Source organism: Silene latifolia, chromosome 8 (genome assembly GCF_048544455.1).
Source record: "Silene latifolia isolate original U9 population chromosome 8, ASM4854445v1, whole genome shotgun sequence".
Lineage (NCBI taxonomy): Eukaryota > Viridiplantae > Streptophyta > Magnoliopsida > Caryophyllales > Caryophyllaceae > Silene > Silene latifolia.
This window is the reverse complement of record NC_133533.1, coordinates 87,476,214-87,548,302: the sequence shown is the minus strand read 5'-3', so window position 1 is coordinate 87,548,302 and position 72,089 is coordinate 87,476,214. Positions and strand designations below refer to the sequence as shown.

The following is a 72,089-nucleotide window of genomic DNA, read 5'->3' as shown; positions in this document are numbered from 1 at the left end:
GGTAGATATATGGGTAATGAAGGAGTATGGAGTGAAAGAGTTGTGGGTGAAGTTTTTAGAAATCTCGACTAACAAAGACATCCGCACTCTTGATATTTTCCCACTTTGTTATCGGAGGCATGACGATGAGATTTTGGTGGCAAGAGGTCGTAAACAAATCTATGCAGGACATGAGGTTGAAATCAAATGGCATAGCATTAAGGATCGAAAATCAAGATTATCGGAGATCCATGAGGTTTCTGAGGTGCCTCACTTTTACGAGGCGTTTATTTGTTTTCCAGGTTTGTAGTAGGGTTTAAATAATACAAAAATCCGAGGTGTTTTCAAATTGAGGAAATTGAAACGTTGTTAACTTCTCAATTCTTGTTGACAAATAATTTATTAGTAAAACTTTATCTCAATAAGAAGATTTATATTCTAAAGAAAGAAAATTTTATCCCAATAAGAAGATATATATTCTAAAGATATATTTTATTTTTATTTTTATTTAGTGTTTTATAAAACTTGGAGACTCTCTCGTTGCCTGAAAAAAGCCTCTTATATATATATATATATATATATATATATATATATATATATATATATATATATATATATATATATATATATATATATATATATATATATATAGGTCGGGGGTCAGTGCGAACTAAAGTTCAGTACGAACCGTACGAACTAGCCCAAATCAATAAAACATGCGCTGACATTTCAATTGTAAAATATTCTCCCAATTATCCTCTTTCTCTCTCACACTGACCGACACAGGCTACGACTCCACGACCTTCGATCGCCAACAACGGGCCACCAATCTTTGCCGGAAAACACACGCAACCCAACTACGACCACCTAATCTACCAGCGATACCGGCCTTCACACATAGTCGACCCGTTCTTATTCCGTTTGTCTCCTTCATGCTTCACATCATTGATTCATCTTGCCGGAAGCACAAGACCTGCACGCCGGAGAAATTAAATTTGTGACGGAAAATCGCCGGCAATGGAATGATCAAATGGCGCCTGTGATGGCTTTTAGGATGACTGGTAAGGTTATTAATTAATGGTGTTGAATCAAACATTAACCATCCTAGATCCAGGGATAAAACCGACTTCTATAGGCGCGGCGTCTATTGGAGGTGGATGTGGGTTGGTTGGCGGCGTTGGGTGGCAGCTGACAACCAGATCTTTTTAGGCAAAATGGAACGGTCATCTGAGAAGAAGAAAGTCGACAGGATTGGTGATTTTGGAGATTCCGGTTAAGGAGGTGGTGTTGGTTGTAGTTGGGCGGCGATGATGGAGGTGGTGTTGGTTATGGTTCTGACGAGGTTACTGGTTGTAGTAGAGGAAGCTCGTGGATGTCGCCGACGCCATTTAAGGTGTCTGGTGATATCTTCGGTGCTGTCGGGGTTGTACGCTGATGTCTCCGGTGCTGTCTGAGGTGGGCGTTGATATTGTTAGTGGTTGTCAGGATAGTCGCTCACCACTGGTTGTGGTGGGTGAGGTGGTGACGGATGGATACATAAAATTATGCTCCAAGTACACATAATGCTATTCAAACATACACAAATCCACATGTGTATCTGAATGTATAATATGTGTATCTGGGCTAAGTAATATGTGTATCTAGGTAACGTGGGCTTCGAATCAAAAGCGTTTGTGGTTGTTCAGGTGGTCACCACTTTGAGAGTGACGGTAGTGGTCTGCACAGTGAAAGTGACGGTGGTCGGCCCAATAAGAGTGGCGGTGGTCGGCGGCGTCGCCACCTTATTGTTGATGATAGTGACACTGTTTCCAGAGTGATTCTCTAATTTAACAACTCAAAAGCACAAGCCTACAGCTCCATTTTGCAGCCACTTTACATGAAGAAGTCTGTAGTTTTTGTTACTGTCAGTATGACTACAATTGCAGGATTATACCTTGCATAATGTAGAGATTTCAATATTACAATGTTTCATTTATTTTTACTTTAATACATTATAATCGTAGTTACTCCCTCCATTCGTTTCATTGTCATACGTTTTTTCAATAAATGTGAGTCGATTTCTGAACAAACGTATGAAAATGAAATAGACAGACGGAGTACTGCAATTCCGTTCAATTATCCTTGTATATGTATGACATTCTGAAAAAATTAATGAAATTATTAACTTGATCTATTTCTCAAGACAGACCGTAAATAGCACAACATTTTTGTAAGTCGTATGTTTTAGTATCTAAGAAACGATGAATTTTGTTTTGTTTTAAATTAACAATTCCATGTTTGTAGAAGTTTCAGATGCGAAAACTATAATTAAACTTAAAGGATTGTATCCTAAATTTAGGTTGGAAGAATAGCGATGATTCCAAATGGGATGCGAAAGGGATTTCAAAGATTACTCACATTTTCATTTCATTTAGGAAAGATGGTATTACCGACCGTATGTATACAGCAAAAAACAAATAAATCAATGTACCAATAATTTGATGTATGAAAAAGCAACATAAAACCATAATAAATCACTAGATGTAACTAATCCACTGGCGGAACTTCCGCAAGCCTCGTCGGAGCACCACATGTCCACATGATAGAACATGTTTAATGACGATGTGTAATCACGCGACCCACTCAATGACGATGTCATAGGCACTTCTCATAGTAACTTCTCAGGGTAATAACAACTTTCTGGTTTACTTTACTGGTACTCGCAACATCATTACTTGTCCTCAACTTCTTCGTTTCTGCAAATTTAAAATGATGATTAACTGTTTGCTAAAATATCAGGTGTATCTAGCAAGCAAAAGGTCTGTATCTAGGGTGTCAGATATGTGTATCTAGCAACTTAGCTAGTATAAATAATGGTCTAGTCCATTAACTCAATACTCAGAGCTGTCACATGTTCACATGAAACCAGAATAAACTTGTTTGGCAAAATGTTTTCATCTGTGACTTAACTTCTACGGCCAATTCCATCAGAAAAAGAAAAGAAATAATAGTCAATTCTGGGCAAAAAACAACCAATTCCCACTAGTTTAGAAGATATACCCATTTGGGTTATTCGTGGTTGGGCTGTGTCGAATTCATCCTTTTGGTGATTTTGGTTATCAGGATCGCGATTGGATTGCTGAATTACATACCAAAGAAAAAAAAGGCTATAATGAGACATACGAAAAAAGGAACATGCTATCAACAACGAGCCACAAGATCACAAATAATCACAATTAGACCATATTGGCTTCATATTATAGCACAACGATCAAGATCAAAACGTGAAAACCAGTTACCAAAGGAGCTACCACTCTCGAAGCACGAAAAATATACATTTATTGGTTAAATTTTGATTTGCTAAAAGAAATATCTTAAGTTACACAAAATGTATCTAGCCGAGTTTATTTAGCAAGCTAGAAGTATGTATCTAGCAACTTAAAGAGATGTATCTAGAAACTTAAAGGCAAGTATCCAGCAACAGCAGCTTAGGTGTATCTGGCTAGCTACAGGAATGTATCTAGCAACCTAAAGGAGCCGGGGTCATGTGGACAGCGGGGGCCACGGGGGCGCTTGGGAAACAAGCGTTTGCATTTTGTACGGAGTCGCCACAAATTTTTATGGGAAATTGGAACCGTTCGAATACCTCGTGTCATGTCAAGACACAAAGTAGAGACATGAACACTAAGCAATCGTTACCCTTAGCATTCTATGTCTAGAATGACTCTCGTGGATGCCAATGAACACGGATGTTCACAGATATCTGGAGTAAGGGGTGAGGGTACGTATTAGGAATCTCTTTTGATCGAACACCTAATCCCGCCCGCCTCGATAGCGGCCTCTACTAATGATTAGGGAAGTTATTCGTACTTGATATATCGTCGGCTATATGCATGCAATGCAACATCCAAGTTTTAATCCTAGCATGTGAGAATTAATACTAAGTCGGTGAACAATTAATTAGCAAACAATTGGGTCGAAGTAGGATTTAATGTTCATTTATATGTGAAAGCATACAAACAATAAAAGAAATACAATAATTATAAATTACAATAATGAAAATTACAATAATTACATTGGATTAGGCGATTTATGTCGAAAATACCTTTGAAACGGATAATTTGAGAAAAAGGAATAAAAGAATAAAGAAAGAATCAAATAAATTAACGAACAGGAATTAGCGTGATATTATAGATAATAGTCGGTTAATATGTAAACTAATTATACTAAGTCAAGGCAGAAAGGAGTTCAGAAACAGAATTCAGCCAGGAATAGGCGCAGCAGAGCTGCGTCCTTTGGAATAGGCGCAGCAGAGACGCTGTCTCATTCTTGGCTTTCGGTCCCGATTGTGAAGCCGTAATTGCAAGCCGTTAATGCTAATTGATGATTTTAAAGATCGATTAAATTATTTATTCGGATGAGAGTGATTAATAGGTTATTTAACATATGAATGAGTCATGAAAGAGGTAAAACATGAATGAGACGGATGCAAGCGAATTAATTACAAGATGGAATAATGACAGAAGTGAAAAATATTAACAAACTAAACAAATTAAATCAATTGATTAAGTTAGATACGAAGGATTAGTGACGAATATGCAACGAATACGTGAATAAACAGATGTAAACTATATCAAAGACGAATTCCAGAAACTCAATATGAACAAATTGAATCTCTACAACCCGGAATTGAATTTAATGACGAAAACCCGCAAATATTGGATTATTTGGGATTTAAGTCGGATTTATGATAAATAAAACATATTAATGATGATGATTATATATATGTGAATTATATGCTATCATGTGAACGAGGATTAACAAACAAAACGAAACAAACAAAAAGGATTTGACGAATAACAGAGGATGAACGAAGAAGAAAGGAAGCGAGGAAGCTCGGCGGCCCTCACGAAGAGGCGCAGCAGGAACTGCGCTACTTCGAAGAGACGCAGCAGTTGTTGCGTCCTTTCTCGACGGTTATCTACTGGAAATCCGTAAAAAGAAGATTTAAAACATGGTTTTAGAAATCGGTTTTAATGGTATTTTCGACATAAACCTTACAATTGTGATTACAATAATTAAAATACAATAAATAAAAGAGAGATTTACACCCTCAGACTTACATGTTTGACGAAACGAGAAGGACTAAGATATCGATTAGTGATGCTCGACGCGAATGCAAAGAAAGTGCCCTCGTAAGAGGAAAACGATTAAGTTAATTAAGTTGATTATTGTGTAGTTGGTCAAATTGGTCGGTCATGCAAACGGGGAGGCTGGTACTCAGAAGGATCCGAGCTTACGTGGTCGAATGTTCAAGCACGTAGACGCCAAAAAGTAAGAACAAAGTCTAGAATGCAAAGGGAGAAGAGAAGGGCGGACACTCGCGTGAGAAATATGAGGAGCGAAGGCTCCTATTTATACTAATCACGTGAAGGAATTAGGGTTTCGGAGACTCTTTGGAAGTGAATCTCGGAAAGATATGAAAAAGATACGAGAAACATGCGAGAAAAGGACTGGGAAGAGCGCGCGAGCCCATCGCTTCTCTTGGAAGAGGCGCAGCATCTGCTGCGTCTGTTCCCAAGTGGTTTCCTCCTGCAGAAGAAAGATCTCCGTGTTTGAGTTATGGTAGGACGGAAATAATTCGATTTTCCTTAATATCTTATATGAATATTACGGGAAATCACTTACTAAAAGATAAAATTTATGAAATATGGAATAGAAATATCCGGAACATTCCAGAACATTCTGACTCGGGATTTAACGGTTATCGAGAAAATGGAGACGGTTTTAGGCCCGGACTCGAATGCACTCTAATTCTTGTCAAAACGACCGTATCGGGACGTAGATGACAACTAAGAGGTAGACATTAATATTTGAGCAATCACTTGACGATAATCTTACGAATTGTCACAAATCGTTCCGCGTATCAAACATGCGGCCCAATCATCTTAGGGTGGTTTGCGGGAGGTGCGAAATGAGGTATCTCTGAGCCCCCACTTTAAGCGAGGCTTGGACAAGGCGAAAGTCAAAGTATAGCCATCAGGTCAATCGAAGATTACAACCGACGACTACGGTGACGCGAGGCGCTCAAGGGGGTCGAGCCAAGGACTGTCGTCGGGAACATTTTAGAGTCTGTCGACTATCGGGAGGGTCGTTTAAAGTCCATTAGACTACGTGAGGAGGCTCGCCAGCCATAAGAAGAGACCATACCTGAGACTTCTTCTCGAGATGCTTCCGGAGGTGCGTAGGAGCTAAGGTTAAGACCTAAAGGATATATAAGGATTGGTGCTAGGGTGTGGGGACCCTAAAGCAAAGCATCGATGGGAAGGAGGCCAAAAATAAGTTCAACTTAAGGGTAACTAAAGCTTGGGTATAGGAACTCTATCGGTTTGGGAACTTCTGGAGAACGACACCTTTGTCGAACTCCGCGGGGAAACACGAAATATTGCGAGTAGCAGGACACGGGGGAGGCTGCCGAGGAAAACTGCAGGTAGTCTTCGAGAAATAATGTAAGTAGCAGGACACAGGCGGGAACTGCTGAGGAGGAATCTGCTTAGGTAGATGTCAATCCTCATGTCTTGAGAGGGACAGTACGTCCGCTTACTCTCGCTAGAGACACGATTGGGAGTTATTCTTCTTGTCATGAGAGGGAAAGTACATCCGCTTACTCTCACTGGAGACATAATGAAAGTGTGTCGAATTCTGTGAAAGAATAAATGCTCGTTGCAACAAGCAAAAGGTCTTGGATGGAATAAATGACGTGCAACAGTCTGCTGCGGTCTTGGAAATGCGGGCCGGAACGAAAGAAAATCGTCAAACGGACCAAAAGAATGAAAATAACATCGGGGAAGAGGCGCACCAAAGATGGGCCCACAAATAACGAATTCATAACGAATTTTTGAAAATACGTATGGAGGGAACAAAAGGAAGAGGCGCAGCAAGAGCTGCGTCTCTTGGAAGAGGCGCAGCGTCTGCTGCGTCTATTCCCCAAATTGATTTTCCTGCGTAAAAAAGCGAAAATCAGGAGGCTTTGTATTCATTTGCTCGAAACATAAATCACACATTTCTCTCTCAAATCTTCACCATTTCCGCCAAGGTTTGATTCAAAAGCTTGCGTTAAATATGACTAATCGAGGTATGTGTCTCAATCTTGCATTAATCGTCTACATTTGTCTAATTTTGAGCCGAAAAATCTAGGGTTTATGACCCATTTGATCGAAAATTTGGGGCTTTTCCCCAAAATGCATTTGCCTTGTCAAATTGACATTACAAATGGATAGTAGGTAATACTAGGAACGTAACCATGTATTTGTTTCGAATTTTCATCAAGTTTTGAGCCCTTGAGTGAATTTTGAGACGGTTTTACAGCTAAACCGTAAATTGCTTCAAAAATAGCCGTAGGATTGCCCATTTGCGATGAAACTTGATATTTGGGATCCTTGAATGATGGGTAAACTTTCTACCATTTCAGAATTTTGGTTTGTGACAGCTTTTTCAGGACACTTTTCTAGGGCATAATCGCCATTATAGCGAAATGCTGCCGAAATCTCGACTCGAACCCGGAACTAGGCTTCAAATTAGGCTTGACTTGACCCAAATTACCACATGAGTGATCGGGTAGGTCGGAATATGGCCAAAGATGGCGAGAAAAGGAGTGGTTTTAGGGCTTTGAAGGCTCGAAAATCCCTTAACCAAGGCTTGTCGTCATGTGACGCGGCCTAAATTTGCTTCAATGTTGCAGGTGATGAGGCTTCTACTTCTGGGAGAGCTCCCATGGAGATTGACACTGCTACTGTCGAGGGGGCTTTAGAGCAGGCCTTCACCGCCGCGGTGATGGCTGCTGGAGACGAGGCTCACGAGGAGGAGGCCGTTGAGGAGGAGGAGGCCCCGAGACGAGCCAACGTCGGACGAGTAGGTCGTCGATTGAGGGGCTCCGCGTGGTGAGACTTGGGAGAGCGAGCACACTGGTGTAGGTGCAGAGGGTCACCGTCCTACTGAGACGGTGAAGAGTCTGGTAAATAGGAATTCACTACTCATTACCCATCCTCTTTCATTCAAATTTTATTCAAACTTCATTCAAAACTAAAGACAGCTTTGTTTTAAATCATAACAGGAGGCCGGGAACATCAGGTCGTTCTCGGGCTACACGACAGCGATGGAGCACTACGAGCGGCTGTCGGCGGAGGAGAGGGCCATGATCGAGCGCGGAGCGTTTGGTCCTTTGGTTCAGATTTGGAGAGATATCGCGAAGAGGAAGTTGCGGGCTAACCTTAGCCTGGTCCGCGCTTTCTTGGACCGATTCGGGGATACGACTTCCACGTTTCACATGCCTTTCGGTGAGGTGGGAGTCACTTTGGAGGACTACGGCATGATTTCAGTGCGCCGTGTGGGGACCGAGGAGGTGGTGTGGCGGAGGCGCCATGAGGGCGGACTCGCCGAGGCGAGGAGATTGATCGGTGGAACTTGTCGCCGAAGGTGTTCGATGATGCGGGTTTGATACCCGATTCTTACGTTCGAGACTACTTTGCGGTGAAGACCCGGCTACCGGTGACGATTGACGGGAGGGAGACGGCTCCTCCTCCTCCTGTACTGGTGAGCAGAGGGCTCGTTTGTGGCTCTGGTGGTTTCGTCTTCGATTTACCTCGGAGACAAGGGCGAGAGGTCGGCCGACGAAGCTTCTTCCCTTCCTTTCGACCCGAGTTCCCTAGGACGTTGGGGACCGGGTCATGCTGGTTTTGCGGTCCTCATCCGCTTCATGAGGGCCATGGTTCGTCCGGAGTTGATGGAGAAGGGACTTCTCCTGGTCTTTGTCGGACCGGACTCTCTTTGGAGGTATGAACCTTCCTTTAGACCAAAGTAAATTCCTTTCTTTATCAAATTACGAAGGATCGTCATTGATTATTTTACTTTACAGGCGTGGGTGTACTCCTACTTCCCGAGCCTTGCGCCCAAGAGGACGGAGCCGCTGGAGAGGGCCTATCCCGTGGTGAGGGATTGGGTGATGTGCCGGACGAAGAGCAAGCGTTCTGCTCACAACGTCTACCGGCAGGACGTGAACGCTCTTCAGCTGAGTAGCGTGAGCATCTCACTTATATTCACTTGTGCTTCTTATATTTGCTTTTAATTGATCGTAGGAATGATCCTTTTTATCTTGTCACAGTGGGTGCCCCGACCTTGGGCGGAGTACGCTGGAGCGCCTCCTTTTGTGGCTGAGGTCCTTCGACCTAGGAGCTCGGGCCGACTGCTGTTGAGGACGTCGATGGGTCCTGTGTGGTACTTGGGCGAGCGCTTGGCTCGTCAATGCTCGCGGGACGTGTTGACGGTTCCCGTCGATCCTCCCAGGACGATGTTTAGGGAGCCTTCTGAGGCTGAGAGGGAGGCGGACTTGGCTGGTGCCAATGGTGACGACCTTCTTCTCCTTGGCGAGGACTACTCGGCGTTCCTTTACGGGAGGTTGGCGTACTGGCCAGTAGTGGTGCGTATCTTTTATTTTTCCTTTTGATTTTTGAGAATCATGATGAAAGATCATCGATTGATGAAAAACCATTTTGTCTTTGCAGGAGGTCGAGGCGGCGGGCATCGAGCCCCCAGAGTACCCCCGAGACCCTCGCGTACACTGACGCGACCGGGAGGACGACGATCTCCGAGCTGCGTGACTTTGACGTAGCTGTGACGGATGCTGGCCTGGACGACTGGCAGCATCTGATTCGGAGGGTGAGCCTCTAACTTGTATAACCTTTGTGTAAGAACACATTTGATTGAGTTTGTTCAATTGTTGAGAATTTTTTTTTCGAAAATGCAGGTTGCGCCGTCTCGGTTTGTGGCGTTGTGGAGGGTGGCCAACCGGCTGCGAGCTACTGCCATCGAGGCACTTGTCGGCGGTCGAGGTCGTCAGGTATGAACCTTACGCCTATTTCATTTTTGATTTTTTTCTTATTTGCTTGAAACGATTGACACGAGCCAATTTATTGTTTACAGGGTGACCGCGGGTTGGAGCGAGAGTTAGCCCAGTCCCGGGAGGAGACGGCTCGCTTGTTGAGAGAGCTCGAGGTTCGGGATGCCGAGAATGCCGTTCTTGCGGCAAGAGTTGCAGAGTTGGAGGGCGCCCAGCAGTAGTTTTGTGTAGCTTTTGTCGTATTTTGCACATTTGTACATTGATTTTGAACATTTTTGGAGTTTTTTGGGCTTTGTTTGGGGCTCGAGCCCCCAGTTTGTTGTACATTTCCTTCATTTGGTGTATATAAGGTGGCCTGAGTGCCTTTGCTGCTGGATTGTGTTGCTTGTACCTGCAGGTTAATTTTGAACAGGTTTGGTAGATGACGGTTTACGCCGTCATGCTGCCGAAAATTTACATAGGAAACACGCAAAACATACATTTGTATATACATATGGTCTTAATTAGCCCAAAATGAGAGACTCAAGAGACTGCAAAAATGCAAAAAATTTTGCCGGAAATGACCGGACGGTAGGGAGGGTTACCCCCTAAAAAAAAGAAAAAAGGAAATTTATAAGTTAGAAATGTAGAAATGAAATTAAGAAATTAATATATACATGTTGAGATTCGTTAAAATAAACGAATTAAAATGAAAATTATTTCATAAAAATGGAGAATATAAAAAATGAAAATGAAATTTATTTCCCTAAAAAAATGAAAATGAGATTTATTTCCTAAAATGAAAATGAGATTTATTTCCTAAAATGAAATGAAAATGAAAATGTGCAAGTGGTAAACTGGCGAAATGTCGATGTCGTCTCGAAACGCGTGCCCGCGGAATTAGGAAACTTGAAATATGGTAAACTTCCCGTATTTACCAAAATAATAACCCGTAGGAATAGGAAATTATTCGTCATGGAATTAGGAAAGATCCAACGCGGAAAATCGAAGTGGCGAGGAAGAGGCGCGAGCATGAGTGCGTCCCTTTGAAAGAGAGGCGCAGTCAGTCTGCGCTGTTGTTCAAGTCATCTGCTCGACGGATTTTTGGAAACAGCAATTAGTATTAATAGCAACGTCGATAGAGCTTTTATTCACATAAATCTTCCGTCTTTTCTTCGTCTATTTACATAAAATGATCAAAATAATTTCTTCATCATGAATACTTTGGAGATCCGCTTGAAGGAATGGACCAATGAATTTTCTAATATGGAGAAGCATGATATGGGTTCTTATAATTTTGGATCGTTATTGAGTTTGAAACTCATCAAAGTTGTGAAACCGTTCTTGGATGCTTGCCTTGACTATTGGGACCCGAACTACCATGTTTTTGCGTTCCCTGGGGGTGATATTTGCCCCTTTCTGAAGAAATTCGCTATTGGTGGATGGGACCCCGAATATTTGCCTGCCATTCCTTCTACTTCTCAAGGGTACAAAAGCAAATTTAGAGATCTGCTTGGATTGACTAGGCTTGAGGTGGACCGTCTAGTTACCTCCAAAGGTGTGAGAATGTTGGACTTCATAGATCGATTCATCAACAGGGCCGACCCCACCGTTTCTCATGTTGCTAGGCGGAGGGCATTTGGCTTTTGCTTGCTGCATGTGTATGTCTTCCAAGGGCATGTTGACGAAGACTTGAGAGGTGATCCCCGTCTTTTGGGCCTTGTTGAGCAGATGGAGCTGCGCAGGAGCCCAGCTTGCTTATGCTTAGGGGAGATTATTTTGGGCTTTGATAATAGGAAATCCAACCGCGATCTGCCATTCTTGGGGAGTCCCGTCATTTTGCAGGTAAAAGACATCTTCTCTTTTTTTTTTGTTCTCTCTTTTTTGTTCGTTTTTTTTTTCGTTCGTTTTTTTTTTTTTTTTTTTCGATGTCTAATACCTGCTTTTGGTAGGTTTGGCTTATGGAACGGCTCCAGTTGATCGAGCCCCCAGTTCATGCGCTTTCCTATCACGCCCTTTCGATTGCGATGAGGACGAGGTTGTACATGGTGGACTTCACCCGGGTCTGTGATTATTGGAAGAATAAGCTGAAGAGTGATGATGGCCCGTTGATCAGGTGGGTCGTGCCGTGGTGGCACCTCAAGTCCATCACTGGAGTGTCTTCTTTGGATCCCACTAGGTCCGTGCGCATTCCCGGATTGGAGTTTATGGTGTGCATCTTCCCGGAAAGGCTGATGAGACAAGTTGGGCTGAAGCAGACGATCCCAAGGCTTGATACCGTCCCGCAGACTGCTGTGGCGCTTACTACGGAAAGCCGAAGAGAGTGGGCCATTAAATGGGCTCAAAGAAACATGTGGTTCTTGAACTTCTCCGCCAATGCTCTATGGGTGTCAGATTCTTATCTGAGATGGCGAAAGGCCACTACTCCGGAAGAGCGCGAGAAGTTGAGGAAGCGCGAGCCTGTTGACTACAAGGTGCGCGGGGTAGAGAAAGAGAAAGAGAAGCATCTGACGGAGGGAGAAGAGGAAGCCGGGTTTCAAGTCGTTCATCCGTCGAAGAAACCAAAGACTACTCCTGTCGTGGACATGGTGATTGGCAAAAATGGAAAGGCTAGGCCTCGAGAAAGACCGTTGGTGATTAGGTCTGAAGTGGCGCAAGAGCGTCCGGCTCGAGGTCGTGACAAGAAATACGACAAGAATGACAAGGGCAAGGGGAAGATGGAGGAATAGCCCGAGTCTTTATTTATTATTTGATTATTATTATTATTGTTGTAATAAAAAGGTGGGATTTTTAGAATCCTAGCCTATTCTATTTTTATTATGTAGCGTACTATTATTATTAAAAAATGAATGAAATAAAAGAGGTTAAATGGTTATGAAACCGTTGTGATTTTCTTTTTATTATTCTTGTTGAATTTCAAATGCAATGCAAATGTCCTTCTATTTACATTTTAGATATGATGGGTTGAATCCCGTGAAGGATTGCCTACGTATTCACTTAAAAAGCGAAATCAAACCCTTGCGCGTAGTTCGAGTAAATGTAAAAGAATAATTGTTCTGAGCAAGTGCTTGTAATGAACTTAGAAAAGAAGCATGAGCTTTTTCTTACTCTAAAGGTGCGAATTTAGTTTATTTGATGATATGAGGATGACGAATTTGTCAAAATGCAAGAGCACAGTGACATTAGCTTATTTCAGCTTGGCCAGGGGCCGTTTATTTAGTGCCACAAGAGCGACACGTGGGGTTACGCGAGGCGCGCTTTCATTCCTATTCTAGGCATAGTATCGTTTTAGTTTGGTCAAGGTTTGTGGGGTTTGAAAACTCATTCCCATCTAGATCTGTGATTCTAACCGCACCCCCTGGGAGTATGGATTTGACTAGAAATGGTCCGGCCCAATTAGGTTTGAATTTTCCCCGTGGGTCAACTGGTAAAAGAGCTCTAACCGATTTGAGCACTAGGTCTCCTTCTTTGATGTTCCTTGGCCTAACCCTTTTGTTGAAAGCCCGTTTGATACGTGCTTGATATGTTTGGACATTATGTAAGGCGCGTAGCCTACGTTCATCCAGGAGGATGAGCTCTTCATATCTATCCCTCTTCCAATCGGCTTCCGGAATTTGACTTTCTAGTAAAATACGCAAGGATGGTATTTCTAGCTCGATTTGGTTGTCTGACTTCCCTGCCGTAGGTCAAATAGAAAGGAGTAGCCCCAGTGGGCGTCCTGACAGATGTACGATACCCCCATAAAGCAAAGGGTATTTTGCTTGGCCAATCTCTATAGTTGTCAATCATTTTCTTGAGAATTGTGACAACATTCTTGTTTGCCGCCTCTACCGCGCCGTTAGTCTGTGGTCTATAGGGCGAAGAGTGTTGATGCTTAATCTTGTATTTGGCTAGCAATTGCTCGGTTTCAGCTTGGAAATGTGATCCGTTATCGCTAATGATCTCGTGTGGGCAACCATACCGACAGATGATGTTGTTTTGTATGAATTTTGCCACATTTTTAGCCGTAAGACCAGTGTAGGAAGCCGCTTCTACCCATTTGGTAAAATAGTCGATGGCTACTAGAATAAAACAGTGACCTCTGTTTTCCCGGGTTATCTTCCCGATTATGTCAATTCCCCATGCAGAAAACGGCCAAGGAGATGTCATTGTATAGAGCAATGAAGGCGGGACATGTTGTACGTTCCCGAAGATTTGGCAATTGTGGCAATGTCTTACGTATTTGATGCAAACGGATTCCATTGTGGTCCAATAATATCCCAAACGTGTGATTTTCTTTGCCATCATAGGCCCACTCATGTGAGGACCGCATTCTCCGTCGTGGACTTCTTCCATCACCTTTCGTGCCTGTGAATGATCGAGGCAACGTAGGACTACACCAAGAGGTGTTCTTTTGTATAATTCTCCTTGCATGAGGACGTATTGGGAAGCTAGTAGGCGTATAGCACGTTGTCCCCTCTTGTCCATATCTGGTGGATATGTACCATTGAGCTTAAAATTCAGGATTGCTTGGAACCATGGTTCCTGTGCGATTTCTTCTTCATCGGTGATTTGGTGGACATAAGCTCACTCGACCGTCGTTCGATGCACAAAGGCATTTCCACCATGTGATCTGGCATATTAATTAATGATGCAAGTTTCGCAAGAGCGTCTGCAAATTGATTTTCCTCCCGAGGTAGGTGTAGGTAGGTTACGTGATCAAAGAATTGAGCGACTTGGTCTATTCTGGCCTGGTAAGGCGCGAGGCTTTCGCTTCGTATTTTCCAAGATCCTGTAACTTGGTTGATGATCGAGTGATGAATCCCCATGTACTCGGAGGTTTTTAATGCCTAAGCTCACTACCGCTTGTAGTCCAATGAGACAAGCTTCGTTTGCAAAGCATTGTTTGTCACCTCGAAGTCGAGTTTGACAAAGCAATTGGTGTATGCTCGCCTTCGGGAGAAATGAGCAACACTCTTATTCCGAATCCTCTTAAGTTCGATGCTCCATCAAAGTATAGGTCTCAGGAGTCTACATCGGTTTGGAGTATATCCTCGTCCGGAAATGACCAAGTATCTATCGTTTGTGCGTCATCGATAGGATTTTCTGCGAAGAATTCGGCGACGGCGCGACCTTTTATAACTTTCAGTGGCACGTATTTGAGGTCGAATTCTGAGAGCATCAAGGTCCATCTTGCTAGACGTCCGTTGAGGACGGGTTTCTCGAAGAGGTATTTGACTGGATCCATTTTAGAATATATTTTGACGGAGTAGCTAAGCATGTAATGGCGTAGCTTCTTCGTTGCCCACACAAGAGCGAGGCATGTCTTTTCGAGGTGCGAGTATTTGCACTCGTACTCCAAGAACTTCTTACTAAGATAGTAGATAGCTCTTTCTTCACTTCCTACAGTTTGAGCCAGCATGGCACCCATAGCTGTTTCGGTTACTGTGAGATATAAACCAAGAGGTTGATCTCGTTGTGGTGGCATGAGCACTGGCGGTTTAGCCAATATCTCCTTGATCCGGTCGAAGGCCTTTTGACAATCATCATCCCACATGGTGTGGTCTGTTTTCTTGAGTTTCTTGAAGATAGGCTCACAAATCATCGTAAGTTTCGATATGAATCGACTTATATACTGCACCTTTCCTAGGAATCCTCTGACTTCTTTTTCTGTTTGAGGTTGTGGCATTTCAATCAGCGCTTTGATTTTGGAAGGATCTATTTCTATACCTCTTTGACTAACGACGTATCCCAGGAGTTTGCCAGATGTTACCCCAAATGTGCATTTCTGAGGATTGAGTCTCATGTTGTACTTTCGTAGCCTTGCGAAGAACTTGCAAAGGTTCACAATATGCCCTTCTCTTTCCTTTGATTTGACAATCATGTCGTCTACGTATACCTCAACTTCTTTGTGCATCATGTCATGTAAGAGTGTAGTTGCGGTGCGTTGATATGTAGCTCCGGCGTTGATCAATCCGAACGGCATTACCGTATAGCAGTATGTTCCCCATTGGGTGACGAATGCGGTTTTATGCATATCTTCCATGGCCATCTTGATTTGGTTATAACCCGCATACCCATCCATGAAGGATAATAATGCGTGGTCTGCAGTATTGTCCACCAATATGTCGATGTGAGGTAGAGGGAAGTCGTCTTTTGGACTTGCTTTGTTGAAGTCCCTAAAGTCAACGCAAACGCGGATTCTCCCATCCTTTTTGGGTACGGGTACTATGTTGGCTACCCAGTCAGAATACTCGGAAACTTTGATGAACCCGGCTTTGAATTGCTTGTCTACTTCTTCCTTAATCTTTAGAGCCCATTCTGTTCTCATTCGTCGAAGCTTCTGTTTCACAGGTTTGAAACCCGGCTTAATCGGAATCCTATGTTCGGCGATATCCCTGTCGATCCCTGGCATGTCTTTGTAGGACCAAGCAAAAACGTCTTTGAATTCATTTAGGAGGTCTATGAAATCGGCCCTTTCGGTAGAGCTCAAGGTAGTCCCTATCCTAAGTTCTTGGGGTTCTAGTTCGGTTCCTACGTTGATGGGTTCGGTGTCCTCTATTATTGGTCCCCTTCCCCTTCGTAGTATTTCTTTGGCTATGTAGGGAGGTATTTCGATTGAGTCTGGGTCTTGGTCATCCTCAGTATCATCGTAAACAGAATTGCACTCAAGATAACACAAAGAGTAAGCAGAACCTGATTTATTCATATTAAAATTTGAGTAAAGTTGAAACAAAGAAGCCAACTGATCCATGGTCAGTGGCGGCAAAGGGACGATGGTTGGGGCATTTCCCGAACTACTGTGACTACTCGAGGCTAAGCTAGGAGAAACGAAGGGAGTGGGGATGACGACATGAGTAGACTCTCTAATGACTTCTCTAGACTCCGACTCTGACTCCGACTCCGACTCCAACTCATCGTCTTCTGGTTCTCCTTTGAACATCTCTCCTTCTCCAGTGGTAAGCTTGAAGAGTCTTCCCTGATTGTTGGTCCATTTGATAGATTTTCTCCATCCTTTCTGCTGTTTTGTGTCGGTTTCTGTGATCAATGCGGTGGTTTTGAAGCGATCGTCTTGAAGTATCATGGTAATGATCTCATCCTGCGCGGCCCTAACAAATCGATCCTCTCCAAACAATAGGCTAACAGCTTGTTCGTCTAAGCAAGGTGCTTGACGGGTTTTGACGGTAGGAACCGTTTCTGGAGGGATAAAGTAGCAATCGTGAAAGATCTCGATTCCGGCTAACTTCCTCTCGAGGTAATGCCAAGGTTCGGGAAATCCGTGAAAGAGTTCTAGGCTTCCTTCTTGAACAAAGTACCCATTTAAAGTAGGGAGATAGGGCCTCATTTGGACTCCCACGTGCTTGCGGTTTTGGACTTGAGCGAGCATTTCGAGAACCTCCTCTTTTGTGGGCTTGTACCTTAGCCCAAGTGGTATCTTTGTTGAGTTGCCTTCCTTGTATGGCGCGAAGGTATTCTTCCGAATAGGGTTCAAAGGCATTCCAGGGAAGTATCCCTGGGTTTTAAGTATGTGGTTGACCACTAAGTTGGAGTAGGGATTATAGTATAAGGGTGCCAATTCGCTTTCTATGACGCTTACACTTTGGAAGCCCCCAAGTTCGTATATAGGATCTGCAAGGACTTGGTTGTTTGACTGTTTTTCGATTATTGCCTTGATGGGTGACGAAGTGATCGTCACTACTTTGCCATTTAGTGGGATCTTGATCTTTTGATGAAGGGTGGATGTTACCGCTTTGGAAGCGTGAATCCAAGGCCTTCCCAGAAGTATGTTGAATGAAGCTTCAATGTCCACTATTTGGAAGTTAACTTTTCGTTCGATTGGCCCTGTGGCTATGGTTAGGTTAGCAAGTCCTACTACTTTTCGTCGTGTATCGTCATATGCACGCACACCTTGATTGGTAGGGGTCCAATCCGACTCTTTCATGCCTAGCTTGTATGCCGTTTTGAGGGGTATGACATTGACCGCGGAACCATCATCCACCAAAGTCATTGGCACATTCTTCTTTAGACAAATGATAGTGATATATAGAGCAAGGTTGTGACTAGCGCCAAAGGGCGGCAAATCTTCGTCCGAGAAAGTAATAGGATTACTTAGCTTTGGTGATTCTTGGAAGACCAAGTTGACTACATCTTCAGGAGTGGAGTTATGTGCCACATTTAGCTTGGCTAGAGCTTGCAATAAAGCTTGGCGATGTGGGAATGAGCTTGCTATTAATTGCCAGACTGAAAGATCAGCCTTTGTTTTCTGTAATTGCTTGAGCAAATGATCAGTGGAGTCATCTTCGTTGTCATTTGGTGTGACAACGTTGGTTGGTCCGTTTTAAGTAGTGTTTTGATATGGACGACCCGAACGAGTTAGGTGGTCCACATCTTGATCTTCACCATTTTGGATTATTTCTTTGACGAGGGAGTTTTCAATGAGATACTCGTCCTCATCATCATCGGCCCAAACCCCATTGATTGTAGCTAGTTCCCTCATTCTCATGATGTCATCTTCTAGTCGTATGATTTGATTGACTAGTTTATCAACCATGGTGATTATTTCCTGCATAGTGGCATTTTGAGAGAAGATTAGTGGCACATGTTATTCGGGTATTGCGTTGGGATCTCGTAGAGTTGTCACCACATTTTCTAATTCCCAAACTTGTCAATCCACACTCCTTGCCCATGCGATGAATTCGGAAATGGTAGGGGAGATAGTAGAGTAAAATCCTTCATTCTCGATTGCATGAATTTCATTTTCGATGGGAGAAATGAGGTGTGAGCAATCTAAGGTAGATTCATCACTTGTGATCACTAGAACTCCAAGAGGATTCTGAGTGTTGTTGGGCTTACCTCCCGGTGGTATTGGCAATCGACCATCTTCAATCATGTCTTGAAGCACGTTTTTCAACTTGTAGCATTTTTCTGTGTCGTGCCCTTTGCCCCTATGGTATTCACAGTATGAATTCTCGTCCCAAAACTTGGACTTCCTTTCGGGTTCGGGAGTAGGTCCGATGGGTTGGAGTTTACCTTGTTTCATTAACCTTTTAAGAGCGTTGGAGTAAGTGTCCCCAAGGTCTGTGAATTTCCTTGGTGGGGTAGTTTTCTTGGATGGCTCGAGAAGGTTAACTTCATCGGTCTTGTTAGTAGAGCCGTATGAACGACTTGTGGACCCTTGATATCCTCGACCTACCGTTTTGGACAAGAGTCCTTTACGGATGTCATCTTCAATCCTTGTTCCTAGTACGGTCAAGTCCTTGAAAGTCTTGATGTTTTGGTATCTCAAATGATTGGCATAGATAGGCTTGAGATTATCCACAAACTTCTCCACAAGAGTAGCCTCATCCGGGCGTTCAACTAGTTGAGTGCTAGTTTTCCTCCACCTACTTAGGAAGTCGGTGAATCCTTCTTTGTCATTTTGGGTAAGAACCTCTAGAGTACGCATGTTGACTTGGATCTCGGTATTATCTGCATATTGCTTGGAGAACTCGATTGCGGCATCTTCCCAAGTAGCGACCTTCTTGTGATCTAAAGAGTAGAACCATTGTCTCGGGATGGTATCAAGAGATGAAGGAAAGATCCTTAAGAACATCTCGGGTTTGATGCCTTTGATAGACATGTAATCCTTGAAGGCACGGATGTGGTTCAAAGGGTTCTCGTGTCCCTTGAACTTAGGGATATCTGTCATACTAAAGTTAGTTGGCAATTTGGAGTTGACGGCCTCATACTTGCGATTGTTTTCCCTATAAATGTCATCACCCTTAAGGTACATCAATTGCTCCTCTAGGTATTGGAGTCTTTTCTCAGCTACAGTCATCCCTATGGGAGGATTCTCATCCCTGGATTCATCATCGGAGTTACGTAGTACTTCATCTTCAAAAGGAGGCAACCTTCCCTCTACGGCATAGATACGGCCTTCGAAGAGCTCAAGGCGGTCATAGGTTTGTTCTTGGGTAGCTTGCATTTGGGCTAGCGCGGCTAGGATTCGATCATTACCAATTTGAAGTTGGTTGAAGTTTGTTTCATCACTTGATCCGGGCATCTTGGAAACTGGATAAGAGATCGGCGACGAATCAAAACACGATCGACCATTCTAACACACTTGCTAAAAGAAGAAATGCTTTGACTCTTGAAGTGGGTGTGTGCCACTTGTGTTGAGTGAGTTTTGAAGAAAGACAAGGTCTTTGAAAATGTGTGTCCTAGTCAACTATAGTGTAGTTGTAGGAGTGGACTCGAAGTGAGGTTTTGAAATGGGCTTGTGACCCGAATTTTGACACGACAAACGGACAGAGTTTTGACCGGATTTTGCGCTAATTAAAAGCCCATTTTCGAAATTTTTGTTTAAAAAGGAGTTTTGATTTTTTTGGAAAATCGTCATGGTTTTGTTTAGAAATGGTGATCACGTAAGGTATACACATTTATACAAGTATTATAACGGGATGCTGAGTGCATTTAGAAGGGTTTTGGTTTAAAGGGTGGGTTGCCATACCGAACAATCAAACCCGAAGTCTGTGGAGAGGCTCGTACCAAACAAGAGTAAGGCCGATTCCTAGTCCATTTCCTCAAGTAGTGAAGGTCCTTGATACAAACAAGAGTAAGCATCATGGTATGGATGACGTCAATCGCTATCCATCCTTAGGCCCAAATAAGAATGAGGACCGTTTAGACGGGACGATTGGTCGAATGGGTTGGGTTGGGCCTAGGAAGGCCGAATAAAACGGTCTAGGAAGACCGAGTTATGAAAACCGACAATTGTCTTGTACAAACTATTCCCTAACCTTGTTCAAGTTTCACCCTTTTGGCTACACGTAAGTGTATTATCCCCAGCTGAGTCGCCAAACTGTGGACAGCGGGGGCCACGGGGGCGCTTGGGAAACAAGCGTTTGCATTTTGTATGGAGTCGCCACCAATTTTTATGGGAAATTGGAACCGTTTGAATACCTCGTGTCATGTCAAGACACAAAGGAGAGACATGAACACTAAGCAATCGTTACCCTTAGCATTCTATGTCTAGAATGACTCTCGTGGATGCCAATGAACACGGGTGTTCACAGATATCTGGAGTAAGGGGTGAGGGTACGTATTAGGAAGCTCTTTTGATCGAACACCTAATCCCGCCCGCCTCGATAGCGGCCTCTACTAATGATTAGGGAAGTTATTCGTACTTGATATATCGTCGGCTATATGCATGCAATACAACATCCAAGTTTTAATCCTAGCATGTGAGAATTAATACTAAGTCGGTGAACAATTAATTAGCAAACAATTGGGTCGAAGTAGGATTTAATGTTCATTTATATGTGAAAGCATACAAACAATAAAAGAAATACAATAATTATAAATTACAATAATGAAAATTACAATAATTACATTGGATTAGGCGATTTATGTCGAAAATACCTTTGAAACGGATAATTTGAGAAAAAGGAATAAAAGAATAAAGAAAGAATCAAATAAATTAACGAACAGGAATTAGCGTGATATTATAGATAATAGTCGGTTAATATGTAAACTAATTATACTAAGTCAAGGCAGAAAGGAGTTCAGAAACAGAATTCAGCCAAGAATAGGCGCAGCAGAGCTGCGTCCTTTGGAATAGGCGCAGCAGACGCTGCGTCTGTTCCTTGGCTCAGTTCTGGCTGTGAAGCCGTAATTGCAAGCCGTTAATGCTAATTGATGATTTTAAAGATCGATTAAATTATTTATTCGGATGAAAGTGATTAATAGGTTATTTAACATATGAATGAGTCATGAAAGCGGTAAAACATGAATGAGACGGATGCAAGCGAATTAATTACAAGATGGAATAATGACAGAAGTGAAAAATATTAACAAACTAAACAAATTAAATCAATTGATTAAGTTAGATACGAAGGATTAGTGACGAATATGCGACGAATACGTGAATAAACAGATGTAAACTATATCAAAGACGAATTCCAGAAACTCAATATGAACAAATTGAATCTCTACAACCCGGAATTGAATTTAATGACGAAAACCCGCAAATATTGGATTATTTGGGATTTAAGTCGGATTTATGATAAATAAAACATATTAATGATGATGATTATATATATGTGAATTATATGCTATCATGTGAACGAGGATTAACAAACAAAACGAAACAAACAAAAAGGATTTGACGAATAACAGAGGATGAACGAAGAAGAAAGGAAGCAGGAACTGCGGCAGCCTCACGAAGAGGCGCAGCAGGAACTGCGCTCCTTCGAAGAGGCGCATCAGTTGCTGCGTCCTTTCTCGACGGTTATCTACTGGAAATCCGTAAAAAGAAGATTTAAAACATGGTTTTAGAAATCGGTTTTAATGGTATTTTCGACATAAACCTTACAATTGTGATTACAATAATTAAAATACAATAAATAAAAGAGAGATTTACACCCTCAGACTTACATGTTTGACGAAACGAGAAGGACTAAGATAACGATTAGTGATGCTCGACGCGAATGCAAAGAAAGTGCCCTCGTAAGAGGAAAACGATTAAGTTAATTAAGTTGATTATTGTGTAGTTGGTCAAATTGGTCGGTCATGCAAACGGGGAGGCTGGTACTCAGAAGGATCCGAGCTTACGTGGTCGAATGTTCAAGCACGAAGACGCCAAAAAGTAAGAACAAAGTCTAGAATGCAAAGGGAGAAGAGAAGGGCGGACACTCGCGTGAGAAATATGAGGAGTGAAGGCTCCTATTTATACTAATCACGTGAAGGAATTAGGGTTTCGGAGACTCTTTGGAAGTGAATCTCGGAAAGATATGAAAAAGATACGAGAAACATGCAGAAAAGGACACGGGAAGAGGCGCGCAGCCACCTTTGCGTCTCTTGGAAGAGCGCGACAGATCTCGCTGCGTCTGTTCCCAAGTGGTTTCCTCCTGCAGAAGAAAGATCTCCGTGTTTGAGTTATGGTAGGACGGAAATAATTCGATTTTCCTTAATATCTCATATGAATATTACGGGAAATCACTTACTAAAAGATAAAATTTATGAAATATGGAATAGAAATATCCGGAACATTCCAGAACATTCTGACTCGGGATTTAACGGTTATCAGAAAATGGAGACGGTTTTAGGCCCGGACTCCGAATGCACTCTAATTACTGTCAAAAAGACCGTATCGGGACGTAGATGACAACTAAGAGGTAGACATTAATATTTGAGCAATCACTTGACGATAATCTTATGAATTGTCACAAATCGTTCCGCGTATCAAACATGCGGCCCAATCATCACCGGGTGGTTTGCGGGAGGTGCAGAAATGAGGTATCTACAGGTCAAAGACAACTAAACTGAACCCTAAGCATGTAGGGTAGTATGTGTATCTAACAAGGTGGAGATGTGTATCCATACAGTTTTAAGAACGTATCCGGAGGAGACAGAAATGTGATTGTATAATATTCACATATGCAAAAAAGTATGTGTATCTACAAACATATAGAAATGTATCTATACAGCCACAAAAGTGTATCCATACAGTTTTTACTTGGTTATGTACAAACATAATTGGCACAAAAGCAGCATCATGTTGAGCTAAATTCTTCCCATTAACATGAATAATTGACTGTTTAGACACACCCAATAATGCTGCCACAGTATCATAAGAAACCAAGTAATTAGCATACAAATCGATTAGTAAACAAAAATTGATATACAAATCAACAATTCTAACCTTGTTGGATTAGAGTAACAATTTGTATAACGGATCATGTTTGCCGAACCAAATTGAATATACACTATCTTTACCTTCAGAAACAACATCCAGTCACCGCCCCTACAGAGGGTTTTAAACAACACAAATCACCAGCCACCCCTTAAAGCCTCCACTACTTACCACTCACCTGGCCGTCGTCCACTAGCATCCCCACGGGCACCACACTCTCGGCCCCTCACCTGACGACCACTACCATGCCTCATTCTTCGCGGGCCTTCAAGCATGTGTATCCGGGAGTTTTACCATGTGTATCTCGGCTCGTATTTTGTGTATCCATTGCCCCCACCACCACCACCACCACTGCCACCAGTACCACTATCACTACCGCCACCACCACCGTCACAACAACGATGCCACACCACCACTATAACGCACTACCCATGCCAGCGAAATCACCGGCCACTCAAACTCTCCCTCCTGGTGCCGCACACACAACCCTCTCACCAGTGACGCCCAAATCCACCGTTGTCGACACATTTCCCCAACTCCACTGTTGTCTCTCACCACGGTGACCACCATAACGACCACCTCTCATCATCGCCTTCGATTCACAATCTCATTTCACTCAGTGACGGAGCAACATCACCGGGCACCGGACCTTCGGCCATTTCTTTTTGCAGGTGCTCCTTTCTCTTCCCCGACATTAATCACCTAAACGCGCCACCATGGGCATCCAAGCGACTTACCTCAGTGTCGACTCACTGTCGAAATACGAGCACAACATCAGCAGAAATCAGTTATCGTTACTTTTTTTTAATAATTCGATCTAATTGCTAGATCTACAATTAGCGAAGAAAAGGTGGGATAAGTACTGTGAGCATGAAACAACTCGGTGTCAGGTTTCTCTCCGGCGTCGGGGGTGATGCGGATGATATGACACAGGCGAAATTGATAGAAAAACGAAGAGGAGAGAAGACGCCAGCGCCGGTGAGGAAAACAGAACTTAGAAGGCCGCTAACAACGCCGACGTTATTGGTGTTCGCCGGTGACAGTGGTCGGTGGAGGTGTGGAGATGCAAGAGGATGACGAGGGAAGTTGGGGTTTAATATTAGGGGTAGTATAATGTACGGGAGGATTTAGAGAAGTAGTGGGGGTCTGAACTGTCAACAGGACCATAGATGTTTTTCATCCAAGGGTTATTGCTTAGTTCGTAAGTTCGCACCGAACTTTAGGTTCGCACATGATCCTATTTCTATATATATATATATATATATATATATATATATATATATATATTGATTAAAGCTTTAAATTGAACATAATTACGTAGATTAGATGGCTTTGAATTGAATGATGATATATGGTCTTTTGGAGTGATATTGTCCACATGGCAACCGTGTCATTTGTAAATCAAATGTGGCATTGCGTTAAATCAGACGTGGCATTTTACAATCACACGTGGCTTTGTTGACGTGGACTTTATGAGCCATTTTAGTTTACGCTTTTAATAGTATTTTATAGATATTAGCTTTATGTATGTCTTAACGCCCATAGTTGACAGTCTGACACGATGTACAATTTAATACCGGCCTAATAAATCGTCATTTACATTCACTCCAACCAAAACAAATGCACTGATATAATTGAACACTTTTAATAGAGTTTGCTTTCTAATAAATGTGATTTTCTCTTATTATAGTGCTAACTATTCTTATATTTACGATAAATGTTAACATTTATTATGAACCAATTGCTTATTTATTATATTCATCACAATTATTATTTTTTTGGTACATTTGAGGGGCAAAGCCCCAAAACTAACTATTAGCTACTACGCGGGGTATAGTTACCCCAAAAATGTCTTCCCTTAGGATGGACCTCAGCTCCGTGGACGGGCTCTCGAGATGAATATGGATAGTACTTGCATTAACTCCTCGATTAGCTAGATGATCCGCCATCATTATACAGCTCTGTTTGGCTATATGCCCATTTTTTTAGAAAATATACAATGTCTAATTGGTTTTGATTTTGTTATAAGCGTTTTTTGTCAAAAATTATTAGACATTTCTCTCGTTTCCAAAAAACTAAAGTACTTCGTATTTAAACATTTTTTCCCCTACTATCTTAATTATTTACCAAAATTTTGCTATACCCTGGCAAATGCTGATTTTTTTTTTCTGTGACTTGCTGAATATATTATTTTTGGTTACAAATTTAAGGTTGGCCGAAAGTTATCGAATCGTATCAATTCTTTTAAACATTAGAACTCACTCTGGTTCTCCTCTTCTATTATATACATCGTACTTAATAGTTTATCTTTCGAAATTTTAAGCGAATTGTGCATTTGGTATACTATTTCAATGCACTAATATAATTACCTTATTGGTATACATCAATAATATAATAAAAGATTATTTATAGAATCAGGAGTCAAATTTGAATTATAGTCCACTTAAACTAAATTATATACGTAGTAGTAATAAGTCCTGACTTAGTAGTAGGATCAGATCAACCTCTACCCAAAACTCATATACGGGGTATTTACTTATAGTTTTATACTGTCATTTATGTTTAAGTAGTTTGCAGATATTGGATTTGCTAACATAACTTGAAAATGGTCGGCAAAAGTGGGATGTTATGCAAATAAACGTCACTATAGTCTCATACGGAGCATTAAATAATCCACTCATTCTATTTTTATTGACCTTTTTTCTCCAAAATTTATCCCAAATCAACCATCTCCTTATAATGATAAAATCGATGGACTATTACTATTACCCCTAATCTTATACTTTTACTCATTCTATTAAGATGACATTCTCCCCCTTTTTCTTAATTAAGGGATAGAGTAGTAATATCACCTATATTTCTTAATTTTTTCAAAATGAAAATAAAACAATGAAAATGGAATGAATAAACTATTATCTTACACTAAGTATACTCTAATTTTTTATTGCTTAGATAAGGTAACTATTTGATTTTCTTTGGACGTTCTAGTGAAAATTAATTTTGAAGCTCAAGCCATCATATTATAGTAGTTCAAGACCAGATAAAAATTTGTGTCACCGTATGATTACTTACGGAATATTTAAGATTGAAAAAAATCGTCTTGTTTAAGATGGAATATCCGTCTTAAATCTTAAAACGGGTCAAAGACTACCACATAGTGGTAATAAAGACAAAAAAATTGACATTTTCTAAGCAATTTATCATGTGATTTGGTATATATTTGACCCGTTTTAAGTTTAAGATGGATAATGTCCATCTTAATTGAGAATTTGTGTAATTTTTTAAATGAACTAAACTTTAGTATGTAATTATTAACATGAATCTTGTACCTATAACCTAGATATACGAAATTATTTCAAGCTAATACTCATTTTTGTCGACTCTAAATAAGAACAATTGTCGGCATACATTATTACTCATTTACACACTTGTTTCATCAATATATATTTGGTACTTTGAAGGAACAATTGCATTTTATAGTACTCCGTATATGATGATGATAATGTGGGTCCTATTGATACAACAACTGGTCCTTGCTTTACCAGTCTTAACATAAAACAACGTAGAGTAGTTAAATAAACGTTTTAGAAACTCAAAATTTAAAGGTGTTTTCAATATTGTTAATCATACAAATCATCTCCATATATTATTTTCTCCTACAAAAGAAATTCATTGGAAAAACACTATGCCAATATCACAAATACTGCCTCCTATAAAACTTTAGTTCATTTTCAACTTAAGATAGAAAAAGAAGTTAAAGTTACCATTACTTATAACTTTATACTCACTAAACTCTATATATATGCGTGCGATTTAATAAATTTAATATACTTATATAAGGATAAAATTAAATGAAATTTGTTTTCTACTTATATTAGGATAAAATTAAATAAAATTTGCTTTGTTCTTAAGAAATTTACTTTTAAAAGGATAATTTTTTTTTTTTATAAATCTACTTTTATTAGGATACATTGAATGACATTTTAGTTCATTTTCAACTTCTGATAAAATGATAAGTTTTTTTTTTTTTTTTGCAAAAGAGTTATCATTTCATTTCTTAAGAAGAAAAGAAATTACAATTTGCAAAACTATCCAATAAAGAACAACTCAAACTAAGGAAAAAGAGGCCTTAATCAGACTGAACACAAGCTATAAAAAGCTCAGAATGGCGCATATGCATACGAACAGCTATCTGGAACTTAATCTTGTTTAGCAGAGCAGAAGGGGAGAGCTTCTCCTGAGCAAAAATCCTGCGATTCCGTTCAGTCCATAGTGAATGAACCACAGCAGTAATGGAAACTTGAAACCAATGCTTCCTCCAATTAGGCAGAGGAACCAGGAGAGTGAGTTCTTGCTGCAAGGATAAAGCAGGCCTGATAACTTTCATCCACTGAAGATCAGAAGACCATACATGATGAGAGTAAGGACAAGAAAAGAAGAGATGAGCATGGTTCTCCTCATGGTTCTCACACAGACAACATCTATTTGCAAGGGATAAACCTCTTCTTTGAAGATTATTCACAGGAGCAAGCTGCCCCTGAACAGCCATAGAAGATATAATTTTGTGACTGGGCATGATCCCTGAGTAGGTTAGGCTGGTAGCCCAATCCCCAACAGGAGTAATCTGTCTAAAGAATAAGTAGAGAAGGTTAGCAGGAATATGAGAACCAGCACACCAAGCATTAAGCTGGAGCTGAGCTTGCTGGGCAGACCCTGAGAGAGAGAGACAAAAAGATCCCTGGTTTTGAGAATATCCCTGAAACAAGAAGTGAACTGTTCTTTACTGATAATTGTCCAAATAGAATCCTGTTTCAGGACATAGGTCTTGATCCAGAGAGCCCACAAGCCAGTATCAGGGAAAGAAAACTTCCAAACCCACTTCATGAGCAAAGCTTGATTCCAGGAGAGGAGATCCTTAATATTGAAGCCACCATAGGTCCAAGGAGCACAAATAGTAGACCAGCTTTTGAACACTAGCCTTCTAGTACCCACTGGAATATTCCAAAAGAAATCCTTACTAATTTTATTTATGTGATGAATGACCTCCTTTGGAAGAAGGAGACTGGAACACCAGAAATTATCCAACCCAAAAATCACTGAGTTCAGAAGCTGAGCCCTTCCAGCATAGGAAAGAGCATGAGAAAACCAGTGGTGAATGCATTTCTGAATTTTAGTAACTAAAGAGTCATACATAGAAAGTTTAAGCTTTGATGTAGCAAGAGGGAGCCCAAGGTATCTGAATGGGAAATCTCCTAAGGAAAATCCAGTAGCTTCCAAAATCTCTTGCATAATAGAATGAGAAACTCCACCAAAGTAGATATTAGTTTTTTCAATATTAGCATGTAAACCAGAGATAAGAGCAAACTCAGAAAGAGCTGTTTTAGCAGCATTGACTGAGGGCACATCTCCCCTTACAAAAATCATCAAATCATCAGCAAAGATCAAATGAGTGATATTGAGTCTACTACATTTGATAAAATGATAAGTTGTTATTCATAATTACATATAAATTTATAATCACTAAAATCTACATATATGTGTGTGATTTAATAAATTTAATCTACTTATATTAGGCATCGTTGTTGTGTTTCTAAAATTCTCGACATTCAGTATCTCCAGTGATCATCGTTGGCATATATTGATTTTTTCCAAGTCTGCAAAAACAAACGGAAAAAGAATTAAAATTAAGTCTACAATAATTGAGCAAGAGTATATACTTCTCAAATATCGTTAAATCTATACATACAATAAAATGTTAATTTGAATAACTAAATATGAACAAAGGGCAAGAGGTAGTAGGAGATCAGTTGTAAAGTGGGAGATTGAAGCACTTAGAGTGAAAATGGGTGATCAGAGATAGATTTAAAAGGACAAAAATATGCGTTACATGCAAGAGGAATTGATGGGGTGGGTGATTAATGGCAATAATAATATTAATTAGTAAAATGATGGTGACTTAACAGTTTTAACTAAGAAGAAGATGATACATTTCTTAGATACTAGATTTTGTGTCCGTGCGTTGCACGGGTTACAATATTGACCCACCTCTAATTGTTATGGAACTTTTTAATACTATTTTAAACATTCAATGTAGCTATTATGGAAAGTTTTAAATATGGTTATATCGAGTAAAATGTGTATATTGAAAAACAAATAATCATTTAGTTATTATATTGAAAAATAGAACATTATTTAGTTTTAAATAACTATTGAGTTTAAAATGTTTAAAACTAAGTAAAATGGGTTTTGTGAGAAATTAAATTCCATATAGTTTTTAAAATTAATTAGTCTTTTTGTAATAGTCATATCTGATAGTACTATTATTATCTTATATACCTCCTCAATTCCTCTTTCTGATATTAGTTAGGGAATTTTGACTTTTTTATATTGTTTTTCTCACCTTTTAGTTTTAGGTTAATTATATTTTTGTAATATATCGGTATTGTGTAAGGCTAATGATTTTACAACAGACTTGACATGACCATCCTAAATAATTAACTCGATAACAATACACCCGAAAATGACCTCGCATCTCACCCGACTTGAACTCTTAAAATTCTAAATGACATGATCCAACTTGACCTAACATGCGCCTGACTCGACTGAACCCGTTTGCTAGGTGATTACCAAACCAGTTGATATTCTCTCAATTTCCATCGGAAACATGCAGCAGCAGCCAAAGAAACAATATTCCATGGTGACGCTTCCCATGGACATCTTACTCGAAGAAATACTCCCCAAAGTTGACGTTAATTCCCTTTTCAACCTTAAATAGTATGCAAATCCTTCAACACACTTATTTCAACCCCTGACTTCGTCCATCAACATCTCCATCATTCACTTTCGTCAAACACTAACCGCCTTGTCTTCCTCAACACCACCACCAACCGTGGTCTTCCAGTTTTCGACATTGACTCCCTACATTCTCTGCCGACACATATACCTTTCCGTAAAGCCATTAACATACAGGACCACATTCACTACTTTTGTTCGTGTAATGGGTTACTTTGGATGGGAACCGTCTTTGGTGGCCTCATAATGCTACTCAATCCCTAAACCGGCTCCTATTTAAAAGTCCCGCCCAATTTCGACTCCATAGACGGTTTTTTGCTATTTGATCTCGTGTATAGGTTTGGATTTGATATTTTCAACAATGATTATAAAATTGTTCGGATCACATACTCCGTTGATAGAATGGAAGTTATGGTTTATAGTTTAAGGGTAAATTCTTGGAGACAATTGGAAGATAAAACTTGGGACGGTTTTACAATAAACTCCAATGCCACGGTTTCCGGTGCCTTGATTGGTACCCATTTACCCCACTGGGTATTCTCCAAACCTAAATATAACCTGAATCAGCATTCCACTAAAGAATGGCGCCATCGGATTGGATGTTTCAATCTTACCACTGAAGAATGGGATCAAAATGTGGCATTGCCTCCAGATTATGGTCTCGACGAGGTTTGTTTTCTTGGTGATGTAGAATTGAGGGTCGTCGATGGATGTTTATGTTTATTAGTGTCAATTAAGAGCGACCCTGAAAAAACGGTAGATATATGGGTAATGAAGGAGTATGGAGTGAAAGAGTCGTGGGTGAAGTTTTTAGAAATCTCGACTAACAAAGACATCCGCACTCTTGATATTTTCCCACTTTGTTACCGGAGGCATGACGATGAGATTTTGGTGGCAAGAGGTCGTAAACAAATCTATGCCAGACATGAGGTTGAAATCAAATGGCATAGCATTAAGGATCGAAAATCAAGATTATCAGAGATCCATGAGGTTTCTGAGGTGCCTCACTTTTACGAGGCGTTTATTTGTTTTCCAGGTTTGTAGTAGGGTTTAAATAATACAAAAATCCGAGGTGTTTTCAAATTGAGGAAATTGAAACGTTGTTAACTTCTCAATTCTTGTTGACAAATAATTTATTAGTAAAACTTTATCTCAATAAGAAGATTTATATTCTAAAGAAAGAAAATTTTATCCCAATAAGAAGATATATATTCTAAAGATATATTTTACTTTTATTTTTATTTAGTGTTTTATAAGACTTGGAGACTCTCTCGTTGCCTGAAAAAAGCCTCTTTTATATATATATATATATTGATTAAAGCTTTAAATTGAACATAATTACGTAGATTAGATGGCTTTGAACTGAATGATGATATATGGCCTTTTGGAGTGATATTGTCCACATGGCAACCGTGTCATTTGTAAATCAAATGTGGCATTGCGTTAAATCAGACGTGGCATTTTACAATCACACGTGGCTTTGTTGACGTGGACTTTATGAGCCATTTTAGTTTAGGCTTTTAATAGTATTTTATAGATATTAGCTTTATGTATGTCTTAACGCCCATAGTTGAAAGTCTGACACGATGTACAATTTAATACCGGCCTAATAAATCGTCATTTACATTCACTCCAACCAAAACAAATGCACTGATATAATTGAACACTTTTAATAGAGTTTGCTTTCTAATAAATGTGATTTTCTCTTATTATAGTGCTAACTATTCTTATATTTACGATAAATGTTAACATTTATTATGAACCAATTGCTTATTTATTATATTCATCACAATTATTATTTTTTTGGTACATTTGAGGGGCAAAGCCCCGAAACTAACTATTAGCTACTACGCGGGGTATAGTTACCCCAAAAATGTCTTCCCTTAGGATGGACCTCAGCTCCGTGGACGGGCTCTCGAGATGAATATGGATAGTACTTGCATTAACTCCTCGATTAGCTAGATGATCCGCCATCATTATACAGCTCTGTTTGGCTATATGCCCATTTTTTTAGAAAATATACAATGTCTAATTGGTTTTGATTTTGTTATAAGCGTTTTTTGTCAAAAATTATTAGACATTTCTCTCGTTTCCAAAAAACTAAAGTACTTCGTATTTAAACATTTTTTCCCCTACTATCTTAATTATTTACCAAAATTTTGCTATACCTGGCAAATTTGATTTTTTTTTTTTCGTGACTTGTTGAATATATTATTTTTGGTTACAAATTTAAGGTTATTTAAAGTTATCGAATCGTATCAATTCTTTTAAACATTAGAACTCACTCTGGTTCTCCTCTTCTATTATATACATCGTACTTAATAGTTTATCTTTCGAAATTTTAAGCGAATTGTGCATTTGGTATACTATTTCAATGCACTAATATAATTACCTTATTGGTATACATCAATAATATAATAAAAGATTATTTATAGAATCAGGAGTCAAATTTGAATTATAGTCCACTTAAACTAAATTATATACGTAGTAGTAATAAGTCCTGACTTAGTAGTAGGATCAGATCAACCTCTACCCAAAACTCATATACGGGGTATTTACTTATAGTTTTATACTGTCATTTATGTTTAAGTAGTTTGCAGATATTGGATTTGCTAACATAACTTGAAAATGGTCGGCAAAAGTGGGATGTTATGCAAATAAACGTCACTATAGTCTCATACGGAGCATTAAATAATCCACTCATTCTATTTTTATTGACCTTTTTTCTCCAAAATTTATCCCAAATCAACCATCTCCTGATAATGATAAAATCGATGGACTATTACTATTACCCCTAATCTTATACTTTTACTCATTCTATTAAGATGACATTCTCCCCCTTTTTCTTAGTTAAGGGATAGAGTAGTAATATCACCTATATTTCTTAATTTTTTCAAAATGAAAATAAAACAATGAAAATGGAATGAATAAACTATTATCTTACACTAAGTATACTCTAATTTTTTATTGCTTAGATAAGGTAACTATTTGATTTTCTTTGGACGTTCTAGTGAAAATTAATTTTGAAGCTCAAGCCATCATATTATAGTAGTTCAAGACCAGATAAAAATTTGTGTCACCGTATGATTACTTACGGAATATTTAAGATTGAAAAAGTACGTCTTGTTTAAGATGGAATATCCGTCTTAAATCTTAAAACGGGTCAAAGACTACCACATAGTGGTAATAAAGACAAAAAAATTGACATTTTCTAAGCAATTTATCATGTGATTTGGTATATATTTGACCCGTTTTAAGTTTAAGATGGATAATGTCCATCTTAATTGAGAATTTGTGTAATTTTTTAAATGAACTAAACTTTAGTATGTAATTATTAACATGAATCTTATACCTATAACCTAGATATACGAAATTATTTCAAGCTAATACTCATTTTTGTAGACTCTAAATAAGAACAATTGTCGGCATACATTATTACTCATTTACACACTTGTTTCATCAATATATATTTGGTACTTTGAAGGAACAATTGCATTTTATAGTACTCCGTATATGATGATGATAATGTGGGTCCTATTGATACAACAACTGGTCCTTGCTTTACCAGTCTTAACATAAAACAACGTAGAGTAGTTAAATAAACGTTTTAGAAACTCAAAATTTAAAGGTGTTTTCAATATTGTTAATCATACAAATCATCTCCATATATTTTTTTCTCCTACAAAAGAAATTCATTGGAAAAACACTATGCCAATATCACAAATATCGCTCCTATAACACTTTAGTTCATTTTCAACTTAAGATAGAAAAAGAAGTTAAAGTTACCATTACTTATAACTTTATACTCACTAAACTCTATATATATGCGTGCGATTTAATAAATTTAATCTACTTATATAAGGATAAAATTAAATGAAATTTGTTTTCTACTTATATTAGGATAAAATTAAATAAAATTTGCTTTGTTCTTAAGAAATTTACTTTTAAAAGGATAATTTTTTTTTTTTTTTTTAATAAATCAACTTTTATTAGGATACATTGAATAACATTTTAGTTCATTTTCAACTTAAGATAAAATGATAAGTTGTTATTCATAATTACATATAAATTTATAATCACTAAAATCTACATATATGTGTGTGATTTAATAAATTTAATCTACTTATATTAGGCATCGTTGTTGTGTTTCTAAAATTCTCGACATTCAAAGATCTCCAAAGTGATCATCGTTGGCATATATTGATTTTTCTCCAACTCTGCAAAAACAAACGGAAAAAGAATTAAAATTAAGTCTACAATAATTGAGCAAGAGTATATACTTCTCAAATATAGTTAAATCTATACATACAATAAAATGTTAATTTGAATAACTAAATATGAACAAAGGGCAAGAGGTAGTAGGAGTTCAGTTGTAAAGTGGGAGATTGAAGCACTTAGAGTGAAAATGGGTGATCAGAGATAGATTTAAAAGGACAAAAATATGCGTTACATGCAAGAAGAATTGATGAGGTGGGTGATTAATGGCAATAATAATATTAATTAGTAAAATGATGGTGACTTAACAGTTTTAACTAAGAAGAAGATGAAACATTTCTTAGATACTAGATTTTGTGCCCGTGCGTTGCACGGGTTACAATATTGACCCACCTCTAATTGTTATGGAACTTTTTAATACTATTTTAAACACTCCATGTAGCTATTATGGAAAGTTTTAAATATGGTATTATATCGAGTAAAATGTGTATATTGAAAAACAAATAATCATTTAGTTATTATATTGAAAAATAGAACATTATTTAGTTTTAAATAACTATTGAGTTTAAAATGTTTAAAACTAAGTAAAATGGGTTTTGTGAGAAATTAAATACCATATAGTTTTTAAAATTAATTAGTCTTTTTGTAATACTCATATCTGATAGTACTATTATTATCTTATATAACTCCTCAATTCCTCTTTCTGATATTAGTTAGGGAATTTTGACTTTTTTATATTGTTTTTCTCACCTTTTAGTTTTAGGTTAATTATATTTTTGTAATATATCGGTATTGTGTAAGGCTAATGATTTTACAACAGACTTGACATGACCATCCTAAATAATTAACTCGATAACAATACACCCGAAAATGACCTCGCATCTCACCCGACTTGAACTCTTAAAATTCTAAATGACATGATCCAACTTGACCTAACATGCGCCTGACTCGACTGAACCCGTTTGCTAGGTGATTACCAAACCAGTTGATATTCTCTCAATTTCCATCGGAAACATGCAGAAGCAGCCAAAGAAACAATATTCCATGGTGACGCTTCCCATGGACATCTTACTCGAAGAAATACTCCCCAAAGTTGACGTTAATTCACTTTTCAACCTTAAATAGTATGCAAATCCTTCAACACACTTATTTCAACCCCTGACTTCGTCCATCAACATCTCCATCGTTCACTTTCGTCAAACACTAACCGCCTTGTCTTCCTCAACACCACCACCAACCGTGGTCTTCAAGTTTTCGACATTGACTCCCTACATTCTCTGCCGACACATATACCTTTCCCTAAAGCCATTAACATACAGGACCACATTCACTACTTTTGTTCGTGTAATGGGTTACTTTGCATGGGAACCGTCTTTGGTGGCCTCATAATGCTACTCAATCCCTTAACCGGCTCCTATTTAAAAGTCCCGCCCAATTTCGACTCCATAGACGGTTTTTTTGCTATTTGATCCCGGGTATGGGTTTGGATTTGATATTTTCAACAATGATTATAAAATTGTTCGGATCACATACTCCGTTGATAGGATGGAAGTTATTGTTTATAGTTTAAGGGTAAATTCTTGGAGACAATTGGAAGATAAAACTTGGGACGGTTTTACAATAAACTCCAATGCCACGGTTTCCGGGCCTTGATTGATACCCATTTACCCCACTGGGTATTCTCCAAACCTAAATATAACCTGAATCAGCATACCACTAAAGAATGGTGCCATCGGATTGGATGTTTCAATCTTAACACTGAAGAATGGGATCAAAATGTGGCATTGCCTCCAGATTATGGTCTCGACGAGGTTTGTTTTCTTGGTGATGTAGAATTGAGGGTCGTCGATGGATGTTTATGTTTATTAGTGTCAATTAAGAGCGACCCTGAAAAAACGGTAGATATATGGGTAATGAAGGAGTATGGAGTGAAAGAGTCGTGGGTGAAGTTTTTAGAAATCTCGACTAACAAAGACATCCGCACTCTTGATATTTTCCCACTTTGTTACCGGAGGCATGACGATGAGATTTTGGTGGCAAGAGGTCGTAAACAAATCTATGCCAGACATGAGGTTGAAATCAAATGGCATAGCATTAAGGATCGAAAATCAAGATTATCGGAGATCCATGAGGTTTCTGAGGTGCCTCACTTTTACGAGGCGTTTATTTGTTTTCCAGGTTTGTAGTAGGGTTTAAATAATACAAAAATCCGAGGTGTTTTCAAATTGAGGAAATTGAAACGTTGTTAACTTCTCAATTCTTGTTGACAAATAATTTATTAGTAAAACTTTATCTCAATAAGAAGATTTATATTCTAAAGAAAGAAAATTTTATCCCAATAAGAAGATATATATTCTAAAGATATATTTTATTTTTATTTTTATTTAGTGTTTTATAAAACTTGGAGACTCTCTCATTGCCTGAAAAAAGCCTCTTTTATATATATATATATATATATATATATATATATTGATTAAAGCTTTAAATTGAACATAATTACGTAGATTAGATGGCTTTGAATTGAATGATGATATATGGTCTTTTGGAGTGATATTGTCCACATGGCAACCGTGTCATTTGTAAATCAAATGTGGCATTGCGTTAAATTTGACGTGGCATTTTACAATCACACGTGGCTTTGTTGACGTGGACTTTATGAGCCATTTTAGTTTAGGCTTTTAATAGTATTTTATAGATATTAGCTTTACGTATGTATTAACGCCCATAGTTGACAGTCTGACACGATGTACAATTTAATACCGGCCTAATAAATCGTCATTTACATTCACTCCAACCAAAACAAATGCACTGATATAATTGAACACTTTTAATAGAGTTTGATTTCTAATAAAAGTGATTTTCTCTTATTATAGTGCTAACTATTCTTATATTTACGATAAATGTTAACATTTATTATGAACCAATTGCTTATCTATTATATTCATCACAATTATTATTTTTTTGGTACATTTGAGGGGCAAAGCCCCGAAACTAACTATTAGCTACTACGCGGGGTATAGTTACCCCAAAAATGTCTTCCCTTAGGATGAACCTCAGCTCCGTGGACGGGCTCTCGAGATGAATATGGATAGTACTTGCATTAACTCCTCGATTAGCTAGATGATCCGCCATCATTATACAGCTCTGTTTGGCTATATGCCCATTTTTTTAGAAAATATACAATGTCTAATTGGTTTTGATTTTGTTATAAGCGTTTTTTGTCAAAAATTATTAAACATTTCTCTCGTTTCCAAAAAACTAAAGTACTTCGTATTTAAACATTTTTTCCCCTACTATCTTAATTATTTACCAAAATTTTGTTATACCCTGCCAAATGCTGATTTTTTTTTCTGTGACTTGCTGAATATATTATTTTTGGTTACAAATATAAGGTTGGCCGAAAGTTATCGAATCGTATCAATTCTTTTAAACATTAGAACTCACTCTGGATCTCCTCTTCTATTATATACATCGTACTTAATAGTTTATCTTTCGAAATTTTAAGCGAATTGTGCATTTGGTATACTATTTCAATGCACTAATATAATTACCTTATTGGTATACATCAATAATGTAATAAAAGATTATTTATAGAATCAGGAGTCAAATTTGTATTATAGTCCACTTAAACTAAATTATATACGTAGTAGTAATACGTCCTGACTTAGTAGTAGGATCAGATCAACCTCTACCCAAAACTCATATACGGGGTATTTACTTATAGTTTTATACTGTCATTTATGTTTAAGTAGTTTGCAGATATTGGATTTGCTAACATAACTTGAAAATGGTCGGCAAAAGTGGGATGTTATGCACATAAACGTCACTATAGTCTCATACGGAGCATTAAATAATCCACTCATTCTATTTTTATTGACCTTTTTTCTCCAAAATTTATCCCAAATCAACCATCTCCTGATAATGATAAAATCGATGGACTATTACTATTACCCCTAATCTTATACTTTTACTCATTCTATTAAGATGACATTCTCCCCCTTTTTCTTAATTAAGGGATAGAGTAGTAATATCACCTATATTTCTTAAGTTTTCCAAAATGAAAATAAAACAATGAAAATGGAATGAATAAACTATTATCTTACACTAAGTATACTCTAATTTTTTATTGCTTAGATAAGGTAACTATTTGATTTTCTTTGGACGTTCTAGTGAAAATTAATTTTGAAGCTCAAGCCATCATATTATAGTAGTTCAAGACCAGATAAAAATTTGTGTCACCGTATGATTACTTACGGAATATTTAAGATTGAAAAAGTACGTCTTGTTTAAGATGGAATATCCGTCTTAAATCTTAAAACGGGTCAAAGACTACCACATAGTGGTAATAAAGACAAAAAAATTGACATTTTCTAAGCAATTTATCATGTGATTTGGTATATATTTGACCCGTTTTAAGTTTAAGATGGATAATGTCCATCTTAATTGAGAATTTGTGTAATTTTTTAAATGAACTAAACTTTAGTATGTAATTATTAACATGAATATTGTACCTATAACCTAGATATACGAAATTATTTCAAGCTAATACTCATTTTTGTCGACTCTAAATAAGAACAATTGTCGGCATACATTATTACTCATTTACACACTTGTTTCATCAATATATATTTGGTACTTTGAAGGAACAATTGCATTTTATAGTACTCCGTATATGATGATGATAATGTGGGTCCTATTGATACAACAACTGGTCCTTGCTTTACCAGTCTTAACATAAAACAACGTAGAGTAGTTAAATAAACGTTTTAGAAACTCAAAATTTAAAGGTGTTTTCAATATTGTTAATCATACAAATCATCTCCATATATTTTTTTCTCCTACAAAAGAAATTCATTGGAAAAACACTATGCCAATATCACAAATACTGCCTCCTATAACACTTTAGTTCATTTTCAACTTAAGATACAAAAAAGAAGTTAAAGTTACCATTACTTATAACTTTATACTCACTAAACTCTATATATATGCGTGCGATTTAATAAATTTAATCTACTTATATAAGGATAAAATTAAATGAAATTTGTTTTAAACTTATATTAGGATAAAATTAAATAAAATTTGCTTTGTTCTTAAGAAATTTACTTTTAAAAGGATAATTTTTTTTTTTTTAATAAATCAACTTTTATTAGGATACATTGAATGACATTTTAGTTCATTTTCAACTTAAGATAAAATGATAAGTTGTTATTCATAATTACATATAAATTTATAATCACTAAAATCTACATATATGTGTGTGATTTAATAAATTTAATCTACTTATATTAGGCATCGTTGTTGTGTTTCTAAAATTTCGACATTCAAGTATCTCCGGTGATCATCGTTGGCATATATTGATTTTTCTCCAACTCTGCAAAAACAAACGGAAAAAGAATTAAAATTAAGTCTACAATAATTGAGCAAGAGTATATACTTCTCAAATATCGTTAAATCTATACATACAATAAAATGTTAATTTGAATAACTAAATATGAACAAAGGGCAAGAGGTAGTAGGAATTCAGTTGTAAAGTGGGAGATTGAAGCACTTAGAGTGAAAATGGGTGATCAGAGATAGATTTAAAAGGACAAAAATATGCGTTACATGCAAGAGGAATTGATGGGGTGGGTGATTAATGGCAATAATAATATTAATTAGTAAAATTATGGTGACTTAACAGTTTTAACTAAGAAGAAGATGAAACATTTCTTAGATACTAGATTTTGTGCCCGTGCGCTGCACGGGTTACAATATTGACCCACCTCTAATTGTTATGGAACTTTTTAATACTATTTTAAACACTCCATGTAGCTATTATGGAAAGTTTTAAATATGGTATTATATCGAGTAAAATGTGTATATTGAAAAACAAATAATCATTTAGTTATTATATTGAAAAATAGAACATTATTTAGTTTTAAATAACTATTGAGTTTAAAATGTTTAAAACTAAGTAAAATGGGTTTTGTGAGAAATTAAATACCATATAGTTTTTAAAATTAATTAGTCTTTTTGTAATACTCATATCTGATAGTACTATTATTATCTTATATACCTCCTCAATTCCTCTTTCTGATATTAGTTAGGGAATTTTGACTTTTTTATATTGTTTTTCTCACCTTTTAGTTTTAGGTTAATTATATTTTTGTAATATATCGGTATTGTGTAAGGTTAATGATTTTACAACAGACTTGACATGACCATCCTAAATAATTAACTCGATAACAATACACCCGAAAATGACCTCGCATCTCACCCGACTTGAACTCTTAAAATTCTAAATGACATGATCCAACTTGACCTAACATGCGCCTTTGACTCGATGAACCCGTTTGCTAGGTGATTACCAAACCAGTTGATATTCTCTCAATTTCCATCTAAAACATGCAAAGCAGTTGACCAAAGAAACAATATTCCATGGTGACGCTTCCCATGGACATCTCACTCGAAGAAATACTCCCCAAAGTTGACGTTAATTCACTTTTCAACCTTAAATAGTATGCAAATCTTTCAACACACTTATTTCAACCCCTGACTTCGTCCATCAACATCTCCATCGTTCACTTTCGTCAAACACTAACCGCCTTGTCTTCCTCAACACCACCACCAACCGTGGTCTTCAAGTTTTCGACATTGACTCCCTACATTCTCTCACGACACATATACCTTTCCCTAAAGCCATTAACATACAGGACCACATTCACTACTTTTGTTCGTGTAATGGGTTACTTTGCATGGGAACCGTCTTTGGTGGCCTCATAATGCTACTCAATCCCTTAACCGGCTCCTATTTAAAAGTCCCGCCCAATTTCGACTCCATAGACGGTTTTTTGCTATTTGATCCCGGGTATGGGTTTGGATTTGATATTTTCAACAATGATTATAAAATTGTTCGGATCACATACTCCGTTGATAGAATGGAAGTTATTGTTTATAGTTTAAGGGTAAATTCTTGGAGACAATTGGAAGATAAAACTTGGGACGGTTTTACAATAAACTCCAATGCCACGGTTTCCGGTGCCTTGATTGGTACCCATTTACCCCACTGGGTATTCTCCAAACCTAAATATAACCTGAATCAGCATACCACTAAAGAATGGCGCCATCGGATTGGATGTTTCAATCTTACCACTGAAGAATGGGATCAAAATGTGGCATTGCCTCCAGATTATGGTCTCGACGAGGTTTGTTTTCTTGGTGATGTAGAATTGAGGGTCGTCGATGGATGTTTATGTTTATTAGTGTCAATTAAGAGCGACCCTGAAAAAACGGTAGATATATGGGTAATGAAGGAGTATGGAGTGAAAGAGTCGTGGGTGAAGTTTTTAGAAATCTCGACTAACAAAGACATCCGCACTCTTGATATTTTCCCACTTTGTTATCGGAGGCATGACGATGAGATTTTGGTGGCAAGAGGTCGTAAACAAATCTATGCCAGACATGAGGTTGAAATCAAATGGCATAGCATTAAGGATCGAAAATCAAGATTATCGGAGATCCATGAGGTTTCTGAGGTGCCTCACTTTTACGAGGCGTTTATTTGTTTTCCAGGTTTGTAGTAGGGTTTAAATAATACAAAAATCCGAGGTGTTTTCAAATTGAGGAAATTGAAACGTTGTTAACTTCTCAATTCTTGTTGACAAATAATTTATTAGTAAAACTTTATCTCAATAAGAAGATTTATATTCTAAAGAAAGAAAATTTTACCCCAATAAGAAGATATATATTCTAAAGATATATTTTATTTTTATTTTTATTTAGTGTTTTATAAAACTTGGAGACTCTCTCGTTGCCTGAAAAAAGCATCTTATATATATATATATATATATATATATATATATATGTATATATATATATTGATTAAAGCTTTAAATTGAACATAATTACGTACATTAGATGGCTTTGAATTGAATGATGATATATGGTCTTTTGGAGTGATATTGTCCACATGGCAACCGTGTCATTTGTAAATCAAATGTGGCATTGCGTTAAACCAGACGTGGCATTTTACAATCACACGTGGCTTTGTTGACGTGGACTTTATGAGCCATTTTAGTTTAGGCTTTTAATAGTATTTTATATATATTAGCTTTATGTATGTCTTAACGCCCATAGTTGACAGTCTAACACGATGTACAATTTAATACCGGCCTAATAAATCGTCATTTACATTCACTCCAACCAAAACAAATGCACTGATATAATTGAACACTTTTAATAGAGTTTGCTTTCTAATAAAAGTGATTTTCTCTTATTATAGTGCTAACTATTCTTATATTTACGATAAATGTTGACATTTATTATGAACCAATTGCTTATTTATTATATTCATCACAATTATTATTTTTTTGGTACATTTGAGGGGCAAAGCCCCGAAACTAACTATTAGCTACTACGCGGGGTATAGTTACCCCAAAAATGTCTTCCCTTAGGATGGACCTCAGCTCCGTGGACGGGCTCTCGAGATGAATATGGATAGTACTTGCATTAACTCCTCGATTAGCTAGATGATCCGCCATCATTATACAGCTCTGTTTGGCTATATGCCCATTTTTTTAGAAAATATACAATGTCTAATTAGTTTTGATTTTGTTATGAGCGTTTTTTGTCAAAAATTATTAGACATTTCTCTCGTTTCCAAAAAACTAAAGTACTTCGTATTTAAACATTTTTTCCCCTACTATCTTAATTATTTACCAAAATTTTGCTATACCCTGCCAAATGCTGATTTTTTTTTTCTGTGACTTGCTGAATATATTATTTTTGGTTACAAATTTAAGGTTGGCCGAAAGTTATCGAATCGTATCAATTCTTTTAAACATTAGAACTCACTCTGGTTCTCCTCTTCTATTATATACATCGTACTTAATAGTTTATCTTTCGAAATTTTAAGCGAATTGTGCATTTGGTATACTATTTCAATGCACTAATATAATTACCTTATTGGTATACATCAATAATGTAATAAAAGATTATTTATAGAATCAGGAGTCAAATTTGTATTATAGTCCACTTAAACTAAATTATATACGTAGTAGTAATAAGTCCTGACTTAGTAGTAGGATCAGATCAACCTCTACCCAAAACTCATATACGGGGTATTTACTTATAGTTTTATACTGTCATTTATATTTAAGTAGTTTGCAGATATTGGATTGCTAACATAACTTGAAAATGGTCGGCAAAAGTGGGATGTTATGCACATAAACGTCACTATAGTCTCATACGGAGCATTAAATAATCCACTCATTCTATTTTTATTGACCTTTTTTCTCCAAAATTTATCCCAAATCAACCATCTCCTGATAATGATAAAATCGATGGACTATTACTACTACCCCTAATCTTATACTTTTACTCATTCTATTAAGATGACATTATCCCCCTTTTTCTTAATTAAGGGATAGAGTAGTAATATCACCTATATTTCTTAAATTTTTCAAAATGAAAATAAAACAATGAAAATGGAATGAATAAACTATTATCTTACACTAAGTATACTCTAATTTTTTATTGCTTAGATAAGGTAACTATTTGATTTTCTTTGGACGTTCTAGTGAAAATTAATTTTGAAGCTCAAGCCATCATATTATAGTAGTTCAAGACCAGATAAAAATTTGTGTCACCGTATGATTACTTACGGAATATTTAAGATTGAAAAAGTACGTCTTGTTTAAGATGGAATATCCGTCTTAAATCTTAAAACGGGTCAAAGACTACCACATAGTGGTAATAAAGACAAAAAAATTGACATTTTCTAAGCAATTTATCATGTGATTTGGTATATATTTGACCCGTTTTAAGTTTAAGATGGATAATGTCCATCTTAATTGAGAATTTGTGTAATTTTTTAAATGAACTAAACTTTAGTATGTAATTATTAACATGAATCTTGTACCTATAACCTAGATATACGAAATTATTTCAAGCTAATACTCATTTTTGTAGACTCTAAATAAGAACAATTGTCGGCATACATTATTACTCATTTACACACTTGTTTCATCAATATATATTTGGTACTTTGAAGGAACAATTGCATTTTATAGTACTCCGTATATGATGATGATGATAATGTGGGTCCTATTGATACAACAACTGGTCCTTGCTTTACCAGTCTTAACATAAAACAACGTAGAGTAGTTAAATAAACGTTTTAGAAACTCAAAATTTAAAGGTGTTTTCAATATTGTTAATCATACAAATCATCTCCATATATTTTTTTTCTCCTACAAAAGAAATTCATTGGAAAAACACTATGCCAATATCACAAAATCGCCTCCTATAACACTTTAGTTCATTTTCAACTTAAGATAGAAAAAGAAGTCAAAGTTACCATTACTTATAACTTTATACTCACTAAACTCTATATATATGCGTGCGATTTAATAAATTTAATCTATTTATATAAGGATAAAATTAAATGAAATTTGTTTTCTACTTATATTAGGATAAAATTAAATAAAATTTGCTTTGTTCTTAAGAAATTTACTTTTAAAAGGATAATTTTTTTTTTTTTAATAAATCAACTTTTATTAGGATACATTGAATGACATTTTAGTTCATTTTCAACTTAAGATAAAATGATAAGTTGTTATTCATAATTACATATAAATTTATAATCACTAAAATCTACATATATGTGTGTGATTTAATAAATTTAATCTACTTATATTAGGCATCGTTGTTGTGTTTCTAAAATTCTCGACATTCAGTATCTCCAGTGATCATCGTTGGCATATATTGATTTTTCTCCAACTCTGCAAAAACAAACGGAAAAAGAATTAAAATTAAGTCTACAATAATTGAGCAAGAGTATATACTTCTCAAATATCGTTAAATCTATACATACAATAAAATGTTAATTTGAATAACTAAATATGAACAAAGGGCAAGAGGTAGTAGGAGATCAGTTGTAAAGTGGGAGATTGAAGCACTTAGAGTGAAAATGGGTGATCAGAGATAGATTTAAAAGGACAAAAATATGCGTTACATGCAAGAGGAATTGATGGGGTGGGTGATTAATGGCAATAATAATATTAATTAGTAAAATGATGGTGACTTTAAGTTTTAACTAAGAAGAAGATGATACATTTCTTAGATACTAGATTTTGTGCCCGTGCGTTGCACGGGTTACAATATTGACCCACCTCTAATTGTTATGAAACTTTTTAATACTATTTTAAACATTCCATGTAGCTATTATGGAAAGTTTTAAATATGGTATTATATCGAGTAAAATGTGTATATTGAAAAACAAATAATCATTTAGTTATTATATTGAAAAATAGAACATTATTTAGTTTTAAATAACTATTGAGTTTAAAATGTTTAAAACTAAGTAAAATGGGTTTTGTGAGAAATTAAATACCATATAGTTTTTAAAATTAATTAGTCTTTTTGTAATACTCATATCTGATAGTACTATTATTATCTTATATACCTCCTTAATTCCTCTTTCTGATATTAGTTAGGGAATTTTGACTTTTTTTATACTGTTTTTCTCACCTTTTAGTTTTAGGTTAATTATATTTTTGTAATATATCGGTATTGTGTAAGGCTAATGATTTTACAACAGACTTGACATGACCATCCTAAATAATTAACTCGATAACAATACACCCGAAAATGACCTCGCATCTCACCCGACTTGAACTCTTAAAATTCTAAATGACATGATCCAACTTGACCTAACATGCGCTTTGACTGATGAACCCGTTTGCTAGGTGATTACCAAACCAGTTGATATTCTCTCAATTTCCATCGGAAACATGCAGAAGCAGCCAAAGAAACAATATTCCATGGTGACGCTTCCCATGGACATCTTACTCGAAGAAATACTCCCCAAAGTTGACGTTAATTCACTTTTCAACCTTAAATAGTATGCAAATCCTTCAACACACTTATTTCAACCCCTGACTTCGTCCATCAACATCTCCATCGTTCACTTTCGTCAAACACTAACCGCCTTGTCTTCCTCAACACCACCACCAACCGTGGTCTTCAAGTTTTCGACATTGACTCCCTACATTCTCTGCCGACACATATACCTTTCCCTAAAGCCATTAACATACAGGACCACATTCACTACTTTTGTTCGTGTAATGGGTTACTTTGCATGGGAACCGTCTTTGGTGGCCTCATAATGCTACTCAATCTCTTAACCGGCTCCTATTTAAAAGTCCCGCCCAATTTCGACTCCATAGACGGTTTTTTGCTATTTGATCCCGGCTATGGGTTTGGATTTGATATTTTCAACAATGATTATAAAATTGTTCGGATCACATACTCCGTTGATAGAATGGAAGTTATTGTTTATAGTTTAAGGGTAAATTCTTGGAGACAATTGGAAGATAAAACTTGGGACGGTTTTACAATAAACTCCAATGCCACGGTTTCTGGTGCCTTGATTGGTACCCATTTACCCCACTGGGTATTCTCCAAACCTAAATATAACCTGAATCAGCATACCCTTAAAGAATGGCGCCATCGGATTGGATGTTTCAATCTTACCACTGAAGAATGGGATCAAAATGTGGCATTGCCTCCAGATTATGGTCTCGACGAGGTTTGTTTTCTTGGTGATGTAGAATTGAGGGTCGTCGATGGATGTTTATGTTTATTAGTGTCAATTAAGAGCGACCCTGAAAAAACGGTAGATATATGGGTAATGAAGGAGTATGGAGTGAAAGAGTCGTGGGTGAAGTTTTTAGAAATCTCGACTAACAAAGACATCTGCACTCTTGATATTTTCCCACTTTGTTATCGGAGGCATGACGATGAGATTTTGGTGGCAAGAGGTCGTAAACAAATCTATGCCAGACATGAGGTTGAAATCAAATGGCATAGCATTAAGGATCGAAAATCAAGATTATCGGAGATCCATGAGGTTTCTGAGGTGCCTCACTTTTACGAGGCGTTTATTTGTTTTCTAGGTTTGTAGTAGGGTTTAAATAATACAAAAATCCGAGGTGTTTTCAAATTGAGGAAATTGAAACGTTGTTAACTTCTCAATTCTTGTTGACAAATAATTTATTAGTAAAACTTTATCTCAATAAGAAGATTTATATTCTAAAGAAAGAAAATTTTATCCCAATAAGAAGATATATATTCTAAAGATATATTTTATTTTTATTTTTATTTAGTGTTTTATAAAACTTGGAGACTCTCTCGTTGCCTGAAAAAAGCCTCTTATATATATATATATATATTGATTAAAGCTTTAAATTGAACATAATTACGTAGATTAGATGGCTTTGAATTGAATGATGATATATGGTCTTTTGGAGTGATATTGTCCACATGGCAACCGTGTCATTTGTAAATCAAATGTGGCATTGCGTTAAATCAGACGTGGCATTTTACAATCACACGTGGCTTTGTTGACGTGGACTTTATGAGCCATTTTAGTTTAGGCTTTTAATAGTATTTTATATATATTAGCTTTATGTATGTCTTAACGCCCATAGTTGATAGTCTGACACGATGTACAATTTATTACCGCCCTAATAAATCGTCATTTACATTCACTCCAACCAAAACAAATGCACTGATATAATTGAACACTTTTAATAGAGTTTGATTTCTAATAAAAGTGATTTTCTCTTATTATAGTGCTAACTATTCTTATATTTACGATAAATGTTAACATTTATTATGAACCAATTGCTTATTTATTATATTAATCAAAATTATTATTTTTTTGGTACATTTGAGGGGCAAAGCCCCGAAACTAACTATTAGCTACTACGCGGGGTATAGTTACCCTAAAAATGTCTTCCCTTAGGATGGACCTCAGCTCCGTGGACGGGCTCTCGAGATGAATATGGATAGTACTTGCATTAACTCCTCGATTAGCTAGATGATCCGCCATCATTATACAGCTCTGTTTGGCTATATGCCCATTTTTTTAGAAAATATACAATGTCTAATTGGTTTTGATTTTGTTATAAGCGTTTTTTTGTCAAAAATTATTAAACATTTCTCTCGTTTCCAAAAAACTAAAGTACTTCGTATTTAAACATTTTTTCCCCTACTATCTTAATTATTTACCAAAATTTTGTTATACCCTGCCAAATGCTGATTTTTTTTTTCTGTGACTTGCTGAATATATTATTTTTCGTTACAAATTTAAGGTTGGCCGAAAGTTATCGAATCGTATCAATTCTTTTAAACATTAGAACTCACTCTGGATCTCCTCTTCTATTATATACATCGTACTTAATAGTTTATCTTTCGAAATTTTAAGCGAATTGTGCATTTGGTATACTATTTCAATGCATTAATATAATTACCTTATTGGTATACATCAATAATGTAATAAAAGATTATTTATAGAATCAGGAGTCAAATTTGTATTATAGTCCACTTAAACTAAATTGTATATGTAGTAGTAATAAGTCCTGACTTAGTAGTAGGATCAGATCAACCTCTACCCAAAACTCATATACGGGGTATTTACTTATAGTTTTATACTGTCATTTATGTTTAAGTAGTTTGCAGATATTGGATTTGCTAACATAACTTGAAAATGGTCGGCAAAAGTGGGATGTTATGCAAATAAACGTCACTATAGTCTCATACGGAGCATTAAATAATCCACTCATTCTATTTTTATTGACCTTTTTTCTCCAAAATTTATCCCAAATCAACCATCTCCTGATAATGATAAAATCGATAGACTATTACTACTACCCCTAATCTTATACTTTTACTCATTCTATTAAGATGACATTCTCCCCCTTTTTCTTAATTAAGGGATAGAGTAGTAATATCACCTATATTTCTTAAATTTTTCAAAATGAAAATAAAACAATGAAAATGGAATGAATAAACTATTATCTTACACTAAGTATGCTCTAATTTTTTATTGCTTAGATAAGGTAACTATTTGATTTTCTTTGGACGTTCTAGTGAAAATTAATTTTGAAGCTCAAGCCATCATATTATAGTAGTTCAAGACCAGATAAAAATTTGTGTCACCGTATGATTACTTACGGAATATTTAAGATTGAAAAAGTACGTCTTGTTTAAGATTGAATCTCCGTCTTAAATCTTAAAACGGGTCAAAGACTACCACATAGTGGTAATAAAGACAAAAAAATTGACATTTTCTAAGCAATTTATCATGTGATTTGGTATATATTTGACCCGTTTTAAGTTTAAGATGGATAATGTCCATCTTAATTGAGAATTTGTGTAATTTTTTAAATGAACTAAACTTTAGTATGTAATTATTAACATGAATCTTGTACCTATAACCTAGATATACGAAATTATTTCAAGCTAATACTCATTTTTGTAGACTCTAAATAAGAACAATTGTCGGCATACATTATTACTCATTTACACACTTGTTTCATCAATATATATTTGGTACTTTGAAGGAACAATTGCATTTTATAGTAATCCGTATATGATGATGATAATGTGGGTCCTATTGATACAACAACTGGTCCTTGCTTTACCAGTCTTAACATAAAACAACGTAGAGTAGTTAAATAAACGTTTTAGAAACTCAAAATTTAAAGGTGTTTTCAATATTGTTAATCATACAAATCATCTCCATATATTTTTTTCTCCTACAAAAGAAATTCATTGGAAAAACATTATGCCAATATCACAAATACTGCCTCCTATAACACTTTAGTTCATTTTCAACTTAAGATAGAAAAAGAAGTTAAAGTTACCATTACTTATAACTTTATACTCACTAAACTCTATATATATGCGTGCGATTTAATAAATTTAATCTACTTATATAAGGATAAAATTAAATGAAATTTGTTTTCTACTTATATTAGGATAAAATTAAATAAAATTTGCTTTGTTCTTAAGAAATTTACTTTTAAAAGGATAATTTTTTTTTTTTTTTTTTTAATAAATCAACTTTTATTAGGATACATTGAATAACATTTTAGTTTATTTTCAACTTAAGATAAAATGATAAGTTGTTATTCATAATTACATATAAATTTATAATCACTAAAATCTACATATATGTGTGTGATTTAATAAATTTAATCTACTTATATTAGGCATCGTTGTTGTGTTTCTAAAATTCTCGACATTCAGTATCTCCAGTGATCATCGTTGGCATATATTGATTTTTCTCCAACTCTGCAAAAACAAACGGAAAAAGAATTAAAATTAAGTCTACAATAATTGAGCAAGAGTATATACTTCTCAAATATCGTTAAATCTATACATACAATAAAATGTTAATTTGAATAACTAAATATGAACAAAGGGCAAGAGGTAGTAGGAGATCAGTTGTAAAGTGGGAGATTGAAGCACTTAGAGTGAAAATGGGTGATCAGAGATAGATTTAAAAGGACAAAAATATGCGTTACATGCAAGAGGAATTGATGGGGTGGGTGATTAATGGCAATAATAATATTAATTAGTAAAATGATGGTGACTTAACAGTTTTAACTAAGAAGAAGATGATACATTTCTTAGATACTAGATTTTGTGCCCGTGCGTTGCACGGGTTACAATATTGACCCACCTCTAATTGTTATGGAACTTTTTAATACTATTTTAAACATTCCATGTAGCTATTATGGAAAGTTTTAAATATGGTATTATATCGAGTAAAATGTGTATATTGAAAAACAAATAATCATTTAGTTATTATATTGAAAAATAGAACATTATTTAGTTTTAAATAACTATTGAGTTTAAAATGTTTAAAACTAAGTAAAATGGGTTTTGTGAGAAATTAAATACCATATAGTTTTTAAAATTAATTAGTCTTTTTGTAATACTCATATCTGATAGTACTATTATTATCTTATATACCTCCTCAATTCCTCTTTCTGATATAAGTTAGGGAATTTTGACTTTTTTATACTGTTTTTCTCACCTTTTAGATTTAGGTTAATTATATTTTTGTAATATATCGGTATGGTGTAAGGCTAATGATTTTACAACAGACTTGACATGACCATCCTAAATAATTAACTCGATAACAATACACCCGAAAATGACCTCGCATCTCACCCGACTTGAACTCTTAAAATTCTAAATGACATGATCCAACTTGACCTAACATGCGCCTGACTCGACTGAACCCGTTTGCTAGGTGATTACCAAACCAGTTGATATTCTCTCAATTTCCATCGGAAACATGCAGCAGCAGCCAAAGAAACAATATTCCATGGTGACGCTTCCCATGGACATCTTACTCGAAGAAATACTCCCCAAAGTTGACGTTAATTCACTTTTCAACCTTAAATAGTATGCAAATCCTTCAACACACTTATTTCAACCCCTGACTTCGTCCATCAACATCTCCATCGTTCACTTTCGTCAAACACTAACCGCCTTGTCTTCCTCAACACCACCACCAACCGTGGTCTTCAAGTTTTCGACATTGACTCCCTACATTCTCTACCGACACATATACCTTTCCCTAAAGCCATTAACATACAGGACCACATTCACTACTTTTGTTCGTGTAATGGGTTACTTTGCATGGGAACCGTCTTTGGTGGCCTCATAATGCTACTCAATCCCTTAACCGGCTCCTATTTAAAAGTCCCGCCCAATTTCGACTCCATAGACGGTTTTTTGCTATTTGATCCCGGATATGGGTTTGGATTTGATATTTTCAACAATGATTATAAAATTGTTCGGATCACATACTCCGTTGATAGAATGGAAGTTATTGTTTATAGTTTAAGGGTAAATTCTTGGAGACAATTGGAAGATAAAACTTGGGACGGTTTTACAATAAACTCCAATGCCACGGTTTCCGGTGCCTTGATTGGTACCCATTTACCCCACTGGGTATTCTCCAAACCTAAATATAACCTGAATCAGCATACCACTAAAGAATGGCGCCATCGGATTGGATGTTTCAATCTTACCACTGAAGAATGGGATCAAAATGTGGCATTGCCTCAGTTATGGTCTCGACGAGGTTTGTTTTCTTGGTGATGTAGAATTGAGGGTCGTCGATGGATGTTTATGTTTATTAGTGTCAATTAAGAGCGACCCTGAAAAAACGGTAGATATATGGGTAATGAAGGAGTATGGAGTGAAAGAATCGTGGGTGAAGTTTTTAGAAATCTCGACTAACAAAGACATCCGCACTCTTGATATTTTCCCACTTTGTTATCGGAGGCATGACGATGAGATTTTGGTGGCAAGAGGTCGTAAACAAATCTATGCCAGACATGAGGTTGAAATCAAATGGCATAGCATTAAGGATCGAAAATCAAGATTATCGGAGATCCATGAGGTTTCTGAGGTGCCTCACTTTTACGAGGTGTTTATTTGTTTTCCAGGTTTGTAGTAGGGTTTAAATAATACAAAAATCCGAGGTGTTTTCAAATTGAGGAAATTGAAACGTTGTTAACTTCTCAATTCTTGTTGACAAATAATTTATTAGTAAAACTTTATCTCAATAAGAAGATTTATATTCTAAAGAACGAAAATTTTATCCCAATAAGAAGATATATATTCTAAAGATATATTTTATTTTTATTTTTATTTAGTGTTTTATAAAACTTGGAGACTCTCTCGTTGCCTGAAAAAAGCCTCTTATATATATATATATATATATATATATATATATATATATATATATATATATATATACATATATATATATATATACATTGATTAAAGCTTTAAATTGAACATAATTACGTAGATTAGATGGCTTTGAATTGAATGATGATATATGGTCTTTTGGAGTGATATTGTCCACATGGCAACCGTGTCATTTGTAAATCAAATGTGGCATTACGTTAAACCAGACGTGGCATTTTACAATCACACGTGGCTTTGTTGACGTGGACTTTATGAGCCATTTTAGTTTAGGCTTTTAATAGTATTTTATAGATATTAGCTTTATGTAAGTCTTAACGCCCATAGTTGACAGTCTAACACGATGTACAATTTAATACCGGCCTAATAAATCGTCATTTACATTCACTCCAACCAAAACAAATGCACTGATATAATTGAACACTTTTAATAGAGTTTGCTTTCTAATAAAAGTGATTTTCTCTTATTATAGTGCTAACTATTCTTATATTTACGATAAATGTTAACATTTATTATGAACCAATTGCTTATTTATTATATTCATCACAATTATTATTTTTTTGATACATTTGAGGGGCAAAGCCCCGAAACTAACTATTAGCTACTACGCGGGGTATAGTTACCCCAAAAATGTCTTCCCTTAGGATGGACCTCAGCTCCGTGGACGGGCTCTCGAGATGAATATGGATAGTACTTGCATTAACTCCTCGATTAGCTAGATGATCCGCCATCATTATACAGCTCTGTTTGGCTATATGCCCATTTTTTTAGAAAATATACAATGTCTAATTGGTTTTGATTTTGTTATGAGCGTTTTTTGTCAAAAATTATTAGACATTTCTCTCGTTTCCAAAAAACTAAAGTACTTCGTATTTAAACATTTTTTCCCCTACTATCTTAATTATTTACCAAAATTTTGCTATACCCTGCCAAATGCTGATTTTTTTTTTCCGTGACTTTATGAATATATTATTTTTGGTTACAAATTTACGGTTGGCCGAAAGTTATCGAATCGTATCAATTCTTTTAAACATTAGAACTCACTCTGGATCTCCTCTTCTATTATATACATCATACTTAATAGTTTATCTTTCGAAATTTTAAGCGAATTGTGCATTTGGTATACTATTTCAATGCACTAATATAATTACCTTATTGGTATACATCAATAATGTAATAAAAGATTATTTATAGAATCAGGAGTCAAATTTGTATTATAGTCCACTTAAACTAAATTATATTCGTAGTAGTAATAAGTCCTGACTTAGTAGTAGGATCAGATCAACCTCTACCCAAAACTCATATATGGGGTATTTACTTATAGTTTTATACTGTCATTTATGTTTAAGTAGTTTGCAGATATTGGATTTGCTAACATAACTTGAAAATGGTCGGCAAAAGTGGGATGTTATGCAAATAAACGTCACTATAGTCTCATACGGAGCATTAAATAATCCACTCATTCTATTTTTATTGACCTTTTTCTCCAAAATTTATCCCAAATCAACCATCCTCCGATAATGATAAAATCGATGGACTATTACTACTACCCCTAATCTTATACTTTTACTCATTCTATTAAGATGACATTCTCCCCCTTTTTCTTAATTAAGGGATAGAGTAGTAATATCACCTATATTTCTTAAATTTTTCAAAATGAAAATAAAACAATGAAAATGGAATGAATAAACTATTATCTTACACTAAGTATACTCTAATTTTTTATTGCTTAGATAAGGTAACTATTTGATTTTCTTTGGACGTTCTAGTGAAAATTAATTTTGAAGCTCAAGCCATCATATTATAGTAGTTCAAGACCAGATAAAAATTTGTGTCACCGTATGATTACTTACGGAATATTTAAGATTGAAAAAGTACGTCTTGTTTAAGATGGAATATCCGTCTTAAATCTTAAAACGGGTCAAAGACTACCACATAGTGGTAATAAAGACAAAAAAATTGACATTTTCTAAGCAATTTATCATGTGATTTGGTATATATTTGACCCGTTTTAAGTTTAAGATGGATAATGTCCATCTTAATTGAGAATTTGTGTAATTTTTTAAATGAACTAAACTTTAGTATGTAATTATTAACATGAATCTTGTACCTATAACCTAGATATACGAAATTATTTCAAGCTAATACTCATTTTTGTAGACTCTAAATAAGAACAATTGTCGGCATACATTATTACTCATTTACACACTTGTTTCATCAATATATATTTGGTACTTTGAAGGAACAATTGCATTTTATAGTACTCCGTATATGATGATGATGATAATGTGGGTCCTATTGATACAACAACTGGTCCTTGCTTTACCAGTCTTAACATAAAACAACGTAGAGTAGTTAAATAAACGTTTTAGAAACTCAAAATTTAAAGGTGTTTTCAATATTGTTAATCATACAAATCATCTCCATATATTTTTTTTCTCCTACAAAAGAAATTCATTGGAAAAACACTATGCCAATATCACAAATACTGCCTCCTATAACACTTTAGTTCATTTTCAACTTAAGATAGAAAAAGAAGTCAAAGTTACCATTACTTATAACTTTATACTCACTAAACTCTATATATATGCGTGCGATTTAATAAATTTAATCTACTTATATAAGGATAAAATTAAATGAAATTTGTTTTCTACTTATATTAGGATAAAATTAAATAAAATTTGCTTTGTTCTTAAGAAATTTACTTTTAAAAGGATAATTTTTTTTTTAATTTTTTAATAAATCAACTTTTATTAGGATACATTGAATGACATTTTAGTTCATTTTCAACTTAAGATAAAATGATAAGTTGTTATTCATAATTACATATAAATTTATAATCACTAAAATCTACATATATGTGTGTGATTTAATAAATTTAATCTACTTATATTAGGCATCGTTGTTGTGTTTCTAAAATTCTCGACATTCAGTATCTCCAGTGATCATCGTTGGCATATATTGATTTTTCTCCAACTCTTCAAAAACAAACGGAAAAAGAATTAAAATTAAGTCTACAATAATTGAGCAAGAGTATATACTTCTCAAATATCGTTAAATCTATACATACAATAAAATGTTAATTTGAATAACTAAATATGAACAAAGGGCAAGAGGTAGTAGGAGATCAGTTGTAAAGTGGGAGATTGAAGCACTTAGAGTGAAAATGGGTGATCAGAGATAGATTTAAAAGGACAAAAATATGCGTTACATGCAAGAGGAATTGATGGGGTGGGTGATTAATGGCAATAATAATATTAATTAGTAAAATGATGGTGACTTAACAGTTTTAACTAAGAAGAAGATGATACATTTCTTAGATACTAGATTTTGTGCCCGTGCGTTGCATGGGTTACAATATTGACCCACCTCTAACTGTTATGAAACTTTTTAATACTATTTTAAACATTCCATGTAGCTATTATGGAAAGTTTTAAATATGGTATTATATCGAGTAAAATGTGTATATTGAAAAACAAATAATCATTTAGTTATTATATTGAAAAATAGAACATTATTTAGTTTTAAATAACTATTGAGTTTAAAATGTTTAAAACTAAGTAAAATGGGTTTTGTGAGAAATTAAATACCATATAGTTTTTAAAATTAATTAGTCTTTTTGTAATACTCATATCTGATAGTACTATTATTATCTTATATACCTCCTTAATTCCTCTTTCTGATATTAGTTAGGGAATTTTGACTTTTTTTATACTGTTTTTCTCACCTTTTAGTTTTAGGTTAATTATATTTTTGTAATATATCGGTATTGTGTAAGGCTAATGATTTTACAACAGACTTGACATGACCATCCTAAATAATTAACTCGATAACAATACACCCGAAAATGACCTCGCATCTCACCCGACTTGAACTCTTAAAATTCTAAATGACATGATCCAACTTGACCTAACATGCGCCTGACTCGACTGAACCCGTTTGCTAGGTGATTACCAAACCAGTTGATATTCTCTCAATTTCCATCGGAAACATGCAGCAGCAGCCAAAGAAACAATATTCCATGGTGACGCTTCCCATGGACATCTTACTCGAAGAAATACTCCCCAAAGTTGACGTTAATTCACTTTTCAACCTTAAATAGTATGCAAATCCTTCAACACACTTATTTCAACCCCTGACTTCGTCCATCAACATCTCCATCGTTCACTTTCGTCAAACACTAACCGCCTTGTCTTCCTCAACACCACCACCAACCGTGGTCTTCAAGTTTTCGACATTGACTCCTACATTCTCTCACGACACATATACCTTTCCCTAAAGCCATTAACATACAGGACCACATTCACTACTTTTGTTCGTGTAATGGGTTACTTTGCATGTGAACCGTCTTTGGTGGCCTCATAATGCTACTCAATCTCTTAACCGGCTCCTATTTAAAAGTCCCGCCCAATTTCGACTCCATAGACGGTTTTTTGCTATTTGATCCCGGGTATGGGTTTGGATTTGATATTTTCAACAATGATTATAAAATTGTTCGGATCACATACTCCGTTGATAGAATGGAAGTTATTGTTTATAGTTTAAGGGTAAATTCTTGGAGACAATTGGAAGATAAAACTTGGGACGGTTTTGATAAACTCCAATGCCACGGTTTCCGGTGCCTTGATTGGTACCCATTTACCCCATCGGGTATTCTCCAAACCTAAATATAACTGAATCAAAGATACCACTAAAGAATGGCGCCATCGGATTGGATGTTTCAATCTTACCACTGAAGAATGGGATCAAAATGTGGCATTGCCTCCAGATTATGGTCTCGACGAGGTTTGTTTTCTTGGTGATGTAGAATTGAGGGTCGTCGATGGATGTTTATGTTTATTAGTGTCAATTAAGAGCGACCCTGAAAAAACGGTAGATATATGGGTAATGAAGGAGTATGGAGTGAAAGAGTCGTGGGTGAAGTTTTTAGAAATCTCGACTAACAAAGACATCCGCACTCTTGATATTTTCCCACTTTGTTATCGGAGGCATGACGATGAGATTTTGGTGGCAAGAGGTCGTAAACAAATCTATGCCAGACATGAGGTTGAAATCAAATGGCATAGCATTAAGGATCGAAAATCAAGATTATCGGAGATCCATGAGGTTTCTAAGGTGCCTCACTTTTACGAGGCGTTTATTTGTTTTCCAGGTTTCTAGTAGGGTTTAAATAATACAAAAATCCGAGGTGTTTTCAAATTGAGGAAATTGAAACGTTGTTAACTTCTCAATTCTTGTTGACAAATAATTTATTAGTAAAACTTTATCTCAATAAGAAGATTTATATTCTAAAGAAAGAAAATTTTATCCCAATAAGAAGATATATATTCTAAAGATATATTTTATTTTTATTTTTATTTAGTGTTTTATAAAACTTGGAGACTCTCTCGTTGCCTGAAAAAAGCATCTTATATATATATATATATATATATATATATATATATATATATATATATATATATATATATATATATATATATATATATATATATATATATATATATATATATATATATATATTGATTAAAGCTTTAAATTGAACATAATTACGTACATTAGATGGCTTTGAATTGAATGATGATATATGGTCTTTTGGAGTGATATTGTCCACATGGCAACCGTGTCATTTGTAAATCAAATGTGGCATTGCGTTAAACCAGACGTGGCATTTTACAATCACACGTGGCTTTGTTGACGTGGACTTTATGAGCCATTTTAGTTTAGGCTTTTAATAGTATTTTATATATATTAGCTTTATGTATGTCTTAACGCCCATAGTTGACAGTCTAACACGATGTACAATTTAATACCGGCCTAATAAATCGTCATTTACATTCACTCCAACCAAAACAAATGCACTGATATAATTGAACACTTTTAATAGAGTTTGCTTTCTAATAAAAGTGATTTTCTCTTATTATAGTGCTAACTATTCTTATATTTACGATAAATGTTAACATTTATTATTAACCAATTGCTTATTTATTATATTCATCACAATTATTATTTTTTTGGTACATTTGAGGGGCAAAGCCCCGAAACTAACTATTAGCTACTACGCGGGGTATAGTTACCCCAAAAATGTCTTCCCTTAGGATGGACCTCAGCTCCGTGGACGGGCTCTCGAGATGAATATGGATAGTACTTGCATTAACTCCTCAATTAGCTAGATGATCCGCCATCATTATACTCTCTGTTTGGCTATATGCCCATTTTTTAGAAAATATACAATGTCTAATTGGTTTTGATTTTGTTATGAGCGTTTTTTGTCAAAAATTATTAGACATTTCTCTCGTTTCCAAAAAACTAAAGTACTTCGTATTTAAACATTTTTTCCCCTACTATCTTAATTATTTACCAAAATTTTGCTATACCGCCAAATGCTTTGATTTTTTTTTTTACGTGACTTTTGAATATATTATTTTTGGTTACAAATTTAAGGTTGGCCGAAAGTTATCGAATCGTATCAATTCTTTTAAACATTAGAACTCACTCTGGTTCTCCTCTTCTATTATATACATCGTACTTAATAGTTTATCTTTCGAAATTTTAAGCGAATTGTGCATTTGGTATACTATTTCAATGCACTAATATAATTACCTTATTGGTATACATCAATAATGTAATAAAAGATTATTTATAGAATCAGGAGTCAAATTTGTATTATAGTCCACTTAAACTAAATTATATACGTAGTAGTAATAAGTCCCGACTTAGTATTAGGATCAGATCAACCTCTACCCAAAACTCATATACGGGGTATTTACTTATAGTTTTATACTGTCATTTATGTTTAAGTAGTTTGCAGATATTGGATTGCTAACATAACTTGAAAATGGTCGGCAAAAGTGGGATGTTATGCACATAAACGTCACTATAGTCTCATACGGAGCATTAAATAATCCACTCATTCTATTTTTATTGACCTTTTTCTCCAAAATTTATCCCAAATCAACCATCTCCCGATAATGATAAAATCGATGGACTATTACTACTACCCCTAATCTTATACTTTTACTCATTCTATTAAGATGACATTATCCCCCTTTTTCTTAATTAAGGGATAGAGTAGTAATATCACCTATATTTCTTAAATTTTTCAAAATGAAAATAAAACAATGAAAATGGAATGAATAAACTATTATCTTACACTAAGTATACTCTAATTTTTTATTGCTTAGATAAGGTAACTATTTGATTTTCTTTGGACGTTCTAGTGAAAATTAATTTTGAAGCTCAAGCCATCATATTATAGTAGTTCAAGACCAGACAAAAATTTGTGTCACCGTATGATTACTTACGGAATATTTAAGATTGAAAAAGTACGTCTTGTTTAAGATGGAATATCCGTCTTAAATCTTAAAACGGGTCAAAGACTACCACATAGTGGTAATAAAGACAAAAAAATTGACATTTTCTAAGCAATTTATCATGTGATTTGGTATATATTTGACCCGTTTTAAGTTTAAGATGGATAGTGTCCATCTTAATTGAGAATTTGTGTAATTTTTTAAATGAACTAAACTTTAGTATGTAATTATTAACATGAATCTTGTACCTATAACCTAGATATACGAAATTATTTCAAGCTAATACTCATTTTTGTAGACTCTAAATAAGAACAATTGTCGGCATACATTATTACTCATTTACACACTTGTTTCATCAATATATATTTGGTACTTTGAAGGAACAATTGCATTTTATAGTACTCCGTATATGATGATGATAATGTGGGTCCTATTGATACAACAACTGGTCCTTGCTTTACCAGTCTTAACATAAAACAACGTAGAGTAGTTAAATAAACGTTTTAGAAACTCAAAATTTAAAGGTGTTTTCAATATTGTTAATCATACAAATCATCTCCATATATTTTTTTCTCCTACAAAAGAAATTCATTGGAAAAACACTATGCCAATATCACAAATACTGCCTCCTATAACACTTTAGTTCATTTTCAACTTAAGATAGAAAAAGAAGTTAAAGTTACCATTACTTATAACTTTATACTCACTAAACTCTATATATATGCGTGCGATTTAATAAATTTAATCTACTTATATAAGGATAAAATTAAATGAAATTTGTTTTCTACTTATATTAGGATAAAATTAAATAAAATTTGCTTTGTTCTTAAGAAATTTACTTTTAAAAGGATAATTTTTTTTTTTTTTTATAAATCTACTTTTATTAGGATACATTGAATGACATTTTAGTTCATTTTCAACTTAAGATAAAATGATAAGTTGTTATTCATAATTACATATAAATTTATAATCACTAATATCTACATATATGTGTGTGTGATTTAATAAATTTAATCTACTTATATTAGGATATAAAATTAAATAAAATTTGTTTTTTTTTAAGAAATCTAGTCTTATTAGGATAATTTTATAAATTTAATATTTTTTTTAGAAATCTACTCTTATTAGAATAATTTATTAAATTTTTCTTTAAATTATAGGATTTCTAAAAAAATTGGACTCTCTAATATCGCTCGAAAAGTTTCTGCTTTATATATATGTATTGATTATAAAAATAAATATTAGATAAGAAAAAAAATGTCGGGTCAAATAATATTACTATTAAAAAATTTAGAAATATTATTCGATAAAAATCTAAAAATCATTTAAAAACAAAATCGCAATATTTGATATATATTTATAATAAAGACATAATCCATTAATCCCTTGACATCCGATCTGAATATGGCCCGAATCGAATCTCATCTGCTCTGATATTGACCCGACTCGAATCTCATCTGTTCTGAAATTAACCTGACTCGAACCTGCACCGACCCAAAATATCCACAACCGATTAAAAGCGAAAACTGATTCCAACCTGAATTGAACCGAACTGAAATCGAAAAAAAAGGTCAACCGAAATAACCCGATCCGAATGAATCTGATCCGAATTTGAACCGATGGATCCGTTTGCCACCTCTAAATATATTTATGGATGGATCATTTAATTTGTTAAACACTCCCTTTTAAATAAGTTTCTTTGCGAAACACTGCCTTTTATTTCAAAATCAGTGTTGAACAATAAACGTTCGGGTCAACTATTATCACGTTTTTATGGATAAAAATCAGTGTTGGACAATAGACGTTCGGGTCAAATCAATTCGAACTTGGGTCTTGAATTCGGGCTTATAAAATCAGAAGCATGAATATCGTGTAGGGATCAATAACATAATTAATTATTTATTTTTTATTGAGAAATATCATCATGTTTTGACCTAGAGTAAACATGTGGTTTATTCATTAAGTAAATTGTGAGTGTTGAGAGACATGGAAGATTAATTTTCGCTCTAGAGAATTCGTCGCTATGATTCGTACATGAAGTTTCTTTTGCGTAAATGGGCCAAGTAGGAGAATTTTAATTTTTTCAGTTATGGAAAATACTAAAGTTGTGGCCCATTATTTTGGCAGTCAAAATATGGACTCACACTGCCCTATTTTGTCTCCCCATTTTTACACAGTTGACCACCACTCACTCCTCCATATTTGCAACTGATTGTTGATGGCAAAATCAGTATAAATACAGCACAATTTATGATTAATAAGGTCACAAAACCTACTCTCTCTTAAGTACAATACACCATCTAAATTTAGTAAGGAAGGTTCGGAACCGAAATCAGAGAAAAGCATACGGGCAGACAGGTTTACGGAAACGGGTTTAACAATCAGATTATTGGGTAAAGCTGTTCAGGAATTCCGATAAGCAATGGCTGGAGGTTTAATTCTCGATCTTTATTTATCGCTTCTGCTATTTATTTCGTTGCATGTTTATTAAGTAATTTAAACATGCTATTAAGTTAAAATACTTACATCAATAGGTTATTAATTCAGATCTCTCCAAATAATTTTTCAGGCTCATGTTATTCTCGTAGGTGTAATATTTATGGTCAATTCGTTTTTTTCCAAATTTAATCGCCTAATAAGAATAAAAAGAGCTTTAGAGGAAAACAAAAACACTATCTAAATCATAAGAGGGCTTCTATCTACCTTCTCCTTTCGACTTTCTCTCCAACCTTCTCCATTTCTCCTCTAACAACGGATTAAATTAGTATATGTTAGGACATATTTGTTGATGATGACATGCCCAATTTAATCGTGTTTCTAAGTGTACCATTTCAGGAATAATACAACCTCCTCAAGCAAGAATTAATCAATGTCAAAGTCAAGAATGGTTGATAATTTGCTACCCAAGATTTAGAGTCGTTTTGTCAACCTATGTAAAGATGAAAGGGTAGAATACATGTAATGGTAACAGTCAAGCATACCATTACTCATCACGGGCAACAGTGTGCCTGACTGTCACGTTTGACCCGTCACACTTGAAGCAGGTCTTTCATCTTGAATATTTCACTCTTATTAAAATGGGCTTTTATTCATCAGATTTAAAATAGAGTTTTAAGTTTGAAATATTTGAAGGGTGGTCTTTGAAAAGAATATGTCATTTGAATATCCTAAAAGGCTTTCTCCAAAATAGTAAAAAGACTTTCCCTTGCTTTATGAAAGCAAAACTTATTTCTTTCCAAAATGGTCTTTCAAGGGTTGTCCTCTTTTGCTTGGTTCACATGTTAATCTTCTGAAAACAAACCTTCTTTGGGTGCCTTACAAACCTTCTTTTCTTATTTCACTTTTTAAAGGATTACCCATTTGGTGCAAACATGGGAAAGTTAAAGTCTTTGTTTCTTTTCAAATGCTTTGACTCACAAACCCTAGCTTGCCTCATCTTGTGTGCTTCCTCTATAAAAGGAACCCTTCTCTTCACTTTGAAAGCAAGACTTTTCCAGAGAAATCAAAGTGTTTTTGCAAAATCAGTTTTTAAAGAACTCGAAATTTTCTTTGCAAAAAAATCTTCTAAGTCTTCAAGTGTGTCAGTCGAAATCACTGTTACTTCAAAGTATTGTACTCTCTCATCTACAATTCGTTTGTACCAATAAGTTGTCCTTCTCAATTCTTTTTAAAGAATCAGTCTAAGGAAATTTGGTTTGTAAACATTCTAGTTAGAGTGTAGAGTTCATAGACGGAGTAGTCTTAGAACTCGTGTCGCAACCGGAGTAGGTTTTTGGTGTCGCAACCGGAGTAGGTTGTTGGTCCTTTTGTTGTTAGTGTTTTAAAGTGATCGGAGTAGATTACGTCACTTATCAATAAAAGAAGATTGGACGTAGGCCTTTAGAGTGTCGGCCGAACCAATTCAAAGTCGTTGTGTTGTTTTTCTCTTCGCTTTTAATTCCGCTGCAATTTATTTTATTTGTTCTTCATTTATGTTTTAGCTACCAACTAACAGTCCTGAATACTGTTACTTCTGGTCTGTAGCTTTTACTTCACTTGCTAAGACAAACAATGTAATCAAACAAGCGCCGCTCCGATTTCAACAACTTACTTTGGCAATCGTGATACACTCTTAATCATTCAATTTATTTGATGTATCCATTTAACATTCATATTGTCAATCAACTTACTTTAAAACAATAAAGATTAAGTTGAAATTTTCAGTTGAACTCATTTATTGTTCTTAAGCACAACAGTCTGCGATACTGTCGGTTTGGTCTGTTGCTTACAACATTTGCAAAGCCAACTAGTAACAGTCTATATCACTGTTGCTTTAGTCAGTTCAACAATACGCCTTTTAACTTTCATTTAAAAGGGGTGTTTGTTAGATACTTGAGATATCATTTCATTTGACTAACTTAAATCAATTAAGTTTAGTTAAAATTTTTAAAACAGTACCTAATTCACCCCCTCCCCTTCTTAGGTACTTAGAATCCATAAACTCTTCAATTGGTATCAGAGCCTCGTGCTCTTGATCAAGGGTAATCACCTTAGAGTTTGATTCTTGGGTAATGGATTCCGAAAAACTCTCCAAGATCCCGGTCTTTACCGGTGCGAATTTTGGATGGTGGAAACTCAAAATGGAACATTACATCAAAATTATCGACTATCAATGTTGGACCATCATCCAAAATGGACCTCTTGTTATTGAGGAAACCGACATGCTAACCGGTTTCTCCAAAACCAAAGAGGAAAGAAATTACAATGAAAATGATTTCAAACTTGCCGAAAAGAACTCCACGGCAATGTCGATTCTTCAACGTTGTGTTGATGAGGAGGAAGTTAGTCGAATCTCTGGATGTCCTACGACAAAATCTATTTGGGATTCTCTTGTACTTGCTTATGAGGGGACTTCCCAAGTTAGAAAACACCGTATTGAGATGTTTATAATGTCAAAGGACGAGTCCATAAATAGCTTTTCTTCACGTTTTTCTTGTATTATTAATGAGCTAAAAAGTCTAGGAAGGAATTTCGAGTCCGATGACATCATTCGGAAAATCCTTCGTAGTCTCACCTCTAAGTGGCAACCCAAAGTTACCGCTATAGAGGAAGCCAAAGATTTGTCAACCCTATGTCTTCATGAACTAATGGGATCACTAATGGCTCACGAGTTCAATCTCGACAAGCATTCTAGTGAGTCCTCAAAGGGAAAGAGTCTCGCTCTGTGACACCCCCATACTCCAAGTGCCTTACCAGGACCACTCAGGTATAGAAACGTCACCATCTCGGTTTCCCGAGGCAATGATAATCAAATGACAATAAAGAAACATAATTTAAATAACAATACGGTTTAAAGCGGTTACATATCCAAGACCAAAACTGTTAAAAGTACGATACATGTTCTCAAAACCCAAATGTCTCAAACAACTAAAGTATGACAGCGGAAGACTCTAAACTGCTCGTAGTGACTCATCCCAGCTAGCCCAAATGCCTCAAATCAAACCTGCTCAACAACTGCTCACCATCCCCGAATGGATCACCACAGTTTTTAAAACAATAAACGGGGTCAGTACTAATTACACGACATAAATCACAAAAGACAGAAGTCAAACAGCTCAATCATCACATCAAACCCCAAACTCCATAATCAATCTCCTCATAACTGACTACACACTAAAGTGTGTAGCCCCGTGAGTACCCATCGCAACAGTACTCCACACCGATGGGGGGACCGCAGCCGTGCACTAACAAATCCCCGCTCATCTCCATCGAGCGATAAACCCATGTTCATTAATGTGCACATCCCTTATGTGGCGGGTTCTACAGAAGGCGAATCAAGGGCGTGAAGACACTCCCGCAAGTGACTCCACTCAGCCAGGGACGCACCCCGAAGAACACAGACAGTTAAACAGTAACCATATTACAACATCAACAACCGTCTGAAACAATCAACAATATGAAATCACAACCGTCTGAATCAATCAACAATCACTAACTACAGCACAATCACCACAAATCATGTAACTAATACTGAGCAGGGAAACCCTACCTGGAATGCAAACACAAAGCAGACGATCTAGCAGCTGTCTCAAAACTTTTCTTCTACGAACCCTCCTCATATACACATAATCATACAATCACTACCACAACAATATAACCATAAAAACCCCCAATCCCCACATTAGGGTTTAACCAAACTCAACCAAATACTATAAAAACGGTACGTAGAACTTACCCTTGACGCAAGGATTACAATGATACAAAGAACAACGAAATCCGACCTCTCTAGCTCCGGGATTTGCCAATAATGCGAATGTGGAAAACAACGTAACTTGCAATCTCTTTTTGTGTGTATTAGGTTTATAAAAGTGTTTAGGAAAGATAATGGAGTATTATATATACTAACTCACATTATTAACAAAACCCGTCAAAATATTACCCGATAACCAACTTACTCGATCGAGTAAGTCTCGTACTCGATCGAGTGCCACTTACTCAATCGAGTGCCAAGGCTACTCGATCGAGTACCCTACAGGCAGACTACTGTTTCGTAACTCAAAACATACTTAATCGATAGAGTCAACCCCACTCGATAGAGTACCCAGAGACCCATAAAACCGTAGTATTACACGCTCTAACGTCCTCTCCAAGTGATGGAGAAGACGAGGAGGAAGACGAGTTTGCTATGTTCTCAAGGAATCTAGCTGGGTTGGTCAATGGTCAAGGAAATAGTAAGTTCAATAATAATTACTCGAAAAAACGTTTTCCTAAGAAACGACCTAGTTCCACTGTGGGATGCTTTAAGTGTGGTGATAAAACTCACCAAATTAAAGAATGTCCCAAGTGGGATAAAATCAAATCAAAGGAAAAACGAGATAAAGTTAAAAAGGACTACAAACATAGAGTCATGTCCGCCATTTGGGGAATGTCCGACTCCGAGGAAGATGAGGAACTCATCGAGGAGCAACTAGAGGCTAAAATGTGTCTTACAAGTCATCTCAAGGACAAAGTCTCAAAAACTTCTAAAATTGAACATCTTAGATGTGTCATGGCTCACCCCGATGATTCCGACTCGGACTCCGACAATGAGGTAAAACATCTAAAAGCCAAGGTTAGATCTTACTCCAAAGAAAAGGTATGTAAGCTTCTCGACAAACTCTTTGATAAGTGTCGTTCACAAAATGATAAGGTTTATGTCACGCAAGAAGAAATTGAAGAAATTGCACAAGAAAACTTTAACCTCAAAAATGAACTGAAAGCAACAGACAGTGTCACTGTCACCTCTGAAGCATATGATGAAGTAAAAAAGGTCAACAAATTGAACAAACAATTGTCCAAAGAACTAGAGTGTCTTAGGTCGAACCCCAATGATGTCTCTGACCTTGAAAATATCAACACCACTCTAGTTATGCAAATGTCGATGATAACCAAGGAGCGTGATGAACTTTTAAAAGAAAAATCTGTTTTCAAAGGAGTCATTGATGAGGTATAAGAACTCAAAGTAACAGTGTCTCAGACTGTCACCTCTGACAGTAACAATGAAGTTTCAAATGAACTTGTCACTAACCTATCCAAGGAGAATGAGTGTCTTAAAATGTTCCCCACGGATGTCTCTGATCTTGAAAATGTCAACACCACCTTGGTGATGCAAGTTTCCTTGCTAACCAAGGAACGTGATGACCTTTTGAAGGACAAAGATGCTCTCAAAGATGAATTGGATGACCTAGTGGTTGAGATAATTGACTTAAGAGAAACAGTATCTGAAACTGTTGCTTCCAACAAAGATCTAGCTAAGTCAAATGAACATGTCAAAAATCTTGTCAACGAAAACGAGCATCTTAAAATTGAATTATGTGATCACAAGAAAGAAATAGTAGTTCTTCATGAAAAGCTTGCCTTTTTCCAAAAAGGTATGCCCGAATGTAGCACTTCTAAGTCTAATGCTCACAAAAGATCCGAAGAATTCGTTGATCTAAACAAACGTCTTGATAAAATGGCATCTAAGTATGAGGATTCTAAAGAAAGAATTGGATACCTAGTGTCTAAACTCAATGCTCACACTCATGACTTCATAGTGGAAAAACGATTGTCTATAGAAATTGAAAATGATGATGAATTCAAAAGGGAAAAGGAAAAGAACTTGGATCTCCTCACTAGAGTCAATGATTTAACTAAAGAACTTGTGAATGCTAAAAATATCACTGAGAAATGGGAAGGAAGTCAAACTGTCTTAAATTTTCTCACTAGTCAATCCGAAAGATGTGATAAAGTTGATGGCTTTGGGTTTTAAATGCAACAGTCAGACAGACTGTTATATCCAGAAGCCTAAACCCGATTTTAGGAGAAGGAAATATGTTGGTCTTCCCGAATACATTATTTGCAACTATTGTGGTAAGAATGGTCATGTCTTTAATGCTTGCAAGAAAAGACATAATGACATTAACAAGAACATTAAAGTTGTAAAGCAAATGTGGATTAGGAAAGACATTGTGAGATATATTGATCATAAAAAGGGACCCAAGTTTGTTTGGGTTCCTAAACTCAAAGTCTAATCTTGTGTAAGGCTTGGTGAGAGGCGGCCGCAATCGGTACTTGGATAGTGGATGCTCTCGTCACATGACGAGTGATAGAAGCCAATTCCTCTCACTTAAAGCTTATGATGGTGGCACGGTAACGTTTGGTGACAACAAAAAGGTGAAGTAATAGGCATTGGAAAGGTTGGTAAGTCATCGTTACTTTGTGTTGACAACGTGCGGCTTGTCAAAGGTTTGAAGCATAATCTCCTTAGTATTTCGCAACTTTGTGATAAGGGTAATATTGTTGAATTTAGTGCTAATTTGTGTCATATTATTGATGCTACAACCCATGAGTAGATCCTTGAAGGTAGACGTGTCAAAGATGTTTACTTAATCGATTTGAATATGTTATCCGGTCATACTATGTCTTGCATGAGTGTAATGAAAAATGACCCTTGGTTGTGGCACAAAAGATTTGGACATGTTAGTGCTAAAACTCTTAATACCCTAAGAAGACTTGACCTAGTTGAAGGTTTTCCTAACATGAAGTTTGAATTTGATAAGTTATATGATGAATGTGCTAGATGCAAACATGTTAGAAGCTCCTTTAAATTCAAAAAGTGTGTTAGTACCATTCGTCCTCTTCAACTATTGCATATTGACCTTTGTGGACCTATGAGAACTAGGAGTAGAGGTGGTAGCCGTCATGTGTGTGTTATTGTTGATGATTTTTCTAGATTTGTTTGGGCTCTCTTTTTAAGCTCTAAAGATGAGGCATTTGATGAATTTCAAATTTGGTTAAAAAGAATCCAAAACAAACTTGACTTAAAACTTGTTTCCATAAGAACGGATCATGGAACCGAATTTGAAAACTCATCATTTGGTGCCTATTGTGATGATAATGGCATTGACCACAACTTTTCGGCTCCTAGAACTCCTCAACAAAATGGAGTTGTTGAACGCTTGAATAGAAGTCTTGAAAGTATGGCTAGAACTATGTTGTTATGTAGTAAATTGCCTAGAAACTTTTGGGGTGAAGCGGTAAATACCTGTAGATACCCAGTATCTGCTGAGATTCCAACAAACACCCGATGATTATCGGACTATAACATGTTTTGGAATCGCGGCGTTTGATCGACAGTTTGTGTACAACTTTACGTCGGAAAACTTAAAATGATTTCGAAAATAAAACATTTCAAAAATACCTGGAGTGTTTAATGCACGACGACGGGGTCGCAATGACACTAACTAGAGTCAAAACCGACACCAGACCAAAAACCGACTCAAAAATTCAAATCCCGACTCCAACAACGAGTCAAACCGAGTCAACCACCAAAAACAAACATTTCAAACCTTCTACCTTAAGTTTTCCCGGATTTCTGTTTGGTCAAGTACCCAACATATGACTACAAAGCCTAGGATAAAACAAATCATGATTGCGTTTGTGTGAAAGCGACAACACACCTCGAAGACCCGCGACGTGGCTCGCGCCTCTTTGAGCAGCACAGGTGGCCACGTCGCTCAAAACTCACACAACCACTCATTTCCCTATAAATACCCCTTAAATGCCCCCCATTTGAGAGTTACGCGAGTGTCCGCCCCCTCTTTTCTCCCTTAATATTATCGACTCGACTTCTTAAGTCACAATCCGACGCATATTTACGGCCTACCGATCGTAAATACAAGCCTTACACATTGTTTGGTACCGTCATCATGCATTAAATCACTTGACCGACCACTTCGACCACTACACCGTCACTAATCTTAAAACACACTTTTTACTTACCAAAACGGTTTTAAACCGAGTCTTTTCCGACCAAACGAGTTGTTACACTTACGTCGGTCACTCGCCATAACCAAACATGTAAGTATGAGGGTGTAAAAATCCTCTTTTTATCATGTCTTTACTGTTTTCATGACTATAATGTTGGAGCTAGTGTCCTCCACAGTTAGTGTGATAACATATATAAATCTCTTATAGGTTCACAGGGTATACTTAGTATTTTATCAGTTGATTAACGTTTACTAATAACGGTTGGCTTGCTAGAAGTTTGACTTTATTATCATACTGATGGCGGTGATCAACTGGTCCCTAAAAGTCACACCTAAAGGATGTGTTTGAGAGATGTGATTATATGAAAATATAATCACATTGATGTCTTATATGACTAAAAGGTTAGTCCATGTATTTGACTAAAAGGTTAGTCAATGTGATGATGAGTCGATTATTTAATACAATTAAATAATATCAGCTGAGACGGATTAATTGTTAAATCGTAAATTGAATATAAACTGTTATATTTAATTAATGTATATAATGTTAGCTTAAACGAATTAAGATGTTAATTCGTAATTAAACATAAACGGTTATATTTAATTAGCAAATTATAAATATGCGATATTTATAGTTAATGTATATATTATACGAAATTGTCATAATAAATGATGATGATGATAGGTATTAATAAATCGACTACAAAATTGTTGTGTGGACTTATTAATACGTGACGACATAAATGACAATTGATAATGATACACATTTTATACAATATGATAACAACCTAAAATAAGAAGATTTTCTCCTTATTTTGTTTGGTTGTTACACGATTAAAGGGAGAAAAATAAGAGAAAATCTCCCCCTCTTTTTCTCCTTTTGGACGGTTAAATAGGAGAGAGGGGAGGATCATTTTCTCACTTGATTTTTACTCTATACTCACATCACAAAACCCTAAAAATAATGAGGAATTAGGGTTCTCTTTCTAGGAAGAAAAAGGCTTTTCTCGGAGCATTTTGGGTGCAACGATTAGGAGAATATCGATCTCGATATATGTTCTTAGGCCAAATTGCTAGGACTGGAGGTTAATTCTAATCTCTATTCTTTTGTTTATGCATTTCGTTTATGACTCGTAATTTCATATTTCATAATTTCGTTATAATCCGAATTTTCTTGATGAAATATACCGATCTTTCCTACAAGTGGTATCAGAGCTTAGGCCACGAAATTATTTTATATGATTTTCATAAATGGATTTAAAAAAAAAAAAAATCGGCCGTATAATTTTTTTTTTGCCGAGATGGTTTTTTTGTTTTGGATGCCTTGTTTCCATTTTGATTTATTGATATTGTTGTTTTAATATGTTAAGATGATAATATGATAAATTTGTAGATGTTTTGATTTAATAAGAATTAAATTGAAATGTAAATGGAAATTGTTTTGATTGATGATGTTGATTTGT

At 35.8% G+C, this 72,089-nt stretch overlaps 3 protein-coding genes across 3 annotated transcripts; 2 read left to right on the top strand and 1 right to left on the bottom strand.

The window, feature by feature from the left end:
• Positions 1-27,612: 27,612 nt before the first annotated feature.
• Positions 27,613-30,442, bottom strand: LOC141595466 (uncharacterized). The gene is made up of 3 exons (XM_074415434.1): positions 30,372-30,442; positions 28,152-28,893; positions 27,613-28,107 (listed from the first exon to the last, which is right to left on the bottom strand). The coding sequence occupies exons 1-3, from the start codon at positions 30,440-30,442 to the stop codon at positions 27,613-27,615; spliced, it is 1,308 nt and encodes a 435-aa protein (XP_074271535.1).
• Positions 30,443-41,407: 10,965 nt separating this feature from the next.
• LOC141595465 (F-box protein CPR1-like) lies at positions 41,408-42,049 on the top strand. The gene has a single exon (XM_074415433.1). The coding sequence runs from the start codon at positions 41,408-41,410 to the stop codon at positions 42,047-42,049; it is 642 nt and encodes a 213-aa protein (XP_074271534.1).
• A 4,742-nt stretch (positions 42,050-46,791) lies between these two features.
• Positions 46,792-47,433, top strand: LOC141595464 (F-box protein CPR1-like). Its single transcript, XM_074415431.1, has one exon. It carries the CDS (start codon positions 46,792-46,794, stop codon positions 47,431-47,433), a length of 642 nt encoding a protein of 213 aa, XP_074271532.1.
• Positions 47,434-72,089: the final 24,656 nt, after the last annotated feature.

Bases quoted from the DNA above. Each gene is read 5' to 3' on its own strand.
- LOC141595466 (XM_074415434.1), bottom strand. From the start codon at position 30,442: ATGGCTTTACGGAAAGGTATATGTGTCGGCAGAGAATGTAGGGAGTCA. The intron at 28,894-30,371 runs GTTGGTGGTGGT...GATTTTTGTAAG, and splicing joins TCGAAAACTGGAAGACCACG to GGGAGATGTGCCCTCAGTCA. The intron at 28,108-28,151 runs GTTCTCATATTC...TTCTTTAGACAG, and splicing joins GCTTAATGCTTGGTGTGCTG to ATTACTCCTGTTGGGGATTG.
- LOC141595465 (XM_074415433.1), top strand. From the start codon at position 41,408: ATGGAAGTTATTGTTTATAGTTTAAGGGTAAATTCTTGGAGACAATTG.
- LOC141595464 (XM_074415431.1), top strand. From the start codon at position 46,792: ATGGAAGTTATTGTTTATAGTTTAAGGGTAAATTCTTGGAGACAATTG.